The 72089-nt window shown below is 41.2% G+C and overlaps 3 protein-coding genes across 8 annotated transcripts; 1 reads left to right on the forward strand and 2 right to left on the reverse strand.

The window, feature by feature from the left end:
• Nucleotides 1-4143: 4143 nt before the first annotated feature.
• Nucleotides 4144-5601, reverse strand: LOC122723282. The gene has a single exon (XM_043955066.1). It carries the CDS (start codon nt 5599-5601, stop codon nt 4144-4146), a length of 1458 nt encoding a protein of 485 aa, XP_043811001.1.
• Nucleotides 5602-9126: 3525 nt separating this feature from the next.
• Nucleotides 9127-17825, forward strand: LOC110610334 (glutamate receptor 3.2). The gene is made up of 8 exons (XM_021750209.2): nt 9127-9519; nt 9647-9716; nt 10065-10342; nt 10515-11854; nt 11945-12222; nt 15499-15530; nt 15629-16023; nt 17128-17825. Exons 3-8 carry the CDS (start codon nt 10093-10095, stop codon nt 17605-17607), a joined length of 2775 nt encoding a protein of 924 aa, XP_021605901.1. The 5' UTR covers nt 9127-9519; nt 9647-9716; nt 10065-10092; the 3' UTR covers nt 17608-17825.
• Nucleotides 17826-18839: 1014 nt separating this feature from the next.
• On the reverse strand, nt 18840-24959 carry LOC110612330 (monosaccharide-sensing protein 2). Of its 6 annotated transcripts, none has more exons than XM_021753085.2 (7): nt 24941-24959; nt 24411-24510; nt 24007-24142; nt 23247-23813; nt 20744-21687; nt 20151-20338; nt 18840-19404 (listed from the first exon to the last, which is right to left on the reverse strand). In XM_021753085.2, the coding sequence occupies exons 3-7, from the start codon at nt 24083-24085 to the stop codon at nt 18960-18962; spliced, it is 2223 nt and encodes a 740-aa protein (XP_021608777.1). In that variant the 5' UTR covers nt 24086-24142; nt 24411-24510; nt 24941-24959; the 3' UTR covers nt 18840-18959. The 6 variants fall into 6 exon arrangements, with proteins under 6 accessions (XP_021608777.1, XP_043810582.1, XP_021608775.1 ...); XM_043954647.1 differs by lacking the exon at nt 24941-24959 and adding an exon at nt 24674-24884 and having other exon boundaries at nt 24007-24120; XM_021753083.2 differs by lacking the exon at nt 24941-24959 and adding an exon at nt 24674-24883.
• Nucleotides 24960-72089: the final 47130 nt, after the last annotated feature.

Raw genomic sequence — 72089 nt, forward strand, 5'->3', positions numbered from 1 at the left:
TTGCTTTTTCAGGCTTATATTTGCGTGTCTCAGGTCGGTACTTTTGGCTTTACATTGCTTTTGTCTTCTCAGCTCGATTTTTTGGTGCCCGGAGATCTTGGGGATCCCGGTCACCTACTTCCCTGAGGTCTTGTCATCTCAGCCTGTTTTGTGGTGCCAGGAGATCTTAGGGATCCCGGTCACCTATCTGACTGAGGTCTTATGCAAGGTTTAGGCACTGTGGCCTTACTGTCGCTTCGTCATCTCAGTTCGGCTTTGTGGCGCCGGGAGATCTTGGGGATCCCGGTCACCTACCTCCCTGAGGTCTTGCGCAAGATTCAGGCACTGTGGCCTTACTGTCGCTTCGTCATCTCAGTTCGGCTTTGTGGCGCCGGGAGATCTTGGGGATCCCGGTCACCTACCTCCCTGAGGTCTTGCGCAAGATTCAGGCACTGTGGCCTTACTGTCGCTTCGTCATCTCAGTTTGGCTTTATGGCGCCGGGAGATCTTAGGGATCCCGGTCACCTACCTCCCTGAGGTCTTGCGCAAGATTCAGGCACTGTGGCCCTACTGTCGCTTCGTCATCTCAGTTCGGCTTTGTGGCGCCGGGAGATCTTGGGGATCCCAGTCACCTATCTCCCTGAGGTTTTGCGCCCTTATGCCTGTTTTATTTTTCTTTTCTATTTCTTTCAATGGAAGCAATGTAAGTTATGGTAAATGAAGAATTTGGACGATAACAACGTCTATTTTATTACCATGCTTTAAAATACAATCAGTATTTTTATATTTGATAATATCTTAGGGGAAGTACCTTTTCAAATGTTGGATATTCCAAGCATGAGGCTCAGGGTTTCCCTGCATGTCCTCGATTCGATATACCCCCAGCTTGACCACTTTTGCTATTCTGAAGGGGCCCTCCCAGGTCGGCGCCAGCTTTCCTACTGCCGCTCTTTTTTCAGTAGCTTCCAGGTTTCTCAAGACCAAATCTCCTACCTTCAGGCTTCTTTCTCTGACCCTTTGATTATAATAATGGGCCGCTCTTTATTGATAAGTGGCAGTACGGACTTGAGCTTCTTCCTTGACTTCTTCCAGAGCATCCAGGTTACTTCTTAACTTATCATCGTTGGTGCTCTCGCTATTGAATTGAACTCGATGGGTGGGGACCTGCAGCTCGATTGGAACCACAACTTCAGTGCCAAACGCGAGTGCAAAAGGCGTCTCTTTAGTGGACGTCCTGGGGGTAGTTCGGAGTGCTCAAAGGATGCTGTTGAGCTCTTCTGCCCAATTTGCCTTTGCCCCGTCCATCCGCTTTTTCAATCCCTAGAGGATAGCTCTGTTAGTGACCTCTGTTTGGCCGTTGGTCTAAGGATGGGCCACCGAAGAGAATTTGTGCCATATGCCCATATTTGCTGTGAATGCTCTGAAGGCACTGCAGTCAAATTGTCTACCGTTGTCTGAGATGAGTACCCTCGGTATTTCGAACCTGCAGATGATGTTGCCCCATACGAAGTCTATCATCTTATGGGCTGTGATTGTGGGGATTGCCTCCGCCTCTGGCCATTTTGAGAAGTACTCCATAGCCACTACTACAAACTTTTTCTGCCCCGTTGTCTTAGGAAAAGGTCTCAGGATGTCTATTCCCCATTGTGAGAACGACCACGGGCTGGATATGCTGGACTGAGGAGTGGCTGGGATGTTGATGGCATTGGCAAACCTCTGGCATACATCACATCTTCGGACAAACTCTTCTGCCTCTTTTTTAACAGTGGGCCAGTAGTACCCTTGCCTGAATATCCTATTTGCTAGTGTCCCTGCTCCTTTATGAGCTCCACATATTCCTCGATGTATCTCTTCCATCACTTTTATTGCTTCTTCAGGGCTCACACATCGAAGCCACGGGCTAGATTTCCCCCTTCTGTACAGAGTCCCTCTTACTGCTTGGTAATTAGCAGCTCGGGCAGCTATCTTCTTCGCTTCATCCTTGTCTTCGGAGAGCTTTCCCTTCTCCAAGTACTCCAGGTACGGGGTCATCCAGTTTTGGCTCTGCTCTATCTGCAATACGGCGGCCGTTTTATTAAAAGCAGGTGTGCTGACATGTTGTATGTATACTTTATCTGGGAGTTGCTCCAGCTCTTCCCTAGACAATCTACTAAGCAAGTCCGCCTCTTCATTCTCTTCCCGAGGTATTCTCTGATACCTGACTGTGATCCCGCGACCCTTGAGCTCGGCTTCTATGGCCTTTACCTTTGCTAGGTAGTTCTGCATGGTAGGGTCTCTGGCCTGGTATGCCCCTGTTATCTGATTGATCACCAGCTGGGAGTCACTATTTACCTCGAGATCGGTTGCCCCTACCTCCATTGCTACCAGCATTCCATTTATTAGGGCCTCATACTCTGCAACACTATTAGAGGCCTTGAATTCAAGGCCTCTAATAATGTATCACCAGTGTTATGCCCAGACATTATAGAAAAATTCACAATTCTCTCAACTCACGTGTTTAACTTTCAAGCACTCACTTGGTATCTCAAAAGTGTACTTCAGAATAAAGACTCAATAAGCCAAGCTTGTATGATTCAAATAATAAGGAAAGCAAGTAAAGACCTAACAAGAAAAGATAGGAAACAACACTAGATGCAAACTGACCAAAATGAACAAACAGATTGATTTAGCATACAAAAGTGAAATTTCGTGTACTAAGTGTAATTAGATGTTCAACAATGTGCAATTTGTCAAACTAAGTGTAAGGAACCAACAAACAGAAAGACACCAAATTGACAAACTAAGAATAAAAAATTAACAAGACGGATGTGCTTAACATGAAGTTATCCCTAAGCATGCAATCCTAGGTTAACTGATCTTAATATTGACTCAACAAAAACAATTCAAAGCAAGCAAACAAAAAACACACTTAAAACAACAAGTATTAAGTAAAACTATTTTTGTGAAAATACTACCCAAATTTGCCCTAAACCTACCCCAAACATGTATTTCGAATCCCAAACCCTGAAATATGTTCAAGGTATATGAAATATGATTTGTACCAGTAGGTATCAATATCAAAATGAAGTTTGAACAATTGACCCAAATTGCAGAAATTCTTTTTCTTTTTTTTTCTTCTTTTTGGTATTTTTTTTTTATATGGACTAAAGTAAAACACTGGAAATACTATTTTAATAGTGTTAGAATATGAGCATACGAATTAGGGCAGAAAGCACAAACCAAACCACTAAAGATAGTAATTCAGCCTAAACAAGAATTTAGGGTAAAATACGATTTGAACAGCAACTAAACAATGTATTCGACTCTAGTAGGTATCCCAAACGGAAAGATTATGAAAAATTGAAGAAAAGACACAAAGGATAGTTAAGAAATTATTACTAAGCCTAGCTCTGATACCAATTGACGCGGAAACTCAGCCTATTAGAGACTGAAACGACACATACCCTAGTAAAAAGAACTTAGTTCAGAAAATAATTCCCCAATCTAAAGCACTCTTAATTAACATGCAATTAAGAACACTTATAACTGATTGATTTTAAAAATAGCAAGAATAAGAAACATACAAGTTAGTATCGAACCTTATTCGTGATGCAGTGTCAAGAACCAAGATCTCTCTTAAGCTCTCAAAGAAGAATCGCATAAAGCAATTGTATTGAATAATTGATAATCTATTTACAATATAGAAAAAGAGATGCTTTATATAACCTAAATAAAGACCCATGATCTTTGCCACTTCCCACTACTATGCATGGACCCATGATCTATGCCACTATCCACTACTGGATAACTACCCACTACTGGTTAACTATCCACTACTGGATAACTACCCACTACTAGTTAACTACCCACTACTGGTTAACTACCAACTGCTAAATAACTACCTACTATTAAATAACTACCCACTATAAATACAAAGTTTGAACTGTCAATAAGAACACATTCGGCCTAATTGACTTGGAATGGCCAGATTGTTCTTCAACTTCAAAATGAACTTGCAAAGCTTAAACATATTCCTTTATGAATCCTTGAAGTGCTTCCTTCAACCTCTTGGATCTCAACCTTGTAATTGTTCCTTGAGGCAATGCTAGCTCATCAGTGTTGTTGGTTGTGCTTACATCAGCTTCACCGGCCTGGCTTCTGGGAGGACATTCAGCTTGTGTGTCATCACTCTGGGATCAATCCGGGCATGTCAGAAGGCTTCCAGACGAAGCTTGACGCGTGACCTCGGATCAGGGCTATGACTTCCGTTTTCTGCTCTTTAGTGAGGCCAGCGTTAAGACTGAAGACCTTATCTGTCTCTACTTCTGATAAGGGAAAGGTCTCCAGCTCTCTGACCGGCTCTGTTCTGGCCTCTTTTTTCTCATCTCGGACCTCTAGAACTTCTGAGTCGAGCTTCTCCCCTGCCGAGCTCGGCTCTGACACCGTGGCCAGGTACACTGCTCTTGCCTCTTCCTGGCTTCCTCTGACTACTCCCACTCCTGCCTCTATTGGAAACTTCATAGCCAGATATCTAATGCTGGTTACGGCCTCAAAGTCAAATAGCGCAGGTCTTCCCAATATTGCGTTGTAGCTCAAGGGGAGTTTGGCTACTAAGAACACCGCATAATGAGTGCGGGTCCTTGGCGCTTCTCCTAGAGCGAAAGCCAGCTTTACTTTCCCCTCCACAGGCACTGAGACTCCTCCGATCCCTTTGACTGGGGCCTTGTCCCGAACCAATTGCTCCTCAGGGATTTCCATTTGCTGGAAGACCCTGTACAGCAGTAAATTCACCTTACTCCAGTCATCCACCAAGATCTTCTTAACCCAGTAGCTGTGGATGACAGCTTCAATAACTAAGGCATGGTCATGAGGCATCTGAACACCCTGGGCATCCTCCGGAGAGAAGGTGATGGTCATTGGAGAGTGTTCAACTACCTGCATGACTTCGGTGTTGCTGCTTTCCCCATCTCGACCTCTCTTCTTTCCCCTTCGACTCATCCGACCTTCGGTTTCCCCAACGATCATATTGATGGTTCCACTGGAGCCATCATTCACCGGCCCTGCTCCAACTCTCCGAGGCCTCTCTGCTGTAGGATTCGGCTGGGGCCTTTCTCCTTCTGGTTTCTTCACAAAGTTCCGTAAGTGGCCCCTCTTGATCAGCCTTTTGATCTCACTGATCAGTTGGTAGCAGTTGTTGGTGTCATGGCCATGTGTACGATGATACTGACAGTATTTGTCAGGATCTCGTTGGTTTGCTTCTACTCTCATAGGCCTGAGCCATTGAAGGAACTCCTTATCCTGTACTGCCATGAGCACTTCGGCTCTGGAGGTGTTGAGCGGGGTTAGGTTCTCCGGAATACGCGGAGGGAATGGCTTTTGTTCTGGAACCCGAGGAGGGAAAGGTCTCTGGTCTCTCTGGTCCCAGGGCTGCCTGTAGGGCTCAGGTTTCTTGCTCTGTTTCTTCTCATGCCTTTTCGACCTCCTTTCTTTGGGGGCTTTTCCTCTGTCTTCCGCCCCCTTGGCGAATCTACTCGTCACCAAGGCATCATTCTGCCTTATATATTTCTCTGCCCTCTTCATCAGCTCTGCCAACGTAGTGGGGGGCTTTCTACTCAACGAGCCAAAAAACTCGGGGGAGGTCATCCCCTTCTGCATGGCATCCACCGCTCAGCCCTCATCCAGCTCGAGGATCTGTAGGGCCTCCATATTGAAATGGGCAACATATTCCCTCAGCGATTCGTCTCTTCTCTGCCTGACCATCTCCAAGTAGCTGGTCTTCCTATCTGCTGGCACTCCGGCTATGAACCGGCTGATGAAGGCGATGGCCAGGTCCCCGAAACTTTTGATACTCCCAGCCTCCAGGCTGTTAAACCACGCCCGTGCCGGCCCTGTTACCGTCATAGGGAATACCTTGCACATCAAGGCATTCGATAGAGTCTGCAACTCCATGAAAGTCTTGTAGTTGAGGACGTGCTCCCTTGGGTTGCCAGCTCCGTCGTATGCTGCCATAGGCGGCATCATAAACTTCTTGGGGATGGTCTCCTGCTGCACCCACTTCGAGAAGGGTGAAGAGGTGGGCAGGAGAGCTTGATTTTGATCCTTCGTCCCCAACTCGGCCAGGAGCTGCTCTCTCATCTTCTGCAGCTTTTGGTCTACACTCTCTTCCTCCTGTCTGGGCCTTTTCTCTAGGCGACATTCCTCTTCCCATGCTTCACTTCCCGTTCTTCTGGTTGTTCCGGCAGAATAACTGTCGGCCTCGTCGTTTTCTATCAACTCCCTCACCCTTCTTCCATGAACCCTAGCCTCTGGTTCTTCTTCTCCCCCGGCTCTTCTCCCCCTTTCTCCAGTTTCTCTGCAATTGGTTTGGGGATGGTTGAAGGTAGGCTGAGGTTCGTTGGTTTGTGGTTCTTCTACCACCGGCAACACATTCACCGGGGTGCTAAGGCCCCTCTGTTGCATCACCTGCCCCAGCTAGTGGGCAGTGTTTTGTAGTTGAAGGGCTATGGTTTGGAGGTCCTGGTTGGACAAGGCAGCTCCGGGCATATTCCCTGCCAAGCTTGGCGAGGGGTTGAAAGGGATTGGTGGTTGGTTGTTTGGAGTTGTGGGACTGGAAAAAGAGAACTGCTGCCCCTCTTGAGCAGAGCTCAGGTCATTGGGAGTGTTAACGATGTTGTTTTCATTATGGTTAGCCATGGTGGATCTCAGTGGGTATTGTAAGAATGGAACTCCGGCGATGAAAATATCTCCTTCGTTCCCCACAGACGGCGCCAATTGATGATCTGAGATCCAGAAAATAGGGTTTTACAAGAGTTCTGTGAACTTAGAAAAAACTTAGTTCGAGAGGTGAATGCCCCTCTCCTTTTATTCTTTTTCTTCGTCTGTCAGTGACGTGTAATGGTCTCACTGCCATTGGGCCATCTGTCTCTGCCACACAGATACGAACGTACGAAAATATCAGATATCTGCTCCATGCGTAACGACCATTTAATTCTCCCCTGGCACGCATGCGGATGAACCTGCTAGGCGAATGGGCTGGCTGCCTTTCCTCCTCCGGGCTGGGCCGGAAGATGAGAGTAGGACTGGAGCCCAAGGGAGGTCTGGTCTCTGGGCCGGAAGGGCTGGACCGACCTAATTGAGAGATCTAAATGGAGCCCGGTCTTCAGGATGAGCGGGCTGGACTTGGTTCGCTCGGGAGGTTTAGAAGCCTTCGGATCATGGGCTGTCATTATGGGTCCGGCCTCGTAACGGGATGGTGAAATCCAGCGGTCATCAAATAGTAAATTTTATTGATTAATTTCTTTTTAAGAAAGAATATGATATGTTTTAAATGAACCGAGAGTTTCGAGTTTGTTAATTAAAATCAAATTCTTTTTAATTTTTAATGCTATGATTGGATTAAATTCTATGAGCGTTAACACCGGTCGTTGTTTGAAAATTAAGACTAATTAACGAGTATCTTTTGATTAGTTTATAACTAAAAAAAGATTGAGTGTATGAAATTTTTTTTAATATTGGACTGAATCCGAAATTCTAATTTTGATTGAAATGTTCTCATATTGATTTTCTCATTTTATTTCGGTTGCTATATTTTCTCTAATTAATTAAGTTTTTTTTTATTTATTTAATTTTTATTTTATTGCAATCAAATTCCTTTTTTTTTTTTTTTCAAAAAATTAATTTTCTTTCATTCTTCATAGAATCCACTCTACTCATAATTTATTTTATTTTGACAAGTAGAATTTTATTTTTAATAGTTTGGATATTATTCACTTTCTTTAACGAGGGAAGAGTAATGTAGAAAAATTTTCATCATTTTTAATTTATAGCCTAGTAACAAAGTTAGTAGTCATATTTTTATTTCTAAAAAGAGTGAATTTCATTTTAATCTCTAAATTTTAATATAATTAATGGATCGATTTCTATATTTTTAAAATTGAATACTTAAATCCTGATATAATCATTCCGTTCAAATAAAAAAATATTCTCTTTTATAATTTTGATAGTTAGGCGGTCCAAAAGAGAACAAATATTTAAAATATTTTTATAAATATTTAAATTTTTTTCAATATAAGTGAATAATTATATTATATAAACTATAATTTGCTCTCTAAATTTTAGTATAATTGATAAATCAATTATTATATTTTTAAAATTAAATTCTTAAATCTTTCCGTAATTAATCTATCTAAAACTATAATTTTTCTATTAATTATAGAAATTAGTTCAAAATTAATAGATTGTCAAATTTTTTCTGAAAATAAAATTTTTCTTAAAATACTTTTTATAAAAATATATTATTTGCTTGCTTAAAAGGTTATTTGGTACCATTTAAAAATAGTTAAATTGTAAGAAAAATTTTAAAATTATAAATATTAAAATATTTTAAAAAATAAAAATTGAAAAATAAAAAGTGTTAAATATTAGCTAAATGGGATATTATGGGGAAGTTAATAGAAATTTAAATATTTATTTAAATAAAAAATAAAAAATAAAAATATTTAAATTATAATCGATAAAAATAAAAAAAATTAATTTTAAGCTTTAAAAAATATATGAACCGATTCATTAATTAAAATCTATATCTAAATAATTAATCAAAATTTTGGATACTACAAAATTAAAAGATTAAACTAAATAAATTTATGTCTAAATAATTATATTTTCACAAATCTGTATCAATAAATTATATTTCACAAATCTAATGCACAATATGAAGCAAATCTTAAGAAACGAGGATGAAGCATGCATCAACAATTTTAAAGTTTTCTCTCTCTATATTTAGAATTAATGAAAAATGGGTCTTTAATAGATTGAAGGATGTAATTATTTAAGGACTGAATGTATAGAGATGTTTTAATAAATTTTAAAACTAAAAAATTAATTTATTAATAATAATAATATTTAAATATTAAATTATAAATTCCTCTTAAAATTATCAAACTTATAAAATATTTTTTTAAACCACATTATTAAATAATAAACTCTATATCATGGCAGCCTTTTCTCTGTCAGTTCTTCATGAGAGGAGTCTACCCTTTCCTAAAATTTGTATTATTTGAATTTTTTTTTTTAAAGAGCTAAAGTATTTTTTGAATCTGATTAATTAAATTTGTACACGTTTTGTTCAAGGTTCTTCTTGTTTTGGAAAAAGACATGGTTTTGGTAAATGGCCTTTCCCCTCCGACATAGTTGACTTATAATCATGGTTGCGACAATCCATTCCATTCCCACCACAAAAAGAAACGCTAGCAACTTCCAAGTTGAGGCCTCTTTAGCATTGCTGTTCATGTCATTCTCTAAGCTTTTTCTGGTCAGATTCTATCATGATTTTCTCCTCCATTATCTCCAAAGAAACCATCATCGAATTGCTGAAGAAGAGCGACTGCCACAGAAAAAGTGAAATGATTTCAATCTTTCCAATCTCATTCGCTTATCTTAGCTGGAAACCCAACTCACCCAGTTGTTCCTTCTCTTTATCTTCAAATATTCCTCTTCCTGTTATTGGAAAGTACCCACTGTTGAGCTAATTGATTTCTCTTTCTGCTCACACCCAGAAAGCTTGTGAGTGAATTCTTTCTTGTTATTAACTTTTTTTGTGTATATTTAATTTTGGGCTCTTTTTCTTTTCAATTTTTTAGCAGTATTTCTTGATGTTTTGCTAATCAAGTTTTTTTCTTTTTTCTTGCAGGATGGGTAGCTTTCTGACTCATTTTCTGACATTATAATTTCTTTTATGATATTCTTCCTTTGAGTTTGAGGTGAGTATTTATTGCTCTTGACACCTTGAAATTCTTTGCTTCTGCTTGTTTGTTTCTGAAAGATCATTAATGTTTTTTTTTATTTGATATGATGGAAAATAATTTCATTCATAGACATTGAAATTCCACTAGTAAGATTCTTCCTTTTGCCAGTTAATGAATTCTGGAATGATGCTTATAGTATCGTTTGCTTTATCCTCTCAAGGATACTATTTTTAATGTTAATTGCTTCTTTTTTTTTTTTCTCCTTTTTAGAAAGAGTTTAAGTTGCTTGTCACTCTTATATTGATTTTTTTGTGGAATTCATCTTGATTTGTGGTGCTTATTTTGTTTCACTTTGGAAGCTAGGTGGTAAACGTATTCTATTACAAATACCATGAATCAGGTTTGGCTTGTGTTCTTCTTCCTTGGCTGCATCGGTCCATTTTCACTGGTGGCTGTAAGCCCTGGTACAGTGAATGTTGGAGCTATTTTCACTTTTGGCAGTATTAATGGGAGAGTTGCAAGAATTGCCATGAAGGCTGCTGAGGATGATATAAATTCTGATCCCAGCATACTTGGAGGAAGGAAGTTGTCTATAACTATGCATGATTCCAACTTCAGCGGATTTCTGGGCATCATTGGTGGTATGATTTCTTCCTCTGAGTGTTTCTTATACCATATTTTGCCCCTATTTTTTTTTCGATCTTTAATGCATAACTACTTGTATGTGTCTCTGTATTTATTAACTTGAACAAGAAGAAGGCTTTCTTTGTGAAAAACTAATACATGGGAATTGTATTTATTAATTTATCTCAGCATTACAGTTCATGGAGACTGATACTGTAGCTATTATTGGTCCACAAAGCGCTGTAATGGCCCATGTTCTCTCACATCTTGCAAATGAGCTCCATGTTCCGCTCTTGTCATTTACAGCTCTAGACCCCACTTTGTCACCTCTCCAATATCCCTACTTCGTTCAAACAGCTCCGAATGATCTTTTCCAGATGACTGCCATTGCTGAAATGGTTAGTTACTATGGTTGGGCTGACATTATTGCAGTTTATAGTGATGATGATCAGAGCAGAAATGGCATAACTGCATTAGGCGATAAACTTTCAGAAAGACGTTGCAAAATTTCATATAAAGCTGCACTTCCACCAGATCCACTTGCAAACCGAAGTGATGTTCAAGATGAACTAGTTAAGATTCTGAGGATGGAATCTCGAATAATTGTTTTACACACATTCTCCAAAACAGGCCTCTTGGTTTTTGATGTGGCTCGGAGTCTTGGGATGATGGAGAATGGGTTTGTTTGGATAGCTAGCACCTGGCTTTCCACTGTTCTAGATTCAAATTCAACATTTCCTTCCAATACTGCTTCTATTCAGGGAGTTCTCACGCTTCGGCCACATACACCAGATTCAAAAAGAAAAAGGGATTTTATTTCACGGTGGAACAAGCTGAGCAATGGCTCCATTGGGTTGAACCCTTATGGTCTATATGCCTATGATACTGTTTGGATGATTGCTAATGCCATGAAAGTGTTTTTAGAGCAAGGCAACACCATTACATTTTCCAACGACTCAAAGTTAAGTGATCTAGGAGGTGGGACTCTAAATCTTGCAGCATTAAGCATTTTTGATGGAGGAAAGCAGTTCCTTAAAATCTTGTTGCAGACAAATATGACAGGTCTGACAGGACCTATGCAATTTGATCATGACAGGTCTCTTTTGTATCCTTCATATGACATCATTAATGTGATTGAAATTGGGTATAGGCAGATTGGATACTGGTCTAACTATTCTGGGCTATCTGTTGTGGCCCCAGAGGCACTTTATGGAAAACCGCCTAATCGTTCAAGTTCCAATCAACATTTGTTCAGTGTTTTATGGCCTGGAGGAGTAACCGCTAAGCCCCGTGGATGGGTATTTCCAGAAAATGGAAGGCAATTAAGAGTTGGAATTCCAAATCGTGTTAGTTATCGGGATTTTGTCTCTACAGTTAATGGAACTAACTTAGTCCAAGGATATTGCATAGATGTATTCCTTGCTGCCATAAAATTGCTTCCATATGCTGTGCCATACAGGTTCATTCCTTTTGGAGATGGTCATGAGAATCCAAGCTACTCTGACCTAGCAAATCAGATCACACGAGGTGTAAGTAAATAAGCTGCAAAAGAAAATAATATCAATATATTTATACCAATATAGAGGAAAATGTATTGATTCTTGTAAATTTTCCTGCAGGTCTTTGATGCTGTCATTGGGGACATGGCAATTGTCACAAACCGAACAAGGGTTGTGGATTTCACCCAGCCATACATAGAGTCAGGGCTTGTTGTAGTGGCTCCTGTCAAGAAATCGAATTCGAATGCTTGGGCATTCTTGCGACCATTTTCTCCATTGATGTGGGGTGTCACAGCAATTTTTTTCCTTGTTGTGGGAGCTGTTGTGTGGGTCCTTGAACATAGAATCAACGATGAATTCCGGGGGCCACCTAAGAAGCAAGTTGTCACAGTTCTCTGGTGAGTACTTTGATACATAATGGTCGACACATTTTGTTTTTCCAGTCATCTATAGGTTCATACGACATTTATGCACAAATTGGCAGTCTGGCATTTTGTTTTTTTATCTTGTGTTAGCTCTTGAAAACTAATAAATCATATGCATTAAACAGTACTAGCTTATTTAAATTAACTAGAAAATTTTTTGTATCTCGATTCCTTGTAAATCATGGTAGATGAGAAGAAAACTGTTATGGACTCTTTTCTAGTATTTGATTTATTTTATCATTAGATTGCTTTATCTTTTATTTTAGGGTTAGATTGCTTTATCTTATCTCTTTGATTTTTTCATTCCTTTGGTTTCCTATCTCAGTAGAATTATGTTAAACAGTAACATTATTTCCTCTATATATTGCTGAAAAATTAGAAATAAAATAAGTAGATTTATTAAATTTAACTTGAGATATGAACTCTCTTTTAACGAGTTCAAAAGGTTAGAGCTCCCTTCATTTGAACTCACAACAATAACAATAATTGGATGAGGATTGATTTACTGTAAACAAACCTGTGACGTGATCTGTATCCAGACAACATCCAGACAACATAACAATTTGGTATCAGAGCCGGGCACTATGGGAGATCAATCCAGTTCACAACATAAATTGAATTCCTATATCCCATTATCTGAGGAACGGTATCAACAGCAATGTCACGAGTAAAAAGAGATACATGTTTTGGTTGAGACTATTGCTAAGCAACTAACTTTGGCTCAAGGGGCTGAACAGAGGAAGAACCAAGAGCCTGAAATGGGTATAGGCAATAGTAGCCAATCAAACTTTCCAAAGAGAACTGAAGATCGTATTGATGCTAGACCTGTAACTACAGTAGTGCGGCGCTATACTAAGCCGAACTTACCCACTTATGATGGCACAGAGGACTCATTGGGATGGCTGAACTGTTGTGATCAATTTTTCCACAATCAAAGAATAACAAAGGTCGATAGAGTGGGACTCATGGCATTCCATATGATTGGAGAGGCTCAATTATGGATTTTCAAACTAGAATAAGAAGAACTAAGAATAATTTGGGATACTTTTAAAAATTATTGGCACCTGTGCTTTGGACCTTCACTAAGAAACAATCTTTTGGGCGAGTTGGCCAACTTGAAATGAACCAATAGCGTGAAAGAATACCAACAAAAGGCTTTGTTAGCAAGGGTACATTAATCACAGGAGCACAATCGGTGGAGAAATTTACAGCTGGATTAACTAAATTAATCAGAATGGATATGAAACTTCAAAATCCACCCAATCTTGCAACGGCTATGAGCTTAGCAAGGACCTTCGAAAATAGATAGACTTTGATGGAAAATGGAATTGTAGGAAATTTTTCACCAACTTGGGTGGGAAATAATTAGTATGCACCCTCGTCATCCACTTTACTTCAAAACCAAAGCATCAATACTTCGGCAGTGTCCACAATTAGTCACACCAATAGTAGCACTCAGGGTCTTATGTGCGAAGGGGCTGTATTACAATTATGATGAATATTATACTGCGAGTCATCAATGTAACAAGTTGATGATTGGGGATTCAAGTGAAAGCACACTGAAGAAGCAATCAGGAGGTTTTAATTCAATGGACTTTCGAGCTTGAGGACAAGCTCTTTGTCCAGCTAAGGGGAGTGGTATTATGGACTCTTTTCTAATATTTGATTTATTTTAAAATTAGATTGCTTTATTGTTTTGTCCTTTATTTTAGAATTAGATTGTTTTATCTGATCTCTTTGTTTTCTTATCCCTTAGGTATGTGCAAAATTGTATTAAACACTAATACTGTTTCCTATATATATTGCTGGAAAATAAAAAATAAAATAAGCAAATTATTTCATCTAAATTGAGATCTAAACTCTCTTTTAACGAGTTCAAAAGGTCAGAACTCCTTTCATTGAGCTCACAACAACAACAACAATAAGAATTGGGCAAGGAAAGAATTAAGGAAAATCAATAGCTTTGGCTTTGAACACTGATTTTACTGTAAACAGACCTGTGACGCGATCAGTATCTAGGGGACATAACAAAAACTAGTATAGTTTAGAATACTGAAGATGTGTTATGCAGTTGTTTTTGCATAATTCTTTCTGCTTGCTTCTCAAATCTCACGCAAAAGTCCAACTTGGCAAAGGATTAAATCAAACTCAGAAGGCTAAATAGAGCTTATACTTACTACTTCAATCCAACTTGGCAAAGGCTTAAAGCAAATTCAGAAGGCTATTTAGAGCTTTTCCATCTTATCTATGAATATGTAAGTATACAACTGCTACTTTTTTTCTTAGTAATCTTCCTTGTTTATTTGAACCTTTTTTTTTTAAAAAAAAATTGCAAATTATTGCTAGTCAGGATTCTCCTTTTGGCTGTGAATTAAAAGGTCAGATTTCTTGCAAAGATCCTGCTGACATCGCAATTTGATGTAGAATCCTAATTGCATCTTAACTTCTGTACTGTTGATTTTCATTTTTCCAAAGAAAAATGGAAGTTGCAAGCATTGTTAAAACTAATCCTATACCTCCTACAATTTGGACTCTTAAATGAGAAAAACTGGGAACATTTTTGAACAAATAATCGTGAAAGACAAGAAAGATATTGAAGTTCTAAATAAGAGATTTGGGGTCTTACTTTGGTGTGTTTCAAAAACTCTTACAATGATTTAAATATTTATAACTTGCAGAGTCAAACAAAAATGTGCTAATTTCTTTTTAGTGGCTGCATGATCCCCCCAGTTCTACAGAATGATTATTTTTTTTCCTTTTAAATAGCCACTTTAAATTTTAGACATCTATTTTAGAGCGTCTAATCAGGATGATCTATTTACAACCCTAACCCATTCATGCCCAGACCGAACTCTTTTAATTTTGATGTGTCATTTGAATGGATCTTTTCAGAAATTGCCATCCTTCTTTTGTTAGTTAGTCTTTATATATAAATATGAAATATGATCATATGCTTTTTTGTCTGTTTAAATGTTCCACATTTATTGCATAAGTTGGATTCTTCTACCATAAAACTCCTCAAGCAATTTTCTGAATGGGATTAAATGGAATGACATAGTAGTTCCCTGTTAGCATACTTACTAGATGCTAAAAGTTTAAATTCAGAACATTTTAGCTGAAGTTAGGCATATTTTGTTCCTTTTTTTTCTTTGTTACTTGTATTATCCTCTATTAACTCCTTGTGTCAATATTTCACTCGTCTATTTCTGGTTTATATGATTATTTTTTCTCTCTTTTCCTCCTTTACAGGTTTAGCTTCTCAACTATGTTTTTTGCACATAGTAAGTTCCCTCCATGTTGACATTAAATTTTGTACTTCTATGAGGAATTTGTCATTATCCATCCAATAACTCTAACTCTGGATTTCCTTGAATTTCAGGAGAAAATACAATGAGCACTCTTGGTCGTTTGGTGTTGATTATTTGGCTCTTTGTTGTTATGATAGTCAATTCTAGCTATACAGCAAGCCTGACATCAATCCTGACAGTCCAGCAGTTATCCTCACCCATTAAAGGAATTGATACTTTGATTGCAAGCAATGATCATATTGGATTTCAAGTAGGATCTTTTGCTCAAAATTATCTGAACGAGGAACTCAGCATAGCAAAAAGTAGACTCATTGCTCTTGGCTCACCTGAAGAATATGCAAGAGCCCTTGCAAATGGAACTGTTGCTGCTATAGTTGATGAAGGACCATATATTGATCTCTTCCTGTCAGAGCATTGTGAGTTCTCAATCAGAGGCCAAGAGTTCACCAAAAGCGGATGGGGATTTGTGAGTATCCCAAGATGCAATTTATTAATTCAAATATTTGTTGGTACATTTGCTCAAAATCAAGTTACTTTTCTAGCTAGGAAGACTAGCAAAGTCATCATACTTGAAATTTTAGCTGCACTCCAAATGCCATAATAGTGGTAACACACAAGTTTATATTCAAGATTTATTTTAAAAATTGAAAGGGATGCCTACAATGGATATAATTTTGTGTTGACTTCACGGCAATTATTACAAACTCATAAGGTGCTACTATGTTGAATCCCACATTAGCTTGGGCTATGGATAATATGCCCCTTGTAAAGCCTTGGACTGCTCCCCTTAAAGTTAGTTTTTTTATTAAATTAGACCTGACCCAAATTTAATATGGTATCAAATCTTCCTCATGTTGAAATTCTATAAGTATTTCATGCTCTAATTTAGTCTTGGACATGAGGGGGTGTGATGGCGTGTTAAATCCTATATTGGCTTGGGATATGGGTAATATGCCCTTATAAAATTTTGAGCGCTCTTTTCCTTTGAACTAATTTTTGGGTAAGTTAGTATTGACTAATGAGGAGATCTTAGGACATAATTGCAAAGATTGAGGGCTGATCTCATGCCATATTTTTAGGCTAAATTATAGGGCATAATTGTAGAGATTTTATTTTTTGTAATTTTCTTATTAGCGTTGATTTTTTATTTATAAATTAGAGTACACACAGCTTGTAAAGATAACTTTCTACAGTAATAGAACTATCAAATTCTTCGGTTATATCTGATCCAAATTTAACACGAGTTTTTGCAGAGAACCTTATATTGGTCCAGGACTAAGAAACAGCCAAAATGGACTGAATTGACAAAGAAAACATGTCCATCAAACCCAATTTACGTTAGGCTGCTTTGAGTTACACGAGTGGACTCTTAAGGGATATTTGAATCAACCTGAAAGACTTGCTTGAAATTTTAAACTCTGTATAGATAAGCTAATGGGCAAGTAACTGGTGGCAGTTCTTGCCTTAGTCTCCACCTTCCTCGAGCTGCTGAACGGCATATATTTTCCACTTTTTCAACTAAGATGTTTCGCTAGGCCATTTGAATCATATTCTTGTGTTTTTTCTTCAGGCATTTCCAAGAGATTCTCCTTTAGCAATTGATATGTCGACTGCTATTCTCTCTCTATCTGAAAATGGTGATCTTCAAAAGATACACAACAAGTGGCTGAAAAGAAAAGTTTGCAGTTCCCAAAGCTCTGACTCTGGCTCAGAACAGCTGCAGTTACAAAGTTTTTGGGGGCTTTTCCTCATCTGTGGGATTGCCTGTTTTCTTGCTCTCCTTATCTACTTCTGCATGACGTTACGCCAATTCAACCGGTACTTACCTGAAGATACAGATCCTTCTATTGGGGGCAGCTCTCGTTCTAGACGCATTCAGACATTCTTATCATTTGCTGATGATAAGGTAGATGAATGGAAGAGCAAGTCAAAGAGAAAACGGGAGTTAACAGATGGTTATGCTAGAGAAGATGAATCAGTTGATGGATCTGGGAGAATACAGAGGGACATTTCTCAAGAGCGACATAAAAGTGACGGTTGGCTTCATTAATCCATATGGTAAGTTGTGATCATCAGAAGAGTTCTGTAAGTAAACTACTTAATCACCCTTTTCAGAGATGTGATATACAACATAATGTGTAAATGCTATCTTTCTTAGCTGATGTAGCTGTAGCTGTTGCTTGCATAATTGTCTTTCTTCTATAAGAAGGCATTGATAAATGTGCAACTGTGAAAAATAATACATTCTCCTGATTTCCTTCTCTTTTACTCATCTCATTTTGATATTCAAATAGATTCTTATTATTAATTTTCTCAAATAACATATTTTGAAATTTCTATGATAAAACATATTGAAGTTTAATGTTGTCCAATATTTAAGATATTGTTTTTCAACATCAGCCAAATAAACTTATAATGCAAGTAATCTACCTTGGTCTGGTGTTGTAATTAGTAGATTGCCCAAAATCTGCAGGTTAACAGCTACAATTTGTTGTCAAGTAAAAAGGAGTTGCCCTCTGCTTCCTGATGTTCTTTCTCCTCTTCTTTTTTTTTTTTTTTTTTTCTAAAAAAAAAAATCCTAATGTTATTTCATTTATATTAATTAGAATAATTTACTAAAATCCTTTGAGATTTTGTAATCTGTATTGAAGGTTTTCGTTGGAAAATAACTTTTAAGGTAGCATTTAGTGATTTGACCTAATTAAAACATTATATTTAGATATTATAGTAATAAATTATAAAACTTTATTCCTTTTAATTTTTAGTTAATAATCGTCACAAAAAAGTTAACCGCTGCTAAAACAGTTAAAAGCTAATATGATTGAATAGGGCAAAGTTTTGAGTCATAGCTAGGATAAAAGTGCAAGGAGAGATTGTGGATTTTATTTTTCCAGATGGGTTTGGGGTTGAATCGTTTTTAATATTCCTGGTCAGTTTAGATTGTCTACTGACTGTAGAAAGATTTGGTCAAACATGTTAATGTGGGATCAAATTTAGCACATGTGAAAGCGTAATTTGTCATGTTTTCAAGGTGAAAAAGCATGTTGAAAGGGAGAGGAATAGAGCCGTGATTGGCGAGAAAACCAAAAAAAAAGAATTATAGGAAGAAAAAGCTTGGTGTATCAAATTAATAATATTATAATAAAAAATCACCAACTCAAAACAAATGCAAATCTCATGGCAAAATCCTTTAGCTTTAAATGCCAATTGTTCCCAGCTACAAATTCTTAAATGAAATTGGGAAAAAACATCATTTCATCACTCAACTCCCAGTATTGTTATTCATGTTGAACTTTCATTTGAATTAGAAATAGAACTCAATTGTCAACAAAAACCAAAACCAACAATGCAAAATTATACACATTTTCTTTCTACAAAAATATAGATTTTGGTTTCCCACTCTCAGTTGTTCTTGGAAGCTGCAGCCTGCTTCGCTCCGACAGAGAAGAACTCCGTTATGACTTCGAGGGGCATGCCTTTGGTTTCTGGAACTTTCAAATACACAAATACCAACGATATGAAGCACACCACTGCGTACAACCCGAAAACACCAGAAAGACCAATAGATTTCAGCATAACTGGAAGTGTATAGGTAACTATTATGTCACCAATCCAAAATGTGAGGGCACATATCGCAATGCAAAGGCCACGAACACGAGTCGGGAAGATCTCTGCGCAGAGTATGTTCGGAATTGGTCCAAATCCCATTACAAAGCAACAGAAGTAGACTATAACACTAGCGGTTGAGATAGATGCGTTCACGACGCTGCCTAGATTTACTGCGCTTCCAATGATTAGGACGACGAGCGAGACTATCAAGACAGGAATTGTGCAAAGTAACAAACTCCTGCAAGCGTGAGAAACAATTAAGGATCAGAAATGAAGAGAACATATGCAACCGAAGTAAAGTTCACGTGCCAAGTGATTTTCATGGAAAGTTCAAGAGTCAAAAAACGCATGCAGCCTAATCATTACCTCTCTTACTAAACAACAACAAGCTTAAGTTCCTATTATTTCAAAAGAAGATATTAGGTTGCAGGGGCAGGGGGTTTTCTAATGAATCCAATCAAATGCAAGCTTGCTTAGGGATGGAATTTTAAATTTAAAACTAAATCCACTAAGAGTAACAGGGCTGAAAATCCAAAATAATATAATTTCTAACTTAAAAAAAAATGCAAAAGACAATCAAAATTGAAAAAATGGAAATTCCAAAAATAACCCATATATAATTTTGGAGATGACCAAACAACCTGAATAGCTGTAAATTCCCCAAATCTTATTCATATTCTTACTCATAGCCAACCCATGACTGGCCTAAACCTAAAAGCTACCTCTAAGCTCGCCACATATATAACAGAAAATTATTCAACATGGTAAGAACGAGAGCTAGTGCTACTACTCGATTAACATGCCTGACTTGCTATTAAAACAGATGGAGACATGAAAGATAATCCTGAAAGGGCATTTTGTGCATATTGCAACTATGATAAGACAAGAACACACAAATAATATGCAATTATCTTCAGAATATCTTCAGGAATTGAAAAGGGTTGCCTAGAGAATATTTTAAACGCAAAAACAAACGTTAAATACCTTCTTCCAGAGATATCCATGAGCCTCATGGCAACAGCTATACAAGGGAGCATTAACAGTGTTGTAATTGCACTAATAAGCAGAGATGCAGAAGCTGAACTAATTCCCATGTTTGAAAGAAGCACGCCTACGCCTGCCTGCTCAAGAATTTGAGGAGTGTAGTAGAGAACCCCATTTATGCCAGAGAACTGCATGTATATGTGTAAACTCCTTAGAATCAAGTTACAGAATAGTAAAACAGAATCTTGAAACACTATACTGTCTTGGAGACAGCAAATGATGGTTTAGGAGGGGCATACCAGTTTAGTTTATATTACAGTGCTACTAGAGCATAGAAATTATGAAAAAATTCATCGACATCGTATCAAATTTCTCAAGTTAATGGTTTCATCTTCTTGTACGCAATCCATGTCTTATTCAAAACTACTAAACACAAAAAAGAATATCATAACAGAAGACTACAAAGGGGCTACTTCAAAACAAAACATGCATCGAGTACAACAGCAAGTGAAAAATATCGTTCAAAGTTCAGCTAACCACCATTGTTTTAATTGTATTGGAGAAACCAGTAGATTGAAAATTTTATTTGTTACCTGCTGAAGTATTTGAATTCCCACCCCAACAGCCAATGCATGCTTGACTCCAGGCTCAAAGAGATCCCTCCAACTAGGCCCTTTAGCAAAAGTTTCTGATGGGTGAACCATAGCTGGTCCAATTGGATGCTGATTCACAAGCTCCTTGGAATAAAGAGCTGACTGGCTAACCAATGCAGCAGCCTGGATGAATTCACCCTCTGCAGGGGCATCACCACCATGCAGAGAAACCAGAGATCCACGCTGAGAACCAGGCATACCCTCTTGATGCAAATAAATTCTTTTAAAGCCTCCTTCCTTTTTGCCATCTTGGCCTTCTCTCTCGGACCATTTCCATGCTAACTGCCAACCACCACCAATCCCAGTGCTACCAACTGGCTCTCCATCATTTCCTTGCATCAAACTGCCATGCCTCATGCTTGGAAGGCTTCCATGGGCAGGCGGCACCATATCTTTATCCATACTTGTTGTCTGACGTGAGATCAATGGACTCTGCAAATTATCGTCAGAGTCGCCACCGCCAACATCAGATGGATAATCCTCATCCTCTCTGGTTTGGCTTTCCTCATCCCACTCTTCATTTCTAGTTTGATTCCCTCCCACACTGAACATGCTGCCAAAGTGTGGAAACAGCATACTTCTCATGCTTCCTGTGTTGGGGAGCTTTTCATGTATGCTACCGAAGAGGGCGACAACAGGATCCATGAGAGGCACACTCTGATTTGCCATGCTTCCACGCCGAGACACAATACCAATGGAGCTCTGCCCAGTAACAGGTTTGGCAACCCAGCTGAGACCTTGTTCAGGCCCATATATCTTGATAAGATCTCTGTCTGCAGATATATCTTGGTCATCAGTGACATCATTGGCTGGACCAATTATGTACTCCTCTATCGATGTTTCACCCCCAACACCAAGTCCTTCAACCAACAAAGCCATCTCACCTGTTCATCCAAACAAGATCAGTATCACCACATAACGTTTCTTTATTATCAAATTTTCAACAGTATCAAGCTAAATACAAGCAGCAAGCCCGCTTCCACATTTCCCAATGCAGAATAATGAGTGTTACTGTAGGTATAAATGAAAAATTGGAGTTACCTGTTACACCCCCACACAGGCACACACACAAACACACCCACAAAAAGTACATGCATTCCCAGATCATCTAGATAGTTGAGAAGATGTTGAACATGTAATCAGTTTTTAAAAGAAATATACATTTAAAGAAAAGTTGACACAATGTTATTAACCTAATCTCATACATATCCACACAGGCTACTTATTGAGGGCGGCCAAGTATCATACAGATATAGGTACAAGCTCACAATCAAAGATAGATCGGCAAGGCCCTCATCCAACCTACCCCCTCCCCTTCCTTTCCTTTCACAAGGTGTGGCTCCCTTTTTGGCTGCAGTTTCTTGTATCATTTTAGTACCAAAGATTCCCCTTTATGATCACTTCTATACTGTTTTACATTTGTATTCTAATCGTGTGCTATGAATATGATAACACAAAATATACTTGTATATTACAAAAGAGAAAGAAACACTTGAATTTTTTTTCAATTGTGTTTTGCTTAATGACACAAAATAATAATAATAATAATAATAATAATAATAATAATAATAATAATAGTAATAATAAACTTCTGTGCATTTTACAAGTGCATCTTATACCTATGGTTTTATCAATTTTGATAAAAATTTTGGTTGGTGTTTCAATTATATCCTTAATTAGAAGTATAATTGTCAGTTTTGAACATGAAAGCTAGTGAAAACTAAGAACCACATTGTGCTGAAAAAGAGCCAAATGTGACATGAATGTCATTTCTCTACTATCAAGAATACCAAGTGTAAGTTCTCAACGCATGGAATTAGTTATCTATGAAAGAAATATAAGAACAACATATATATATATATATATATAAAGAGCTTCTTGAAGCTCATCCAAACATAGTTGTTCCATGAATCTAAAGCCTTGCTTCCAAGTCAGTTGGATCAATTACGTGGTCCATTCTGTACTATTGCAATTTACATATGGTTTGTATTTCATTTTCATGAATCCATCATCAAGCAAATGGAAACAAAAATGATATACATTTACGATGTGAATAAATATTGTAAGAGCTACTGATCTACTGATTGTAAGAGCTTTTAAATTTTATAACTAAATCACCCTACACTAAGCTTTTGATTACATATTATAATTGATAGCGAGTCTATGCAAATGCCTTTCTCTGCCAAAAAAAAAGACTAGAGTCTATCTTTTTCTCATAATAAAATCTTTCTGGAATGAAATGAATAGCTATTTCTAATACTGTTTTCTATTTTGCAGAAATCTATTGACAACAATGAATTCCTAGCATGAAGTTCCAGTTTGTGCACCTATCATTAAGTAGGTCACACAAATAAATTGCAAAAATCAAAACCCCAAGTAGATTAAAATTTGTACCCCTGCAAAATAAGCACATACTTCAAAGATTAAAAGAAGAAGAACTAACCAGATACATCTTCCCTGCCACGAAGCCTCTGCAAAACCTTCTTGGCCTCGAGCATCCGTCCTTTGCTCACAAGCCACCTTGGAGACTCAGGCAAGTAAAATATAGTCAAAGCAAGATAAATGAGAGAGGGAATAGAAAGAACTCCAAGCATTAATCTCCAACTTGGTGCTTCCATTAAAGACATGCCAAACACCATACAATATGACATAAACATGCCACCAGATCCAGTGAACTGAGGAAGAGTATTCAATAATCCCCTGATTTCTGGCGGTGCAGTCTCAGATATGTAAACTGGAACAAGAGTTACTGCCAAACCAATACCAAATCCGTCCAAAAGCCTTGCCAAGAGTAGAACATAAACATTGGGAGACCAAAACATCACAACACCACTCAGACAGTAAAGTACAGAAGAGATTATCAACAAAGGACGGCGCCCTATCCAATCTGATATTGCTCCTGAACATGTAGTTATCAGGGTAGCTCCAATAAGTGACATAGCCACAATTAGCCCTTCTATAGTTGGTTCACTTTCCAACTTAAATTCCCTTTTTATGTACAAAACAGCTCCTGCACCGAAAGAGACTTTTTATATATACGAATACAGATTTTCTATCTAAGAAAGCACTAAATTTGACTCAATTTGACAATCTCAATTTATCAACTAAGTTTTGATGCAACTTTAAATGGTTATAAGTACATAGAAAAACTTCAGATTATAACAGAGAAACAAAGAACTACATGCTCCAATGAGGGAAATCACCTGCGATGGTTGCATTATCCCATCCTTGCAATAAGTTACCAACCGCGGCTGCAACAGCCACAAGCACAGCTCCACTCATCTTTCCCAGAAACTAAGATTTCAACCTTCTCGGCACTATCAACCACCAATTAAAAACCTTGAAAAAAGAATGAAAGAACCGTAGATCACAAACTAAATAATCAAAATCTTAGTTACCAACCCAGTTCAACCAAAGAAAACATTGCAGTAGTTTTGATGATTTGATCCCTTCCACAATTGGGCAGAGAAAATCAGATCAGTTGATCAATGACATCAAACAAACCCATGTGTGAAAAGGACATAGATACGATAAAAAAAAAACAGAACAACGAAAACCCAGGTGTCCAAATCCAACAAGCAAAACAAAGCAAGTGGTCCTTAATTACCTAGCTGAGGAAGCAAAAGAAGCAAACTCGTGAAACAAAGTTGATGGGTCCTTGCAAAGATGAAGAAAGGGCAATCGTTTTCTCAACAAAATTCAATCACCTGGCGTCAAAAAGATATTAGTGGGGTATAGTAAGCAGGAAAACGAAATGCAAAATCTTTAATAAGCAGAGAAAAAGAAAGGATCTTTTGGCGGAGAGGAAATTAAAGAGAAGAAAAAGCCAAAGACAAACAGAAGCAAAGCCTCAGCAACAAAGGCACATACACCTGGTGGTTCACTACGCCCTCTGGGATCACTGTTATATGCCACTCACTATCAACTATTAAAAATTCCAAAGACAAATTAAAGAAAGAAATTTTATTTAATTTCAGATCAAGAAAGCGAACCCATCAACTTTTTTTAATATATTTTTAATGGATACATCTCAAACCCATGAAGAAGACTCTAATTCACAACAAAAAGATTTAAAAAAGCAAGGAACAACAGAGAGAGAGAGAGAGAGTGGTGAAAAGCAATAATGGAGAAGAGTACAGGGAGGATGCCAGAGATCAGTCCAAGATCCAATATGTATTAAGTAAATCTGCTGCCTGCACCTCTGGAATTTGGAATATTCTGACAAATAGCAAAAACAAACATACCCAATATTATTAATTTCAAATATTTTTGTTTTTTGCTTTTAATATGAGATTACAGCATTTAAATCGTAATAAGAGTCGATAACAGTTCTAATGTCTTGGGAGTTTGAAGGGGTTTTGAGCATCTCACGGTGTTAGAAAGTCAATAATATTTCAACACTTGATTCTTTTTGTTTCAAACGTTGCTCATTTAAAACTAAAAGGACGAGATTAAGAAAAAAACGTGCATTGTAATAGACTTATTCGGTTTAAATCTATTCAAACGATAAAATTAAATTAATTTAAAATTTTAATTTAATTTTTTATTCAATCTGTTGATTTAGTTTAATTTTTAATTTAAAAAATTTTAATTATTTCATTTAAATTTAATTTGATAAAAAAAATTAAATTAAATTAATTAATAATAATATATTATTTTTAATTTTAATTATTTCATTTGAATTTAATTTAATAAAAAATAAATTAAATTAATTAACAAGAATAATATATTATTTTTAATAATATATGAAAGTTAAAATATTTAAAATATTAAAAATAAAAATTTTAATAAAAATTTAAATTAATTAAATTAAATTAAATTAAATCAAATCAATTTAATTTAATTTAAATTTTAATTAAAATTAAATTCAGTATAATTTTTTATTAAATTTTAAATACAATATTTTAACATTATTATTAATTTTTCGGTCATTTAATTATACTAGAAAAATGCAATTATTTTTCAAAGAAAATTGTTTCATTTAAAATACTGTTTTAAAAATCACAATAAAAGTCTATCGTATTTTGGCTGTTTTCTCTCTGGCGTTAGTACGTGTTCTTGTGTTGACTATGGAGTCTTCATTCACAGCTCTCATTTTGGATGACGAGGACGGCGATGATCTGGATTTGAAGACGGCGGCAATGGAGGTCCAACCAGGCACTAATCATCTCGCGGTGGTCGGTAGTGTGCTCATTAATAAAATAGTGAATTTCGGAGTCATGCGGAATTCTTTGTTGAATCTGTGGCATCCGGATAAGGGTCTGTATATGCAAGATTTTGGGCAAAATCGTTTCTTGATTCAATTTTTCCATGTCGTTGATTTGAGGAGAGTTCTTGATGGCTCACCGTGGACCTTTAACAACCATTTGGTTTTATTTCATCAGTTGCAACCCGGCAATGATCCGTTTACGGTACAATTTCATCATGCCCTGTTCTGGATTCAGATTCACAATGTTTCGATGGGACATGTTGCGGCAGAAGCTGGTCGATTGTTAGGCGATTTTGTTGGTAAATTTGTGTCCTATGATGCAGCAATCAATTATGGGTTGTGGAGGAATTATATGTGAGTTAGAGTCTCCATTGATGTTCGACGACCGTTAAAGAGAAGTAAGTGGGTGTCCGTTCACGGGGATACATCGGTTGGGGTTTCTTTCTTATATGAGAAGCTGCCTATTTTTTGTTTCATCTGTGGAAGATTCGGTCATAATGAGATATTTTGTGTCCAGCTGTTCAATCATACAGGCAGTGAGGTCAGGCATGGATGGGGCTCGTGGTTAAGCGTCTGTCCAAGATAAATTTCAACTTCTGATAATATATGGTTGCGTGATCAATACGAGGCACATTTGCAGGGACCGAGTGGGACTGGATTTCTTGGCTGAATGGAGGAGGGAGCGGGTGTTGATGGGGTGAATGGACAGCCAAGGTTTAGGGGACTAGTGGCCAAGGATGCGTGATGAAGCCTACTAGGCAGGGCAATGGTGTGGTTCGTCATGAAATTCTTGGTAATCATCACCATCTGCATGACATGATGATGACGGAAAATCTTGATGAGGATAGGGCTATGCAACTAGAGGAATGTAAGAAAAGATAAAGATCGCACAAAATCAAGATCAACAGTTGGGACGGTCTTTCTCGAGGGGACCTCATCTGTTGTTTTGATATATACACCAGATGAATCGGTACCAGAACCTACCGATAGCCATGAGTTTTATAAGTTGGAACTGCAGAATCCCCGTGCAGTTTGTTCTCTGAAAAAGCTGGTTATGATCAATAAGTCTTATGTAATTTTTCTTTGTGAGACTTTGCTTAATTCGACCAAGATTAATGAAATAAAAATTTCTATCATTGTGATTGTTGTTTTGCTGTTGATTGTATTGGGCACAGTAGGGTATTGTTATGCTGTTGATTTGTTGAAAGTGTTAGTTGGGTCGTCTACTAATAAAAAGGGTGGCACTCTAGGCTCATAATATTTGTCAAGGGGTTTTGTGATATGGTGGATTCATATAATTTTATTGATTTACCTTTAATAGGATACTTTTTACATGGCAGAGAGGAAAAGGAATTGACAGATGGGTGAGTGAGCGGTTGGATCGTGCTTCGATGAATGCTCAGTGGCTTGATTTGTTTAATAAAGCAAATTTCTATCTCTGATCATTCACAAATCTTACTTGATACTTATCTTAATAGGGAGGTAAGTGAGGTTCGACGATTCAGATTTGAGAACTTTTGATTGCATCATGCGGATGAGGATTATATTATTTGGGCTTCTTAGGTTGAATAAGATGGTATGTCCATTTTGCGACAGTCAAAGATATAGTATTGAGGTAAAAGAGTTCGTGGGGATTTCAGGAAGGATGTTCAAATGATTCAAAAGGATCTAGTTGCAATTCAAAATAAAGAGGATGAGGTTTTCAGGAAGGATGTTCAGATGATTCAAAAGGATCTAGTTGCAATTCAAAATAAAGAGGATGAGTTTTCTGCTTATATAGAATCGGGTTTAAAGCAGGATTTAAATCGAGCTCTAGCTAGGAGGAGATGTTTTGGAAACAGCATGCGAAGACTTTTTGGTTGAAAAAAGGATATCGAAATATCCATTTTTTCCATTCTCAGTTATCTAACAGGTGGTGAAATAATTTTGTGAAAGAACTCTAGCATTCAGATGGAGGATGGCATCGGGACCTACGTGGGATGGATAAGGTTGTTATTGACTATTTTACGACTATTCTCAAGTCTGGTTGGCTCATATGAACCAATTTTAGATTGTGTGGATGTTAGAGCGTCTCCAGAGACTAATGAAAGATTGACTGCACCTTTTACGGCTGAGGAGTTTAAGAGAGCTATTTTTCAGATGCACCTTGATGAGGCTTCAGGCCCTGATGGTATGAACCCAGCTTTTTATCAAAACTTTTAGAGAGTGGCAGGGGATGCAGTGGTGCATAATTGTATAGAATGGCTCAATGCTGATTCTTTTCCAGAAGGTCTTAATGATTCAGTGCTGGTGCTCATTCTAAAAGTTGATAGTTTGATTTCTCTAAAGGATCATCGACCAATTTTTATGTGTAATATCTTGTACAAGATTATTGCTAAAGCCTTGGCTAATAGGTTAAAAAGTGTGTTGCTCGATTGATATAATTCACCATATGAAGCGCAAGATCAAAGGCTCTAGAGGAGAGATAGCGTTAAAAAAGTTGATGCTAGCAAGCAATATGATCGTATCGATTGGACTTATCTTAGACTTATAATGATAAAGGTGGATTTTAATGCTATGTGGGTCCAGTGGATTATGATGTGTATAACTACGGTCTTTTATTCTGTGGCTCCCAATGAGGCTGAATTTGGACCAATACAACCTTATATAAGGTTTCGCCAATGGATAATTTTTTTCCGTATCTCATTCTTATTTGTGCTTAAGGTCTTCCAGCCATGTTTCGATGGGCTGAGATTCGAGAGGCTATTTATGGCAGTAAGATTAGTCGGCAGGCTCTAGCTATTTCACATCTCCTTTTTGCTGATAACAATTTCTTTTTTTTTTTTTAATTAGGAAAAGGAGAAAGAGTGTACTGTTGTAAGGAATATTTTGTCTATTTATGAGGCAGCTTCAAGATAGGCCATCAATCTCCAGAAATTAAGTATTTTTTTCAGCAATAATTGTTCAGGTCTCATGCGAGTTGATGCTTGTCGAGTTCTTGATGTATCTCAGCCCCTTGATCATGGGCAATATCTGGGTCTTCCGTCCTTGGTCGGGAAAAATAAGAAATAAATTTTTGCATACATAAAAGAGCGGCTTTGGAAACAGATTGGTAGCTGAAAATGTCGTCTTTTATTGAGAGCAAATAAGGAAATTTTAATTAAATCTGTGATACAAGCTATCCCTTGCTACTATATGAGTGTTTTCGCTATTCTTATTTCAATATTAGAAAAGATTCAATGGATGATTAATTCTCTCTGATGGGGTCGGTGGAGGTAGGTTGTAGAAAAATTCGCTAGTTAGCATGAGAAAACATGTGTACTAAAAAGGATGTGGGTATTAGGGGTGAGCAGTATTCAATTTAAACCAAAATAATCGACCGAACCGATTAATTTCAAAAATTTAGTTCGGTTTTATTTTTAATTCGGTTCAGTTCGGGTTTAATTTTCTAAAAAATCGGTGATTTTGATTCGGTTTGGTTTTAGATTCAAAAATTTTGATTAGACTGAACCGAACCAAAATCACCTATACTACGTCGTTTTGAAATGTACCCTTATTTGCTGTAACGACCCGGAAACCGAACCGCTACCGGCGCTAGGATTCAAATTGACTTAAGGTCACCGGAACCCGTAGCAAGCCTACTATACGTCCTGTTATACCTGATAAAATCTCATACATGATCATACATTTTCATAAAAACTTAAACTTTTCATATACCAAGCTTGATCTGTGCATGCATCATAACTGTAAACATAAAAACCCCATACTAGAGCCCTCATCAAATGCTCAAGTAGGGTCCACATCTCATACATCAAGCTTGGTTCAACACATCTCATCATTAAAACATTTACATAAAGATCATATACAACAGGGATTTACAATCTAACAATAGGGCCAAGCACAATACTATCTACAATACATTACATGTCCACTACTAATCTATTACATAGCATAACCATTACCCTTGCTGACCTCCTGTGTAATACTCGGCTAGACTCCGGTATCGGAATTCCTACCGTCCAGTGGAATCTCGGATGTCGGAAACCTCTAGAAGGGTAAAAACATGTTTTTATAAAATGTTTTCGTGTATTTTATGGTTTTAAGTAAGAAAGAAATTGAGTTTTGAATGAAAAAGACCATTGAGGGAAATCCAGGTTTGGCCGCCGAACATGCATGAGTTTTGGATTCGCCTTCAGCTTTCGAAGGTGGCCTGGCCAGCCACCTATAAAAGGATCCATGGCCGAAAATGGGCGAGTTTTCTCCCCTATTTTCGGCCAACGGTGAGTCCATGCCCTCCCATGGTTGATTTTGATGATTTTCCTCAAATCTTTCAAGTTTTAACAAGTTTTAACTTGGTTTTGAAGATTTTTGAAGCTAAGAGCAAGTTTTGAAACTTGGAGGTCCAAGGAGCTAGATCTCTCCCATCTCCAAGTTAGGATCGTCTCTCCTCTCGATCTTCAAGAGGTAAGCTTAGATCCTACCTTTCTTGTATGTTTTAAACAAGTTTTGAGGGGATATGGGGTAGAAATGCATGTTTAGGTTAATGTTGAGTTTATGGATAATGTATGTTGTTTGAGTTGCTATATGTGTTTGTGTTGGGGTTTAGGATAGTTTGAGACCCCTATATGCTTATTTGCTTGTGTATGCATGTTGTAGAATAGCTAAATGCATGTTTGAATGGTTTGGGAGGCAAAATGTGCATGAGGAGGCTGAGTTCTGCCCTTTGAAAGAACTCAGGTTAGGCAGCCGAAGGACTTTCGGCAGCCAAACCTGCCTGTGGAGGCAAGCTTTCGGCTGCCGAACCCTGCCCCCGAAAGTTGGACTTTCGGCTCTGGAAGGGAGTTTCGGCCGCCGAAGGTGCCGCCGAACATGTACGAGTTTCGGCTCTGGAACCACTTTCGGCCGCTGAACCTGCCGCCGAAAGTGGCTGAGTTTCGGCTCTGGAGGGACTTTCGGCCGCCGAACCTGCCGCCGAAAGTGTCCTGTTTAGCCTTTCTTTGCATGATTTCTATGATTGTTTTAAGGTGTTTTAGGGGGTTTTTGGGGAGTAGTTTAGAGTCATGTTCATGTATGTTTGGTCTCTCATTTGAGTCCACCTGTGTAGGTTCGGACTCGAGGAACCGAGGATCCCAGCAGTGAGATAGCTGCTTCAGTGTCTTTTCAGAGCTAGCCTGAGGTGAGTAGAAGGACTCTTTATGTTTCAAAGCAAATAATAAAAGTTTTAGCATGATCCACGCATCATGAATGCCATGAGATATGTTAGGTTGTTTGCATTAGAATTCACGAATATGTTGCATTGCATATTATGTTGTTGATGTGGATGAATGTTGAATGATCCTTTAGCCCTCACTATAATATGATATGATATGATGATGACATGGTACGGAAGTCCAGGAAGACCCATTCTACATCCCTGGCACTATGTAAGTGAAAGTCCAAGTGAAAGTCCAGGAAGATCCATTCTACGTCCCTGGCACATTGGAATGTTATGATATATTATGTAAGAGAAAGACCAGGACCCATTTTACGTTCTGGCACTATTGGGTATGTAGAGGGCTATTGGTGACAAGTTCATCCTTAAGGTGAATTGTCTGTGATGTGATGCATTTCATGAAAGCATGAATTTTAAATATAATGTTTTATTATTCTTCTCACTGGGCTCTAGTAGCTCACCCCATTCCCTTAATCTCCCAGGTTTGCAGGTACGGGATAGATCAGGAAGTCAGCAAGAGTAAAGAAGTTATGTTTTATGTAATAGCTAGATGTGGACATGAAAATAGTGTAATGTAAAGTATAGTACATTATTGTAAAGTAATGATGTTTATTGAGGTTTAGAGTTGTGCTTGACCCTAGTATGTTGGTTAATCCCTTTTGCACATGATCTGTAAAATGGTTTATTGATGTTTATGTAAACCAAGCTTAATATACGATATGTTGCCCCATTGGAGCATTTGATGAGGGCTCCAGTGTGGGGTTTTATGTTTAGGAGTTTGTGCATGCACAGGTTAAGCTTGGTAAATGAAAGAAAAATTTTAATGTTACTATGTATATGTTTGATCAGATATGGGATTTAACAGGTATACAGGATGTATGTTAGGCTTGCTACGGGTCCCGGCGGCCTTATGCCGATCTGGATCCTAACGCCGGTAGCGGTCCGGTTTCCGGGTCGTTACATCCTGAGCTATCTCTGACCCTGCAAACCTGGGGGTTAGAGGAAAGGGGTGAGCTACTAAATCCCAGTGAGCAGAACAGTAAAAACATTTTAAATAAACAAATGCTCTCATGGAATGCATCACAACACAAACAATTCACATCAAGGATGAACTTGTCACCAATAACCCTCTACATAATCCAATGTGCCCGGCCCACAACGGGAGCTCCTCAGGACTTTCGTTTAAATATAACATAACATATCCAACTGTGCCAGGGGCATAGTGCAGGCCACACCTGGTCTTTCTCTTACTCTGTGCCAAGGGCGTAGTGCAGGCCACACTTGGACTTCCATATCATATCATATCATATCATATCGTATCGAGGGCTAATGGATCATCCAATATCCATCCACATCAACAATAAATTATGCAATGCATCATATTCGTGAATTCTAATACAAGCATCCTATAATCATGGCAATCGTGATGCATGAACATGCTTAAAATTTGATTGCTTTAAAAATAAAAGGAGTTCTGTTCTACTCACCTCTGGCTGGCACTCAACTGACTCTGAAGCAGCTATCTCACTGCTGGTCTCCTCAGGTCCGATCCTACACAGGTGGACTCAAATGAAGGACCAAACATACTCTATCAAGACTCTAAACAACTCCCCAAAAACCCCCCTAAAACATCACAAAACATGCATAGAAAATAGGTAAAGGAAGGCTAGGCAGGGGACTTTCGGCGGCAGGTTTGGCGGCTGAAGGTCCCTACAGATCCGAAAGTCTGGCACTTTCGGGGGCAAGGTTCGGCGGCCGAAAGTCCTCCACAGATCCGAAAGTCCAAACCTTCGGGGGCAGGTTCGGCGGCCGAAACTCCCCTCCAGAGCCGAAAGACCAAACTTTCGGGGGCGAGCTTAGGTGACCAAAACTGCCTCCTCTGGCAGGTTCGGTGTAACGACCCGGAAATCCGACCCGTTACCGGCGCTAGGATCCAGATCGGCTTAAGGCCGCCGGGACCCGTAGCAAGCCTACATACCTCCTGTAAACCTGTGGAATCCCATACATAACAACATATACATGATCTGTAAAAATTTTCTTTTCTCTTATCCAAGCGAAACCTGTGCATGCACAAAATCATACATAAACCCCACACTAGAGTCCTCATCAAACACTCCAATGGGGTATCATCATCATACATATCAGCTTGGATAATCATGGTCATTAACATCATTACTCATTAAACACTCTGTATATAATGGGGATTCACACACCTCTAGGTCAAGCACTACTATAATCCTCAATACATCATCAAATCATTCATTACATTACATGGTCATAATTACTCATTACATCATATTCATGTCCACTACTATCTATTACAACATACATGACTTATCTTCACTCTAGCCGACTTCCCGATCTATCCTGTACCTGCAACTCTGGGGATAAAGGGAGTGGGGTGAGCTACTAGAGCCCAGTGAGCAGAATAATAAAACATCAATATAAATCATGCTTTCATGTATGCGCCATAACACAAACATTTCACAACAAGGATGAACTCGTCACCAATTAGCCCCTATCTTTCTTACTTATACATGCCGGGGGCGTAGAGCCGTAGCAGGCACACCCGGACTACCATAATCAATCATAGTGCCAGGGGCGTAGAGCCGTAGCAGGCACACCTGGACTCACATAGGTTATCATGACATAAAAGGGCTAATGGATCATTCAACATTCATCCACATCAACAACAAAGTATGCAATGCAACATATTCGTGAATTCTAATGCAATCAACCTAATATATCTCATGGCATTCATGATGCGTGAATCATGCTAAAACATTTCATTAATTTGCTTTAAAACTTAAAGTTTATTCCACTCACCTCTGGCTAGCTCTGAAGAGACTCTGAAGCAGCTGGCTCACTGCTGGGGGTCTCGGTTCCTCGGGTCCGAACCTACACAGGTGGACTCAAATGAGGGACCAAACATACATGAATACGACTCTAAAATACTCCCCAAAAACCCCCTAAAACATCCTGAAAACATCACATGAAAACATGCAAGAAATGGCTGGACAGGGCACTTTCGGCGGCAGGTTCGGCGGCCGAAAGTCCCTCTGCAGCCGAAAGTCATGCAGGTTCGGCGGCACTTTCGGCGGCCGAACCTCCCAGACAGAGACGAAACTTGAGTTTCGGGGGCAGGCTTCGGCAGCCGAAACTGCCTCCACAAGGGGGTTCGGCGGCCGAAAGTCACTTCGGCGGCCGAACCTGAGTTTCTGCCGAAGGGCAGAAACTTGGCTTCCTTGTGTCCACAGCCTCCAAAACACCTCAAAACATGCATAAACTTGTTTCTACACATGCATACCCATCATACATCACACCTAGGGGTCTCAACTACAATATACCCCAACTACAACACTTCAAACAACACATTTCCAACATACATTGTTCAAATCACAACATAAACCTAACAACAAGCCTAAACATGCATTCTACCCCATCAACTTGCATAAAACTTTCATAAAACATAAAAGAAGCATAGATCGAAGCTTACCTCTTGAAGATCGAGAGGAAGAACGACCCTAGCTCGGAAAATGGAGGGATTTAGCTCCAAGACTTCCAAGCTCCAAACTTGCTTAAAAACACTCAAAAACCTTTGTGGAACCTTAAAACTCAAAGAAAATGGTGGGGATTGAAGGAAAAACACGAGATTTGGGAGAGGGAGGTCGGAAGCTTGCTGCGGCTGAAAATGGGAGAAAACTCTCTCATTTCGGCTAAGTGCCCCTTTTATAGGTGGCTGGCCAGGCCACGTTCGGGGGCCGAAAGTGCCTCCGCATGCATGCAAGGTTCGGCGGCCGAACATGAGGTTCGGCGGCCGAACATGAGGTTCGGCGGCCGAACCTGGACTTCCCTTACTCATGCTTTCGGGCGCCTAAAGTCCCTCCGAAAGCATGCATGTTCGGCGGCCGAACTTCGAAGTTCGGCGACCGAACCTGGGTTTTCCTCCAAAGATTTTTCATGCAAAAACTCATTTAATTTCTTACTTAAAAACATGAAATTCATGAAAACATTTCATAAAATCATAGTTTTACCCTTCTAGAGGTTTCCGACATCCGAGGTCCCACCGGACGGTAGGGATTCCGATACCGGAGTCTAGCCGGGTATTACATTCTCCCCCCCTTAAGAACATTCGTCCCCGAATGTTCCTCAACTATCATACAAAGCATGGCATCAATCATAACATACAACATAGCATACAATATATCATACATGCAACACATAGAACAACTAACACTCACCTCAAAACAGATGGGGGTATTGCTGGAGCATGGACTCCCGTGTCTCCCAGGTGCATTCTTCAATATTGTGGTGGTTCCAAAGGACTTTCACCATCGGGATTTCCTTGTTCCTCAGCTTTCTGATCTGAGTGTCTAGGATCCGCACTGGCTGCTCTACATAGGTGAGATCCTCTTGGATCTCTACATCAGGCTCACTAAGAACCTTGCTCGGATCTGACACGTACTTTCGTAACAGAGAAACATGGAAAACCGGATGGATTCTCTCCATCAAAGCAGGCAAGTCTAGCTTGTACGACACATTACCGACCCTCTGAAGCACCTCAAAAGGACCGATGTACCATGGAGCTAACTTACCCTTCTTCCCGAATCGAACCACTCCTTTCATAGGAGACACCTTGAGCAAAACCAAATCCCCCTCCTGAAACTCTAGCTGTCTTCTGCGGATATCTGCATAACTCTTCTGCCGACTAGCAGCAGTCTTGATCCTTTCTCTGATTATGGGTACCACCCTGCTGGTAAGCTCTACTAACTCCGGACCCGCAAGAGTCCTCTCTCCTACTTCCTCTCAGCAGATAGGTGATCTGCACTTCCTCCCATACAAAGCTTCATATGGAGCCATCCCTATGCTAGCATGATAGCTGTTATTGTAGGCAAACTCCACCAAAGGTAGATGCTGCCTCCAAGAACCGCCAAAATCTAGCACACACATTCTGAGCATATCCTCTATTGTCTGGATGGTCCTCTCTGACTGTCCGTCTGTCTGTGGGTGGAAGGCAGTACTGAAGTCTAATCTGGTACCCATAGCGTTCTGCAGACTCCGCCAAAACCTGGAGGTGAACTGGGGCCCTCTATCTGACACTATAGATACCGGGACCCCATGCAATCTGACAATCTCATCTACATACACCTGCGCCAACTTATCCACAGAGTAGCCACTCCTGACAGGGATGAAGTGAGCAGATTTGGTGAGTCTGTCCACAATCACCCATATGGAGTCTAATCTGTTGGACGTCGCCGGTAACCCCACTACGAAGTCCATAGCTATGTTCTCCCATTTCCATTCTGGAATCGGTAGTGGATTCAACATTCCAGCCGGCTTCTGATGCTCTAGTTTCACCCTCTGACACACATCGCAGGCTGACACGAACAGTGCCACGTCCTTCTTCATAGCTGGCCACCAATACACTCTCTTCAGATCCTGATACATCTTGGTGGCTCCAGGGTGAACACTATACCTGGTATTATGGGCTTCCCCCATAATATCTCCCTTCAGACCAATGTCATCTGGCACACATAATCTGTTCCCGTAGCGGAGGATCCCCTTATCATCAAACTTGAACTCATTACTCTGGCCTGACTGAACCGTTCTGGCTATCCTGACCAATTCTGGGTCCTCATGCTGTTTCTGAGCTACCTGCTCCAGAAACACGGGTGTCACTCTCATCTGAGCCACTAAGGCACCTGTGCCAGACAACTCCAACTGTAATCCCTCACTCATAAGTCTGTGGAACTCCTTCACCACCGGCCTCCTCTCCGCTGAAATGTGGGATAGACTGCCGAGTGATTTCCGGCTTAAGGCGTCTGCCACAACATTCGCCTTACCCGGATGGTACTGAATCTTGCAATCATAGTCACTCAACAGCTCTACCCATCTCCTCTGCCTCATGTTCAGTTCTCTCTGACTCAGGATGTACTGCAGGCTCTTATGATCTGTGAAGATCTCACACTTTACCCCATAAAGGTAATGCCTCCACATCTTGAGTGCAAAGATCACTGCTGCCATCTCTAGGTCATGTGTGGGGTAATTCAGCTCATGCTTCTTCAGCTGTCTAGAAGCATAAGCGATCACCCTCTCATTTTGCATTAGCACACAACCCAGTCCCACACGGGACGCATCACAATATACTGAGAAGTCATCATCACTTTTTGGCAGAGCTAACACCGGTGCTGAAGTCAACCTCCTCTTAAGCTCCTCAAAGCTTTCCTCACACTGATCGGTCCATAAGAACTTCTGATTCTTCTTTGTCAATTTGGTCATAGGAGCCGCAATCTTTGAGAAGTCCTGAACGAACCTCCTGTAGTAACCTGCTAAACCCAGAAAACTCTTGATCTCGGTCACTGTGGTGGGTCTAGGCCAGTTAGCTACAGCCTCTACCTTCTTGGGGTCTACTTCAATACCCTGTTCTGACACAATGTGCCCCAAGAATGATATGCTCCTAAGCCAAAACTCACACTTGGAGAACTTGGCATACAAGCCATGCTCTCTCAAGGTCTGCAAAACTGTCCTCAGGTGATGGGCATGCTCCTCTGCATTTCTGGAATACACTAAGATATCATCTATGAAGACAATAACGAAGTGATCCAGATACTGACTGAATACTCTGTTCATGAGGTCCATGAATGCTGCGGGGGCGTTGGTCAACCCAAACGGCATTACAAGGAACTCATAGTGCCCATACCTGGTCCTGAAAGCTGTCTTCGGTACATCTTCATTCCTTATCCTCAACTGATGGTACCCTGATCTCAGATCTATTTTGGAGAAACAACCTGCTCCTGCTAGCTGGTCGAATAGATCGTCGATCCTCGGCAAAGGGTACTTGTTCTTGGTAGTGACCTTGTTCAACTGTCTGTAGTCGATACAAAGTCTGAGGGATCCATCCTTCTTCCTCACAAACAAAACCGGAGCACCCCAAGGTGAAGTACTCGGTCGGATGAAACCCTTATCTACCAGCTCTTGCAACTGTTCCTTCAGTTCTTTCAATTCAGCTGGTGCCATCCTGTAGGGAGGGATAGAGATCGGTCTGGTACCAGGCATTAACTCAATCTCGAACTCTATCTCCCTAGCAGGTGGTAACCCTGGCAGCTCGTCTGGGAAAACATCTAAGAACTCACTCACCACAGGCACTGAGGCGGGCTCTCTGACATGACTATCTAACTCCCTCACATGAGCTAGAAACCCCTGACATCCCCTCCTAAGCAACCTACGAGCCTGAAGAGCTGAGATCAGACCTCTAGGTGTACCCCTCTTGTCTCCTCTGAAGACGACCTCTGACCCATCCTGATCTCTGAATCTGACTACCTTGTCTCTACAGTCCAAGGTAGCACCATGGGTCGATAACCAATCCATCCCTAGAATGACGTCAAAATCTGTCAAGTCTAGAACCACGAGGTCGGCGGAAAGGCATCTTCCCTCTATGAAAACTGGACTACATTGGCAGACTGCCTCTGCCACTGACGGGTCACACTTGGGTCCACTGACCCATAGGGGACACTCTAACCCAGAGACCATCAATCCTACCCTCTCCACGACTCTCGGAGCAATAAAAGAATGAGATGCACCCGGGTCCATTAAGGCATACACATCAGAACAACCAATGATGAGATTACCTGCCACCACGGTGTTGGATGTATTGGCCTCCTGCTGAGTCATAGTGAAGATCCGTGCCGGAGCTGATGGACCTTCACTTCTGTATCCTGCTGATGAAGAGGCTGACCCTCTCCCTCTGCCTCTGCCACTGGCCTGTGTTGCGGCTGGAGCTACTGGCTGCACCACACTGCCGGAGGCTGTCTGCTGAGACGGTGCTGCAAAGGCTGCTCTAGGACAATCCCGAGCCAAATGACCCGCCTGTCCGCACCTGAAACATGTGTTTGTCCCTGCCAAACATACTCCCTTGTGTGGTCTCCCACATCTCATACATGCTGTAACCTCTGCGCCAGAGCTTGAGCCACTGCCTAAACCCATACCTGACTTGATCTTGTTCCAGAACTTATTCTTCTTAGATTTTCTGTGGCCTCTGTCCCACTTCTTACTGCCTGCAACTGCTGCACTCAGAGAAGAAGAGTCTAACCTTTCCCCACCTGGGGTCTTGGAACCAGAAGACTGTGCCACTGACTGTTTTACCTTCCCCTCAACGATGGCACAAGCTTCCATTCTCCTAGCCATATCCACTATGGCATGGAAACTCTCCCTCTCTGTTGACTGTATCAAAGAGGAATACCTGGAGTGCAGCCTCATAATATATCTACTTGACTTCTTTTGATCTGTGTCCAAATTCTGCCCAGCATATGGCAACAACTCCAGGAACCTGTCTGTGTACTCCTCCACACTCATCTGTTCAGTCTGCCTCAACTGTTCGAATTCTATTATCTTCTGCTCTCTAGAGCTCTCAGGGAAAGCCCATCCTGCAAACTCATTTGCGAACTCCTCCCAGGACATACTGTCCGCTCTCGGGTTCACATAGTTCTTAAACCAACCACGTGCCTTCTTGCACTCTAGTGTGAACCCAGCCATCTGAATGGCTCTACTGTCATCAGCCCCTATCTCATCTGTAATAGTCTTGACCCTGCTCAGATACTCAAATGGGTCATCACCTGTTCTGTACTGAGGAGCACCCAGCTTCATGTAATCGGTCATCTTGACCTTGCTCCCTCCAGATGAGGTAGGTTTGGGTACTTGTGTTTCCGGGACAGTAGGTACTGGTGGTGGAGGTGCAACATCCCCTGGGGTAGGGTTTGCTGTACTGGTATAGGGAGGTGGAGGTGGGTACATGGGGTACTGAGAGTATGGTGGGTAGTAAGGTGGGTATGGCATATGTGGAGGATAAGGGCTAAAACTGGGATTATCCGATGTACCTCCCATCGAATACCCTGGATGGTGTGAATAGGGTGGGTAGTGGTGTGGCTGGACATAACTTGAGGCCTGAGTGCCTCCTTCTGATTCTCCCATGCCCTCTTCCGGCATGTTCACACCGAGACTGCCATCCCTCCTCTGATCTACTTCCATATCCTCAGACATTCCTCCCTGCACTGTTCCCCTTACTGATCTGCTTCTACCCAGATCCAAAGACCTTCTAGGGTCTCTAGCTACTCTGTCTCTGTTGGACCTACTGGACATTGCCCTAGGCAATGCTGGAGGACGGGCATCAGTGCCCTCGTCCTGAGGTGGCACTCCAGTCAATCGTGCAGATCGACGAGTTCCTCTCATCCTATCTTCTGAAAAACAGCACATAGCATAAGCAATCATTAGCATCATATGGTTCATGTGGAAACACATGAACCCTCATCACATACATAGCATCACATCATAGCATTTATGCACATACATATCATCATGGCATATCATATCATCATATAGACAGGACTCTACATCCTATCCTAGTGGACATGATTTTCCTAATGTGCTTGACCTTCTATAACCTCTATGAGCCCGACACTCTAGGTCCGACCATATGAACCTAGGGCTCTGATACCACTCTGTAACGACCCGGAAATTCGACCCGTTACCGGCGCTAGGATCCAGATCGGCTTAAGGCCGCCGGGACCCGTAGCAAGCCTACATACCTCCTGTAAACCTGTGGAATCCCATACATAACAACATATACATGATCTGTAAAAATTTTCTTTTCTCTTATCCAAGCGAAACCTGTGCATGCACAAAATCATACATAAACCCCACACTGGAGTCCTCATCAAACACTCCAATGGGGTATCATCATCATACATATCAGCTTGGATAATCATGGTCATTAACATCATTACTCATTAAACACTCTGTATATAATGGGGATTCACACACCTCTAGGTCAAGCACTACTATAATCCTCAATACATCATCAAATCATTCATTACATTACATGGTCATAATTACTCATTACATCATATTCATGTCCACTACTATCTATTACAACATACATGACTTATCTTCACTCTAGCCGACTTCCCGATCTATCCTGTACCTGCAACTCTGGGGATAAAGGGAGTGGGGTGAGCTACTAGAGCCCAGTGAGCAGAATAATAAAACATCAATATAAATCATGCTTTCATGTATGCGCCATAACACAAACATTTCACAACAAGGATGAACTCGTCACCAATTAGCCCCTATCTTTCTTACTTATACATGCCGGGGGCGTAAAGCCGTAGCAGGCACACCCGGACTACCATAATCAATCATAGTGCCAGGGGCGTAGAGCCGTAGCAGGCACACCTGGACTCACATAGGTTATCATGACATAAAAGGGCTAATGGATCATTCAACATTCATCCACATCAACAACAAAGTATGCAATGCAACATATTCGTGAATTCTAATGCAATCAACCTAATATATCTCATGGCATTCATGATGCGTGAATCATGCTAAAACATTTCATTAATTTGCTTTAAAACTTAAAGTTTATTCCACTCACCTCTGGCTAGCTCTGAAGAGACTCTGAAGCAGCTGGCTCACTGCTGGGGGTCTCGGTTCCTCGGGTCCGAACCTACACAGGTGGACTCAAATGAGGGACCAAACATACATGAATACGACTCTAAAATACTCCCCAAAAACCCCCTAAAACATCCTGAAAACATCACATGAAAACATGCAAGAAATGGCTGGACAGGGCACTTTCGGCGGCAGGTTCGGCGGCCGAAAGTCCCTCTGCAGCCGAAAGTCATGCAGGTTCGGCGGCACTTTCGGCGGCCGAACCTCCCAGACAGAGACGAAACTTGAGTTTCGGGGGCAGGCTTCGGCAGCCGAAACTGCCTCCACAAGGGGGTTCGGCGGCCGAAAGTCACTTCGGCGGCCGAACCTGAGTTTCTGCCGAAGGGCAGAAACTTGGCTTCCTTGTGTCCACAGCCTCCAAAACACCTCAAAACATGCATAAACTTGTTTCTACACATGCATACCCATCATACATCACACCTAGGGGTCTCAACTACAATATACCCCAACTACAACACTTCAAACAACACATTTCCAACATACATTGTTCAAATCACAACATAAACCTAACAACAAGCCTAAACATGCATTCTACCCCATCAACTTGCATAAAATTTTCATAAAACATAAAAGAAGCATAGATCGAAGCTTACCTCTTGAAGATCGAGAGGAAGAACGACCCTAGCTCGGAAAATGGAGGGATTTAGCTCCAAGACTTCCAAGCTCCAAACTTGCTTAAAAACACTCAAAAACCTTTGTGGAACCTTAAAACTCAAAGAAAATGGTGGGGATTGAAGGAAAAACACGAGATTTGGGAGAGGGAGGTCGGAAGCTTGCTGCGGCTGAAAATGGGAGAAAACTCTCTCATTTCGGCTAAGTGCCCCTTTTATAGGTGGCTGGCCAGGCCACGTTCGGGGGCCGAAAGTGCCTCCGCATGCATGCAAGGTTCGGCGGCCGAACATGAGGTTCGGCGGCCGAACCTGGACTTCCCTTACTCATGCTTTCGGGCGCCTAAAGTCCCTCCGAAAGCATGCATGTTCGGCGGCCGAACTTCGAAGTTCGGCGGCCGAACCTGGGTTTTCCTCCAAAGATTTTTCATGCAAAAACTCATTTAATTTCTTACTTAAAAACATGAAATTCATGAAAACATTTCATAAAATCATAGTTTTACCCTTCTAGAGGTTTCCGACATCCGAGGTCCCACCGGACGGTAGGGATTCCGATACCGGAGTCTAGCCGGGTATTACATTCGGTGGCCGAACCTTGCTTCAGCGGCCGAACCTGGATCCTCCTGGGTGGCAGAACCCGATTCTGTCATCCCACATTCAGCCATCCAAACTTCCCAACGCACATCCATCTATTCTAAAACATGCATAAACACATTTTCAAACATATAGGGGCATAAAACTAGCCTATACCCCAACAAGCATCAACATAGCATCACTTTAAGTATAAAGGGTACATAAACCCTAACATTATAAATCTACTCTAAACATGCATCAAAACCCTTAACCCCTTCTTAAAACTTACTTAAAACATCATAAAAGGCATGGATCTACACTTACCTCTTGAAGATTGAGAGGAGATGTGATCCAAACTTGGAGATTAGGAGGATAGGTCTCCGGAGGTCTCCAAACTTCTAAAACCTTGATCTTAACTCAAAAATCTTCAAAACAAAGTAAAATCTCATCAAAACTTGAAGGGATTGAAGAAAAACACAAAATCAACCATGGGAGGGCGAAATCTCACCGATGCCCGAAAATAGAGAGAGAAAACTCGTCCATTTTCGGACAAGGGGCGTTTTATAAGTGGCTGGCCAAACCACCTTCGGGGGCCAGAGGTTCTTCCGCAAGAGCCCAATGTTCGGCGGCCGAACATGAGGTTCAGCGGCCGAACCTGGCTTTTTCCCTCCTTGGTCTTTTCTTTCAAAACTCAATTTCTTTCTTCATTAAAACCATAAAAACATATAAAAATATTTTAGAAAACCTTTATTTTACCCTTCTAGAGGGTTTCGACATCCGAGATTCCGCTGGAAAGTAGGAATTCCGATGCTGGGGTCTAACCGGGTATTACATTTGCCCTAAATCTAAAAGTCGTGCCACTGAGTAGAGTTCACGCTATGACGCTAATCTCCATTCCACGCCGCCTCACATCACACACAATGCCTGTGCCTCTTCTCTGAGCACTGAGCTCCACCGCTCCCAGCGGGTCCACTGTCCACCGTCCAACCTCGACTCTCCTCCCGACATCGACCGATTAACCATCGCGCTAACTTAGGTCATCGATCTTCACTACGTTGCGGATGCGCGACTTAGCAACGCCGACTCCTCCTCACCTCACTGTCGCTTTCTAGTCTCTCTCTCCACACAATCGTCGATGTCTGTCGTCGCTCTCCACGGAATCGTCAGCCGTTGCTCTTCAGTCCATCGGCTCTCCGCACCATCAGCAACTTGGTTGTCCTCAGTCCTTTGTCTTCCTCAGTCCTCAGTCCTCAGTCTTCCTCAGTTCTTGTCAGCAACTGTAAAAGGTAAGTAAATTTTTTCTATAAAGAGTATTGAGTCACTATTGAGAAAAGTGTTGGTTGTGTAACTTTCTTGTTTGGGGTATCTTGTTAAATGTCCTAACACTACAAACAATATAGACAGCATGCTAAGACAAAATCTAACACAGCTAAGAAAATAGACTTTATACTTGTTACTAAAAATCTCCTTAATTCCTTTCAAATTCTTCTGATGCGGTCATGCTTTCTGGAGAAACTGCCCATGGAAAGTAAGTGAACTGTGAACTTGGCTGATTTACTGATCAATGATCAATAGCTTTCTTATTTATTTTTTACAGTACTTGGGTGGACTTATAGCATAAACTGTAACTAAGAGCTAATTTGGAACTTACTTTTTATGCTATGCTAACTGTGTTATATTCTAAAGTGGATTATCTTTCGTGTAAAAGGAAATACTAATGGAGGCAAGAGCGGAATTGAAGCATTATGTTTTAGCTCCTTCTCTAACCTGGTGGTGCTACACTGTTTGTTAAAGAGTTTAGGCTTCTGAATTTAGGAAGAAATTTATAGTAATTTATTTGGTTATTTTGGGTATTTAAAGTATTTAGTTTATTTTTTGTATTTGACTTTGTTGTTACAGTAGGTGCTGTTTGTCATTAGATATTTTGGATTATTGAGAGTGAAATCAGATTAAGAGCATTGTTCTATTATTTGTTGTGGTTCTTCATCAATCTAGTACCAAAGCAAACAGTCATATACCATGAAGGTTCTCTTATTGGCTTCCTCTTAACAAAAATCATAAACCAAGAGTAAATTGTTGTGCTCAAAACAGAACTAAATGAAGGTTCTCTTATTAGTTTGACTCTAATGCTGGCCTTGCAGAAAAATTCGCATGCAAAACATGTGCACTAGACTAGTCAGAACATATATATATATAAGTCATCAAGATCCAGTACTCACTGATAAGTAATATAATCCTCAACTCATCTTAATCCTCAAATTTACTAGCATTGATATTCTTTTCTTCAATACACATCTTGTATGTGCATTAAATTTCATTTAGTATTATAATTGATTGAGATTTATAATTTATTTATTTACAGATGGATCAACAAGAACCATCAAATCCTACGTCATAACCTCCAGTTGCTTCGAGCAATATTGAAGCTGCCGAGGCAACTTCCAAAATGAAGAGGAAGAGTATGAAGCCAAGATCAGTTGTGTGGGACCACTTCTCTAAATTTATTGATGATACGGAAATTCAAAAAGGCAAGTGTAATTATTATGAAAAGGAGTTTTATTGTGATCCAAAAAAAATGGCACATCTACACTTAGACATCACATGTCTGCATGCATAAAAAACCCCCATAGTGTGACTACTAGACAATCACAATTGTCTTTACAACTACTTTCTTCTAATACACAAGAGGGAGGAGGAAATTATCAATTAGGCACGTTAAGTAGTTGGCATTTTGATCAAGATGTGGCTAGACGTAAGTTAGCTAAAATGACAATTATTGATGAGCTGCCATTTATGTTTGTAGAAAGGGAAGGGTTTAAGGAATGGGTTGAATGCATACAGCCTAAGTTTCGAATTCTATCCCGTTGGACTATTTCAAGGGATTGTTATGACTTATATTTAGAGGAGAGGAAGAAATTGAAGAGTTACTTTCAAAAGTATAGTTAGAGAATTTGCATTACCACAAACACATGGACTTCATTGCAAAGAATTAATTATATGTGTATCACTGCACACTATATTGATGATAATTGGACACTTCATAAAAAAATTCTTAATTTTTTTCCAATTGAAAGTCATAAGGGTGATGATATTGGCATGGCTGTCGAGAGTTGTTTACTTAATTGGGGAATTAAGAGAGTATTTACAGTGACTGTGTATAATGTTAGTTCCAATGATGTGACTGCTACATATTTAAAAAAGAAAATTAATGGTTGGGGATTTGGGATTTTAAATTGCAAATATCTTCATATGAAATGTATTGCCCACATAATTAATTTAGTTGTGGTTGATGGACTGAAAGAAAATATTGAAGCAGTAAAAAGGGTTAGAGAAGCAGTGAGATATGTGAGACAATCTCCTGCTAGATTGCAAAAGTTTAAATCATGTTGTGAGATGGAGGGGATTCAAAGAAAATGTCATTTATCTTTGGATGTTTTCACTAGGTGGAATTCCACCTATTTGATGTTGAGAACTGCATAAAAATTTGAAAATGCATTTGATAGATTTGCAACTATTAATGCATACTTTCTCATTAATTGCATGCTCTCCACAGTACTAAACGATAATACTCCTTATAATGTCCTCTTTCCTAAGAAGCTATTATTTTCTCTAGAACCACGAATTTTTGGTAGAACTTGCTACGTTCGGGATGTCAAATCTCATGTGACTAAACTTGATCCTAAAGCTTTGAAGTGTGTTTTTTTTTTGGATATTCTCACCTTCAGAAGGGATATCGTTGTTACTCTCCATACCTCAATAAATATCTGATCTCAACAAATGTCGCCTTTTCCGAGCAAATTTCTTTTTATCCTATTGCACAAACCTCTACTGGTTAAGAGGAGAACGATGAGTGGCTCATCTATAGAATCATATATGATGGTAGGAACTTTTAGAGTATGCCTTCTGTTGTACAATCTGATGGTAACATTCCTCCTAGTACTCAGCCTCTTGTTAAACCGTCAGTTGTTTAACTTTACTCTCGGAGACCAGTACCTGATGATACATGTCCTGCTCCAGAATCTTCTTCGCCATCGGATCCACCATCGACTGATCTTGACCTCCCCATTAGTCTTCGTAAAGGTAAACGACAGTGTAAGTCTACTTATTTTGCTGCTAACTTTTTATCTTATGATCACCTGTCTCCTTCTTTTACCTCCTTAATTGTCTCTCTAGATTCCATTTCTTTGCCTAAGACGGTTAAAGAGGCATTGGTCCATTCTGAATAGTGTGATGCAATGTTTAATGACAGAACAGTTGTCGAAGCCGGTCAAAAATAATCAATTTAGTTATCAACAATATAAATACTGTAGATAGTGATGAAAGAATCGTATCCACAGGGAATTGATACTTATTTACCTTCCTTGAGAAGACCAACAGATTGAGCAGAAAACAAAGTGAAAGTAAAGTGCAAGTAAAGTAAAAAAGGGGGGTTTTGTAGTTGATTTGATTATACTAATAAAAAGAGCAATTAAAAGAAAGCGAATGGCAATTTAGGGATAAAACAATAATAGTAAAAGCTCTAGTTGAAGATTCGGATTCACTTTGGTTGATGGGATTGATCATTTACACATATGTTCTTTTGTTTGATTCAATAAATTAGTCATGGCGATTGAAGACGCTTCTCACAACTATACTTCTCCTTTATTATTAACCAATTAGGGAGAGTCTTCTAATCAATTACTAATCAACAAATTGCAAGGAACATCCTTGAGCCTTAGGCTTACTAACAATTGTCAATTGCATTAAGATATGGAGAAAACCAATTCTAGTCACCCACAAGCATGGTGACAACACTAGATCATGCAATATTCTTGGCTTTTATACTAAGTGTCCCTATGTTTGAATAATCTAAGCAATTACGGACTTAAAATTATCCAAACTAACAAATATCAATTACCTTGTAATCAAGAATCAATGTAGATCCAAACAACAAAGTAATAATATCTTAAAGCACGAAATTACATGAATATTGAAAAGCAAAAGATTAACAATGTAGTCCAAGTCTCTCAATCAAAATTACAACCAAAGCTTCAGGTATTCTTCAACTAGAAAGAAAAGGTTTCAGCCACTCATGGCTGAAACAAAACCAAAAATAAAAGAAAGGTAGAAGAAGAGAAGAGAAGCCGAAGCTTGGAGAAGAAGGAGATGGCATTCTTGCTTGATCCGGATGGGAGAAGGAGAAGAGAAAAAGACAGAAAAAATGTGGCAGCCCCTTAGAGTACCTTTTTATAGAGCTTTCATGCTGCCTTAGGTCTCCCTTGCTTCCTAATTAGTGTAGAGGCTGCCCAAGGTGATGCCCATGCTTAACTTGCTGCCCAAGTTGTTGCAGAAGAGGAAAGAATCGGACTGCAAGCTCTTCAGAAGGCAGGCGCGCGCGGATGGCTTTCCGAATAGGAAAGGAGCGTACCTTGAGCTTGAAAAGGAAGGATGAGTGATCCAAGGCTGCCAATAGAAGAAAGAGGTGCGCCCAAGTCTTCAGAAGGAAGGTGGAACCCGCAGCACTCTTGAAGAGGAAGGAAGGCGCGCGGATGGTGCTCTGCAGAAGAGGTAGGCGCGCGGATGCTTCTGAATAGGAAGTATGAGTTGTCCAGATTTCTTATTTAGGTGGAGCCTCTTTTGAATTATGAATTTGGACTGAATAAAGGCCAAGTGCATCTTGAGATATTGCTTCCTGAATAGGAGAATCTGCTGAGGTGTCTGCATATCTTTAAACAAGGAAAGAAGGATTCGTGATTCAAATTTTGAACGATCTGCTGACTGCACTTTCCTCATCTGTTACTTTCCTTATTTTGACCTCACCTATAAGGAAAGAAGGATCTACAAAATGTTCTGTTAATTGCGCTTCCCTTTTCTGACACTTTCCTTATTTGACACTTTCCATATTTGGCTTCCCATTCTGAAAAAGGCAAGGAAGATCTGCAGTTTGAATTTCAAATATCTGCCAACTGTGCTTTCCTCATCTGACTCTTTCCTTATTTAGAACTTTCCATATATGAAAACTTTCCTTTTTTGGAACTTTCTATATTTGGCATTTTTTGGCAGTTTTAAAAGCATTTTCACCAGAATGTCTTTTCACACCTAGTTTTTGCAAAACATGAGCAAAACCACAAAATTAGGCAAAAAAGGTGCAAATAAACATCATTAACCTCATGATAATATGGCTTAAAATATGCTCTGTCATTTGAGGAGATCAAGACTCTAGATGAACATCATACTTGAAAACTAGTTGATTTACCCTCTGGCAAGAAGTTTATGGGCTGTAAATGGGTTTTTGCCATCAAAGTCAATCCAGATGCTTCCGTAGCAAGGCGCAAGGCTCGTCTTATCGCCAAAGGTTATGCCCAAACCTATAGTGTTGACTATTCTGACACTTTTTCTCCTGTAGTAAAAATTATCTTGGTTCGCTTGTTCATGTCCCTAGCTGCTTTTCAGCATTGGCTTTTACACCAGTTAGATATCAAGAATGCATTTTTATATGGTAACCTCCAAGAGGAGGTGTATATGGAGAACCACCAGGGTTTGTTGCTCAGGGGAGTATGGAAAAGTCTGTCATTTGAAGAAATTTTTGTATAGTTTGAAGCAAAGTCTCCGTGCATGATTTGGCAAGTTCAATGAAGTTGTTCAAAATTTTGGGTTAAAAAAAAGCAATTGTGACCATTCAGTCTTCTATAAAAATTCAGATACTGGTATTATTCTCCTTGTTGTGTATGTTGATGACATTGTCATTATAGGGAATTAAAGTACAGGGATCTCCTCTCAAAAACTACTTGCATGTGAGTTTTTATACCAAAGACTTGGGTCAGTTTAAGTATTTATTGGGAATCGAAATCTTGAAGAGTAAAAAGGGAATTTTCCTATCTCAAATGAAGTATATCATTGACTTACTTGTAGAAACTGAAAAGATGGGAGCTACACCATATAACACACCAATGATTCCTAATATATATCTCACAAAGGATGACAGAGACCCTTATAATGATCCAGAGAGGTACATGAGATTGGTTGGAAAGCTGAACTATCTTATGGTGATGACTCGGCTAGATGTTGCTTTTACAGTAAGCGCTGTAAGCCGGTTCATGTCTACACCTACGGTGAAACATTGGACCGCTCTAGAATAAATTCTATGTTATCTAAAAGGGATCTCTAGACTCGGTATACTCTACAGTGATCATGGACATACTGCACTTGAGTGTTTTTCTGATGCTGATTGGGCGAGATCCAAAAGTGATAGAAGGTCGACTACAAGCTACTGTGTATTTGTTGGAGGAAACCTAGTGTCTTGAAAAAGTAATAAGCAAAATATGATATATATATCTAGTGTCGAGTCAGAATATAGGGTCATGGCTCAATCCACTTGTGAAATTCTGTGGATAAATCATCTGCTAAAAGAAATTGGTACGGATACTGCGTCACCCGCAAAATTTTAGTGTGATAATCAGGATGCTCTTCATATTCCTTCCAATCCAGTATACCACGAACGGACTAAGCATATTGAAGTTGATTGTTATTTTATCCGTGAGAATATTCAAGAAAATTTAATTTTCACCAGTTATGTGAAGACAGGAGAGCAACTGAGTGATCTACTCACCAAAACTTTAAATGAGTCTCGAATAGAATATATTTCTAACAAGTTGGGCATGATAAACATCTATACTCCAACTTGAGGGGAAGTGTTAGAGTGTGAATATAATTTGTACATAATTAAAGGAGATTACATAATCATAGGCTAATTGATTGATAGAGAATTCTTAGAAGTTGCCTTAACAAAGTCTTGTAATCTGTATATATACACACTTTAATAGAGAAAACACACTGAAATTGCCCAATTATTCCTTCTCTTATTACAAGTATAAAAGGGCATCTTATGAGAGTTTGTACTCTCTCAAGGAGATAAAATTTTTGAGAGCCTCCAGAATTTATAGGAAAAACAGAGAGTTAGCACTCAAAACATCTCCCTTTATCAAACTCCTTAGAATAGTTCTAAGGATTTTCAATTGCCATTATGTGGGAACATTGTTAGAGACCAGACACTTGGATGGTTGTGGTTTGCGACAATCCAACCAAGACGAATGATCTCGTATTTTTACTGCAAAAAAATAAAAAGTATTTGTTTTCTTCACTTTTATTATTTTATTCATTTGAATGTGATCCATATTGGTAAAAAATTTTATTTTTTTATTTTTTTACCGTATTTAATCTAATTAAAACCGAACAATTCGGTGGTACCTATTTTTTTTACTTTTACCCCATGTTTCGTAAAGACAAAATACAGAGAGGCAAAATAATGTAAAGAGAAACATAAAAAAACATGGGATAAATGCTTATTTTATAAGTTTGCCCCATGTTTTTGAATTTTGCCCCATGTTTTCATAAATAAATGTATGAATCTAAGTTTGCCTCAGGGCAATGTGTAAGGAGTCTTAAAAGGGTATAAATATTTTATTTTTGAGAGTTTGGAGCATCTTTTGACTACTTTTTCATACCTCTACACTCTAGAGATCACGAGCAAGCCAAATATGAAGATTTTGGAGATCTAGAAGATGGAATCACTACTTTTAGAGTTTTTTTTCTTATTCTTTTGATTTATTTTCCATAATTATTTTAGAATAATTTAGAATAATTTTTTAATGAAATTTATTCTTGATTCCTTGATCATGAGTAATTAAATTTCTTTGCTAGGGAACTTGAAGGGGCTCGGATAATAGATTCTATTTAATTTATTTGAATTAATATTTTATTTAACCTATTATTCTATTATTAATATTAATACTTTTAAGTACCTTTGTGCATGCTTGAATGATCTTATCCTAAAATTAATACTGAAAATGAATGTTTAGGACTGAATAGGAAATTAAATATCACGTGAATATTAAGAATTCAATTATTCACTTTAATCAGTTTGATTTTTATAATTTTAATAAATCCAATGTTTATTTTTTTTGTTTCAGTTCGGTTTTAAACCAAACTGACCAAGTACTCACTCTTAGTTCTAGCAGTTTTATTAGTAGCAGGTTTTTAGATATCACGTTACTTTTCAACCATTTCTATGATAAAAACTAACAAGAGAGAATGGCGATCAAGATAAAGGATGTAACGATCATATTTCCCAAATAAGGATCTAGTGCTTGTATACCTTTGTGGATCTTGACAATGGGACCAAATGATATTGTCTGAATCGTCTTTTGAGTTATTGATCAAGAGATTATTCTTTAAATGAAGTGTTTGAGTCTATTGACAACCACTTCGACGCTTAAGTTAGTAAATGATTAAACATGCAAGTTTTAAGTAAATTAAAAGTTGTTTTAGTGCTTAGAAGCTACATACCTTTAATGTTGATCTCTAACTATTTTTATACCTTAAGAAAATAAGGATGATTATCTATAATCCATGTAATTTGGAACTACTAGCTAGTGCATAATAAATTGCACGTTTATAGGGATTTTATTGATTTTGTATTGACCGGTGATAATAGCTAAGCCTTCTTTATATGCTTAGATTTTGGGTATACTCCATGAATGGTCAACTGTCTTAGTTAAGTAATAGCAATATCGTCACTTTGATTTGATCAATGGATAAGAGGTAAATCTTAGTTATGTTGTCAACGATAAACTAATGAGATTTAGTTAAAAAAGTCTTTATACGGTGAGTAAGCAAGATATGAGTTATATTAGGTATTTTATCTCAAATGCGAAGGGGTGCTAAATGTATATTGGGGATATGTTGCTTTAAAATATCATAAACTTCTTTTCACGATGGATCATACGACTTTAATTTAAGACTTTCAATAAATAATAAATAAATAAACTATGCCCATAAAAATATATTAAAAATAAGAAAAAATTTACTTTTTAGGTTTTGAGATATAGCGTAATTAATATATTCGTTCTTCTATTTTTAGAACCCAACACTTTCATCCCTAATGTTTAATGTAATATCCGGCTAGACTCCGGCATCGGAATTCCTACCGTCCGGTGGAATCTCGAGTGTCGGAAATCTCTAGAAAGGTAAAATAATGTTTTCATAAAATGTTTTAATGTATTTTATGGTTTTAAGTAAGAAAGAAATTGAGTTTTAAATGAAAAAGACCATGGAGGCATTTCTAGGTTCGGCCGCTAAACCTCAAGTTCGGCCGCCGAATGTGGGATAGTTTAGGGGGGCACGTTAGGCTTCCGAATGTGGCTCATGTTCGGCCGCCGAACCTCATGTTCGGCCGCCGAACATGCATGCGTTTTGGAGTCGCCTTCGGCTTTCGAAGGTGGCCTGGCTTGCCACCTATAAAAGGACCCATGGCCGAAAATGGGCAAGTTTTCTCCCCTATTTTCTGCCAACGGTGAGTCCATGCCCTCCCATAGTTGGTTTTGATGTTCTTCCTCAAATCTTTCGAGTTTTAACAAGTTTTAACTTGGTTTTGAAGATTTTTAAAGCTTAGAGCAAGTTTTGGAGCTTGGAGGTCCAAGGAGCTAGATTTCTCCCATCTCCAAGTTATGATCGTCTTTCCTCTCGATCTTCAAGAGGTAAGCCTAGATCCTACCTTTCTTGTATGTTTTAAACAAGTTTTATGAAGTTTATGGGGTAGAAACACATGTGTAAGTTAGTTGATTGCATGTTAGGGTTAATGTTGAGTTTATGAGTAATGTATGTTGTTTGAGTTGCTTTTTGTGTTTGTGTTGGGGTTTAGGATAGTTTGAGATCCCTAAATGGTGATTTGCTTGTGTATGCATGTTGTAGAATAGGTAAATGCATGTTGGAATGGTTTGGAAGGCAAAATGTGCATGTGGAGGCTGAGTTCTGCCCTTTGGAAGAACTCAGGTTTGGTAGCCGAAGGACTTTCGGCCACCGAACCTGCCTGTGGAGGCCAGCCTTTGGCTGCCGAACCCTGCCCCCGAAAGTGGATTTTCGGCTCTGGAGGGGAGATTTGGCCGCCGAAAGTGCCGCCGAACATGCATGAGTTTCGTCTCTGGAAGGGACTTTCGGCCACCGAAGGTGCCGCCGAAAGTGGCTGAGTTTTGGCTCTGGAGGAACTTTCGGCCGCCGAACCTGCCGCCGAAAGTGCCCTGTTCAGCCTTCCTTTGCATGATTTCTATGATTGTTTTAAGGTGTTTTAGGGGGGTTTTTGGGGAGTATTTTAGAGTCATGTTCATGTATGTTTTGTAACGACCCGGAAATCGGTACCCCTCTGTAACGGCCCGAACCATCACCGGCACTAGGATCCAGATCGGCTTAAGGCCGCCGGGACCCGTAGCAAGCCAACTATACTCTCTGTGTACCTGATAAATCCCATACATGAAACAAAACGACTCAACAATCCTGTCAAACTCTGTAGGCTTAACTACTGTTACTCAGATATGTCAATCTGAAACGGCCCTCAGGGCCTATACCAGGGACTACTATCTGCTGAGGTTCAAGGGATTAAAACCCTTTTTAATCTGTAACACATCCCACTGGTATCTCATCGAAGCCATACATTAAGCCTAACTCACACATTTCTCACTCTACCCTTTACCAAGCTCTATAAATCAAGAAAAGGGGTTCAAAACCTTCCCTTACCTTCTGAAACCAGAAGAGGAACAACCTGAAAGTTGATTTATGGACCAATCTTCTCTTCAAAAGCTTCAAACCACCAAACCTCTCTTTTTGACCCAAAACCTTCAAAAGCTCTTGAACAACACCAAACCTGTGCATGGTGTGATAAAACTTTGCAGATGAGTCATAAGAGACGTGGCCTAATCCTCTGTCTATGATCTGGAGGCAACACCTGGCCATTTCACCGACGGAGGAGTGCACAATAGCTGGCTGACCAGCTCAGCTTCGGTTGCCGAATCGCATGCAAAACCATGCAACTTTCGGGGGCTGAACTTGAACTTCGGGGGCAGAACATTGGGCACTTTCGGCGGCCGAACTTTACCTTCGGCGGCCGAACATGGCCTCCTTGGCCATTTCTCTTCAAAACTCAATCCTTTTTCCCTCTAAACCTTTAACACACTTGAAAACATTTTAGAAAAACTTTCTCTTACCCTTCCAGAGACCTTTGACATCCCTGAATTCCACCGGACGGTAGGAATTCCGATGTCTGAATCTAGCCGGGTATTACATGTTTAGTCCCTCATTTGAGTCCACCTGTGTAGGTTCGGACCCGAGGAACCGAGGACCCCAGCAGTGAGATAGCTGCTTCAGTGTCTTGTCAGAGCTAGCCTGAGGTGAGTAGAATGACTCTTTACGTTTCAAAGTAAATAATGAAAGTTTTAGCATGATCCACGCATCATGAATGCTATGAGATATATTAGGGTGCTTGCATTAGAATTCATGAATATGTTACATTGCATATTATGTTGTTGATGTGGATGAATGTTGGATGATCCTTTAGCCCGCACTATGATATGATATGATATGAGATAGTGATGATACGGTATGAAAGACCAGTGAGGCCCATTCTACGCCCCTAGCACTATGTAAGAGAAAGACCAGTGAGGCCCATTCTACGCCCCTGGCATATTGGAATGTTATGTTATATTAATGTAAGAGAAAGACCAGTGAGGCCCAGTCTACGCCCCTAGCACTGATGGAATGTGTAGTGGGCTATTGGTGATAAGTTCATCCTTGATGTGATTTGTCTGTGATGTGATGCATTCCATGATAGCATATGTTTTAAATGTTTTACTATTCTGCTCACTAGACTCTAGTAGCTCACCCCATTCCCTTAATCCCTCAGGTTTGCAGGTACGGGCTAGATCAGAATGTCAGCAAGAGTAAAGTCAAGTTTTATGTAATAGCTAGATGTGGACATGAAAATGATGTAATGTAAAGTATAGTACAGTAATGTAAGGTGATGATGTTTAATGAGGTTTAGAGTTGTGCTTGACCCTAGTATGTAAAGTTAATCCCTTTTTCACATGATCTTTTTAATGAAAAGTTTTAATGATGTTTATGTAAACCAAGCTTAATGAATGAGATGTTGCCCCATTGGAGCATTTGATGAGGGCTCCAGTGTGGGGTTTTATGTTTATGAGTTGTGCATGCACAGGTTGAGCTTAGTAAATGAAAGATTAAGTTTAAAGTTTTATGTTTATGTTTGATCATGTATGGGATTTAACAGGTATACAGGATGTATGTTAGGCTTGCTACGAGTCCCGACGGCCTTATGCCGATCTGGATCTTAGCGCCGGTAGCGGTCTGGTTTTCGGGTCTTTACAGATTGGTATCAGAGCCCTAGGTTCATATGGTCGGACCTAGAGAGTGTCGGGCTCATAGAGGTTATAGAAGGTCAAGCACAATAGGAAAATCATGTCCACTAGGATAGGATGTAGAGTCCTGTCTTGAATGATGATATGAAATACCATGATTTTATGCATGCACATTAATGATATGTTATGTATGTGATGTATGTGATGCGGGTTCATGTGTTTCCATATGAACCATTTGATGCTAATGTTTTATGTGATGTGTGTTGTTTTTCAGTAAACAGGATGAGAGAAACTCGTCGATCTGCAGGATTGACTGGAGTACCACCTCAGGATGAGGGCACGGATGCCCGTCCTCCTGCATTGCCTAGGGCAATGTTCTGCAGGTCTAGCAGGGAGAGAACATCAAGGGACCCTAGAAGGTCTTTTGATATGAGCAGAAGGGGAACAGTTCAAGGTGGAATGTCAAAAGATATGGGGGATGATATGGATGTGGATCAGAGGAGGGATGGCAGTCTTGGTGTGAGCATGTCTGAAGAGGGCATGGGAGAGTCTCAAGGAGGCACTCAGGCCTCGGGATTTGTTCAGCCACCCCAGTACCCACCCTTTTCACAGAATCCCGGGTATTCGATGGGAGGTACATCGGATTACCCCAGTTTTAACCCTTACCCTTCTCACATGCTATACCCACCTTTCTACCCACCATACCCACAGTACCCCATGTACCCACCCCTATCCTTTCATCCAGGTACAACTAACCCTAACCCAGGGGATGTTGCACCTCCTCCACCTCCAGCAGAACCTACTATCCCAGAAACTCAAGTACCTAAGCCTAGCTCATCTGTAGGGAGCAAGGTCAAGATGACCGATTACATGAAGCTGGGTGCTCCCCAGCATGAAACAGGTGATGAACCGTTTGAGTATCTTGGGAGGGTCAAGATGATTACAGATGAGATAGGAGCTGATGATAGTAGAGCCATTCAGACGGCTGGGTTCACACTGAAATGTAAGAAGGCCTGAGAGTGGTTCAAAAACTATGTGAACCCGAGGTTGGATAGCCTATCATGGGAAGAGTTTGCAAATGAGTTTGCAGGATGGGCTTTCCCTGATAGCTCAAGGGAGTTGAAGATGATTGAATTCGAGCAGTTAAGGCAGACGGAGGAAATGAGTGTAGATGAGTACACAGATAGATTCTTGGAGCTGTTGCCGTTTGCTGGGCAAAATCTTGACACAGACCAGAAGAAGGCAAGGAGGTATATCATGAGGCTTCATTCCAGGTATTTCTCCTTGATCCAGTCAGCAGAGAGGAAGAATTTCCATGCCATAGTGGATATGGCCCGAAGAAAGGAGGCTAGTGCAATCATTGAAGGGAAAGTTAAACAATTAGTGGCACAGCCTTCTGGTTCTAAGACCCCAGGTGGGGGAAGGTTAGACCCTTCTTCTTTGAGTTCAGGCAGTAAGAGGTGGAGCAATACCACCAAAAAGTCAAAGAAGAACAAGTTTTGGAATAAGATCAAGTCAGGTCTGGGATTAGGAAGTGGCTCGAGCTCAGGTGCAGACAATGCAGTATGTATGAAGTGTGAGAAGCCGCACTAGGGAATATGTCGGTTTGGGACGACAGCCTGCTTCAGATGTGGGCAGGAGGGACACATGGCACGGGAGTGTCCTAGAGCAGCTTTTATGGCACAGTCTCAGCAGACAACTTCTGGTAGTGTGGCTCAACTAGTAGCTCCAGCCGCAACGCAGGACAGTGGCAGAGGCAGAGGGAAAGGGACAGCCTCTTCTTCAGTGGGTTTCAGGGGTGAAGGTCCATCAGCTCCAGCACGGATCTTCACCATGACACAGTAGGAGGCAAATGCATCAAACACCGTGGTGTCAGGTAATCTCATCATTGGTTGTTCAGATGTTTATGCCTTAATGGACCCTGGTGCATCTCATTCTTTCATTGCTCCGAGGGCCGTCGAGGGGTTGGGTTTGATGGTCTCTGGGTTAGAGTGTCCCCTATGGGTCAGTGGACCCAAGTGTGACCTGTCAGTGGCAGAGTCAGTCTGCCAGTGTAGTCCAGTTTTTGTGGAGGGGAGATGCCTTTCAGCCGACCTTGTGGTTCTAGATTTGATAGATTTTGACGTCATTCTAGGGATGGATTGGCTATCTACCCATGGTGCTACCTTAGATTGCAGAGACAAGGTAGTCAGGTTCAGAGGTCAGGATGGGTTAGAGGTTGTCTTCAGAGGAGACCAGAGGGGTACACCTAGAGGTTTGATATCAGCCCTACAGGCTCGTAGGTTGCTCAGGAGGGGTTGTCAGGGTTTTCTAGCTCATGTGAGAGAGCTGGATAGTCATGTCAGAGAGCCTGCCTCAGTGCCCGTGGTCAGTGAGTTTTTAGATGTCTTCCCAGACGAGCTGCCAGGTTTACCACCTGCTAGGGAGATAGAGTTCGAAATTCAGTTGATGCCTGGAACTAGACCGATCTCTATCCCTCCCTACAGGATGGCACTAACAGAGTTGAAGGAGCTTAAAGAGCAATTGTAAGAGCTGGTAGATAAGGGCTTCATCCGACCGAGTACCTCACCTTGGGGTGCTCCAGTGCTGTTTGTGAAAAAGAAAGATGGATCCCTTAGACTTTGTATCGACTACAGGCAGTTGAACAAAGTCACTGCCAAGAATAAGTACTCGTTGCCGAGGATCGATGATCTATTTGACCAATTAGCAGGAGCAGGGTGTTTCTCCAAGATAGATCTGAGATCCGGGTACCATCAGCTGAGGATAAGAGAAGAGGATGTGCCGAAGACGGCGTTCAGGACCAGATATGGGCACTATGAGTTCCTTGTGATGCCGTTCGGGTTAACCAATGCCCCTGCAGCATTCATGGACCTCATGAACCGAGTTTTCAGTAAGTATCTGGATCACTTTGTTATTGTCTTCATAGATGATATCTTAGTGTACTCCAGGAATGCAGAGGAGCATGCCCATCATCTGAGATTAGTCTTGCAGACCTTGAGGGAACATGGCTTGTATGCCAAGTTCTCCAAGTGTGAGTTCTGGTTAAGGAGCATCTCATTCTTGGGGCATGTTGTGTCAGAAAATGGAATCGAGGTGGACCCCAAGAAAGTGGAAGCTGTAGCTAACTGGCCTAGACCCACTAAAGTGACAGAGATCAAGAGCTTCTTGGGTTTGGCAGGTTACTACAGGAGGTTCGTTCAGGACTTCTCAAAGATTGCAGCTCCTATGACCAGACTGACTAAGAAGAACCAGAGATTTGTGTGGACTGACCAGTGTGAAGAGAGCTTTGAGGAGCTAAAGAAGAGGTTGACTTCAGCACCGGTGTTAGCTCTGCCTACCAGTAATGAAGACTTCACAGTGTTTTGTGATGCGTCCTGTGTGGGACTAGGTTGTGTGTTGATGCAAAATGAAAGGGTGATTGCTTATGCTTCTAGACAGTTGAAGAAGCACGAGTTGAATTACCCTACACATGACCTAGAGATGGCAGTAATAATCTTTGCACTCAAGATGTGGAGGCATTACCTCTATGGGGTAAAATGTGAGATCTTCACAGATCATAAAAGCCTGCAGTACATCCTGAGTCAGAGAGAGTTGAACTTAAGACAGAGAAGATGGGTAGAACTGTTTAGTGACTATGATTGCAAGATTCAGTACCATCCGGGTAAGGTGAATGTTGTGGCAGACGCCCTAAGCCGGAAATCACTTGGCAGTCTATCCCATATCACAGCAGAGAGGAGACCGGTGGTGAAAGAGTTTCACAAGCTCATTAATGAAGGTTTGCAGTTGGAGTTGTCTGGTACAGATGCTTTGATTGCCCAGATGAGAGTGGCACCCGTGTTTCTGGAGCAGGTGGCTCAGAAACAGCACGAGGACCCAGAGTTAGTGAAGATTGCCAGGACTATTCAGTCAGGCAAGAATGAGGAGTTCAAATTTGACAGCAAGGGAATCCTCCGCTATGGGAATAGATTGTGTGTACCAGATGACGTAGGTTTAAAGGGAGACATTATGAGGGAAGCTCATAATGCCAGATACAGTGTTCACCCGGGAGCTACCAAGATGTATCAAGATCTGAAAAGGGTTTATTGGTGGCCAGCTATGAAAAGAGAAGTGGCACAATTCGTGTCAGCCTGCGAAGTATGTCAGAGGGTGAAGCTGGAACATCAAAAGCCGGCTGGAATGCTTAACCCACTACCTATTCCAGAGTGGAAATGGGAGAATATAGCTATGGACTTCGTGGTGGGGTTACCGGCGACGTCCAACAGATTGGGCTCCATATGGGTGATTGTGGACAGACTGACCAAATCTACTCACTTCATCCCTGTCAAGACTGGCTATTCTGTGGACAAGTTGGCGCAGGTGTTTGTTGATGAAGTGGTCAGGTTGCATGGGGCTCCTGTCTCAATAGTGTCTGATAGAGGACCCCAGTTCACCTCCAAGTTTTGGCGGAGTCTGCAGAGTGCAATGGGTACCAGGTTGGATTTTAGCACTGCTTTCCATCCTCAGACGGACGGACAGTCAGAGAGAACCATCCAGACCATAGAAGATATGCTCAGAATGTGTGTGCTAGATTTTGGCGATTCTTGGAGGCAGCATCTACCTTTGGTGGAGTTTGCCTACAATAACAGCTATCATGCTAGCATTGGGATGGCTCCCTATAAAGCTTTGTATGGAAGGAAGTGCAGGTCACCTATCTGTTGGGAGGAAGTTGGAGAAAGGGCCTTGGCAGGGCCTGAGCTAGTAGAGATCACCAGCAGAGTAGTGCCCATAATCAGAGAAAGGATTAAGACTGCTGTAAGCAGGCAAAAGAGTTATGCAGATATCCGCAGAAGGCAAGTAGAGTTTCAGGAGGGGGATTTGGTATTGCTCAAAGTGTCTCCGATGAAAGGGGTGATTCGGTTCGGGAAGAAAGGTAAGCTAGCTCCAAGGTACATCGGACCCTTTGAAATCTTGCAAAAGATTGGGAATGTATCGTACAAGTTGGACTTGCCTGCTTCTATGGAAAGAATCCATCCGGTTTTCCATGTTTCCATGTTGAGGAAATTTGTGTCAGATCCGGACAAGGTTCTTAGTGAGCCTGATGTGGAGATCCTTGGAGATCTCACCTATGTTGAGCAGCCGGTGCGGATCTTAGACACTCAAAGCAGAAAGCTAAGGAACAAGAAAATCCCGATGGTGAAAGTCCTTTGGAATCACCACAACATCGAAGAATGTACCTGGGAGACACGGGAGTCTATGCTCCAGCAATATCCTCATCCTTTCTAAGGCTAGTGTTTTGTGTTTTATGTGTATGTCTATGTTTTATGCTATGCATGTGTTATTTGGTGAACATTCGGGGACGAATATTCTTAAGGGGGGGAGAATGTAATACCCGGCTAGACTCCGGCATCGGAATTCCTACCGTCCGGTGGAATCTCGAGTGTCGAAAACCTCTAGAAGGATAAAATCATGTTTTCATAAAATGTTTTAATGTATTTTATGGTTTTAAGTAAGAAAGAAATTGAGTTTTAAATGAAAAAGACCATGGAGGCATTTCCAGGTTCGGCCGCCGAACCTCAAGTTTGGCCGCCGAACGTGGGATAGTTTAGGGGGGCACGTTAGGCTTCCGAATGTGGCTCATGTTCGGCCGCCGAACCTCATGTTCGGCCGCCGAACATGCATGCGTTTTGGAGTCGCCTTCGGCTTCCGAAGGTGGCCTGGCTTGCCACCTATAAAAGGACCCATGACCGAAAATGGGCGAGCTTTCTCCCCTATTTTCGGCCAACGGTGAGTCCATGCCCTCCCATGGTTGGTTTTGATGTTCTTCCTCAAATCTTTCGAGTTTTAGCAAGTTTTAACTTGGTTTTGAAGATTTTTGAAGCTTAGAGCAAGTTTTGGAGCTTGGAGGTCTAAGGAGCTAGATTTCTCCCATCTCCAAGTTAGGATCCTCTTTCCTCTCGATCTTCAAGAGGTAAGCCTAGATCCTACCTTTCTTGTATATTTTAAACAAGTTTTATGAAGTTTATGGGGTAGAAACGCATGTGTAAGTTAGTTGATTGCATGTTAGGGTTAATGTTGAGTTTATGAGTAATGTATGTTGTTTGAGTTGCTTTTTGTGTTTGTGTTGGGGTTTAGGATAGTTTGAGACCCCTAAATGCTGATTTGCTTGTGTATGTATGTTGTAGAATAGGTAAATGTATGTTTGAAAGGTTTGGAAGGCAAAATGTGCATGTGGAGGCTGAGTTCTGCCCTTTGGAAGAACTCAGGTTCGGTAGCCGAAGGACTTTCGGCCGCCGAACCTGCCTGTGGAGGCCAGCCTTTGGCTGCCGAACCCTGCCCCCGAAAGTGGACTTTCGGCTCTGGAGGGGAGATTCGGCCGCCGAAGGTGCCGCTGAACATGCATGAGTTTCGTCTCTGGAAGGGACTTTCGGCCGCCGAAGGTGCCGCCGAAAGTGGCTGAGTTTCGGCTCTGGAGAGACTTTCGGCCGCCGAACCTGCCGCCGAAAGTGCCTTGTTCAGCCTTCCTTTGCATGATTTCTATGATTGTTTTAAGGTGTTTTAGGGGGTTTTTGGGGAGTATTTTAGAGTCATGTTCATGTATGTAACGACCCGAAAATCGGACCGCTACCGGCGCTAGGATCCAGATCGGCTTAAGGCCGCCGGGACCCGTAGCAAGCCTGACATAACCTGTAAACCTGTTTAATCCCCTACATGATCAACAACATACATAAAAATTAAAACTTTTCTTTCATACATTTTCTCCTGTACCAATCTCAACCTGTGCATGCACTAAACATAAACATAACTATAACACGGACCCCTCTGTGGGATCTCATCAAAGCCCCAATGGGCGACATAACATGCGTTGAGTTGATTAACATATACATCATAAGACATCTGAGATCATGTAATAAAAGGGAATAACAATACCCATAGAGTCAAGAGAAACTTCTAATCCTCAATATCATTATACATAACGTGACTATTCAACTTTACATTATCTTACAATTTATCATGTCCACTTTCTATCTATTACAAACACATGACTTTACTCTTCTTGACTTCTCTGTCTAGCCCGTACCTGCAATCCTGGGGGATTAGGAAAAAGGGGTGAGCTACTAGAGCCCAGTTAGCAGAATAATAAAACATTTTAAAACATATGCTATAATGGAATGCATCACATCACAGACAAATCACATCAAGGATGGACTTGTCACCAGTAGTCCTCTACATAGTCCAACTGTGCCAGGGGCGTAGAATGGGCCTCACTGGTCTTTCTCTTACATAATATAGCATAACATAACATTCCAACTGTGCCAGGGGCGTAGAATAGGCCTCACTGGTCTTTCTCTTACATTGTGCCAGGGGCGTAGAATGGGCCTCACTGGTCTTCCATACCGTATCATCATCATACCATAACATACGAGGACTAAAGGATCATTCAACATCCATCCACATCATCATCAAGTTATGCAATGCAACATATTCGTGAATTCTAATGCAAACAACCTAGTATATCTCATGGCATACGTGATGCATGTATCATGCTCAAAATTTATTTGTTTGCTTTGAAACATAAAGAATTATTCCACTCACCTCTGGCTGAAACTCTAATGACTCTGAAGCAGCTATCTCACTGCTGAGGTCCTCGGTTCCTCGGGTCCGAACCTACACAGGTGGACTCAAATGAGGGACCAAACATCCATAAACATGACTCTAAAATACTCCCCAAAAACCCCCTAAAACACTATAAAACAATCACATAAATCCTGCAAAAGAAGGCTGAACAGGGCACTTTCGGCGGCAGGTTCGGCGGCCGAAAGTCCTTCCAGAGCCGAAAGTCATGAATGTTCGGCGGCACCTTCGCCGGCCGAAACTCCCTTCTAGAGCCGAAAGTCCACTTTCGGGGGCAGGGTTCGGCAGCCAAAAGTTGGCCTCCACAGGCAGGTTCGGCGGCCGAAAGTTCCTTCGGCTGCCGAACCTGAGTTCTTCCAAAGGGCAGAACTCAGCCTCTTCCATGCACAAATGCCTCCCAATCCATTCCATCATGCATTTACCTAGTCTACAACATGCAAACTCAAGCCAACAAGCACATAGGGGTCTCAAACTAACTTAAACCCCAACCAAAACACATCAAACAACCCACATTGCTCATAAGCATAACATAACCCGTAACTCAACAATAACCTAAACATGCATTTCTACCCCATAGATCTTCATAAAACTTGTTTAAAACATACAAGGAAGGTTGGATCTAAGCTTACCTCTTGAAGATCGAGAGGAAAACGACCCTAGCTCGGAGATGGAAGAGATTTGAGTTCTTGGACCTCAAAGCTCCAAAACTTGCTTTAAACTCGAAAATCTTCAAAACAAGATGAAAACTTGTGAAAATCTTGAAAGATCTGAAGGAAAGGACTCAAGATTGGTGAGGGGTGGCGGAGAGCTCACCTTGGCCGACAATGGGGAGAAAAGCTCGCCCATTTCGGCTAAGGAACCCTTTTATAGTGGCTGGCCAGGCCACGTTCGGGAGCCGAACGTGCCTCCGCATGCATGCCATGTTCGGCGGCCGAACTTGAGGTTCGGCGGCCGAACCTGGTCTTCCCTCACTTATGCCTTCGGGGGCCTAAGGCACACCCGAAATGCCTGCATGTTCGGCGGCCGAACCTGGGTTTTCTTCCAAGGTTGTTCTCATGCAAAAACTCATTCCCTTTTCACTTAAAACCATGAAAAACATTAAAACATTTTATGAAAACATGGTTTTACCCTTCTAGAGGTCTCCAACATCCGAGATTCCACCGGACGGTAGGAATTCTGATACCGGAGTCTAGCCGGGTATTACATTCTCCCCCCCTTAAGAACATTCGTCCCCGAATGTTCACCAAACAACACCTAGCATGGCATACACATAACATACATACAAAGCACATAAACACAAAGAGATCTAACCTTAAAAGAGATGAGGGTACTGCTGGAGCATAGACTCCCGTGTCTCCCAAGTGCACTCTTCCATATTGTGGTGGTTCCACAGGACTTTCACCATCGGGATTTCCTTGTTCCTTAGCTTTCTGATCTGGGTGTCTATGATCCGTACTGGCTGCTCAACATAGGTGAGATCCTCTTGGACCTCCACATCAGGCTCACTAAGAACCTTGCCCGGATCTGACACAAACTTCCTCAACATTGAAACATGGAAAAACGGATGGATTCTTTCCATTGAAGCAGGTAAATCCAGCTTGTACGACACATTCCCAATCTTTTGCAAGATTTCAAAGGGTCCGATGTATCGTGGGGCTAGTTTACCTTTCTTCCCAAAGCGAACCACTCCTTTCATAGCAGACACCTTGAGCAATACCAGATCCCCCTCCTGAAACTCTACTTGCCGTCTGCGGATGTCTGCATAACTCTTCTGTCTGCTTGCAGCAGTCTTGATCCTTTCTCTGATTATGGGTACTACCCTGCTGGTAATCTCTACTAGCTCAGGCCCTGCCAAGGCCTTCTCTCCAACTTCCTCCTAGCAAACAGGTGACCTGCACTTCCTTCCATATAAAGCTTCATATGGAGCCATCCCGATGCTAGCATGATGGCTGTTATTGTAGGCAAACTCCACCAAAGGTAGATGCTGCCTCCAAGAACCGCCAAAGTCCAGCACACACATTCTGAGCATATCCTCTATGGTCTGGATGGTCCTTTCTGATTGTCCGTCCGTCTGTGGATGGAAAGCAGTGCTAAAATCCAACCTGGTACCCATGGCATTCTGCAGACTCCACCAAAACCTGGAGGTGAACTGGGGCCCTCTATCAGACACTATCGAAACAGGAACCCCATGCAGCCTGACGATCTCATCTACATACACCTGCGCCAACTTGTCCACAGAATAGCCACTCTTGACAGGGATGAAGTGAGCAGATTTGGTGAGTCTGTCCACAATCACCCATATGGAGTCCAATCTGTTGGACGTCGCCGGTAACCCCACTACAAAGTCCATAGCTATATTTTCCCATTTCCACTCTGGAATAGGTAGTGGGTTAAGCATTCCAGCCGGCTTCTGATGTTTTAGCTTCACCCTCTGACATATTTAGCAGGCTGACACAAACTGTGCCACTTCTCTCTTCATAGCTGGCCACCAATACACTCTCTTCAGATCTTGATACATTTTGGTGGCTCCAGGGTAAACACTGTATCTGGCATTATGAGCCTCTCTCATAATGTCTCCCTTCAGATCCACGTCATCTGGTACACACAATCTATTCCCATAGCGGAGGATCCCCTTACTGTCAAATCTGAACTCTTCGTTCTTGCTTGACTGAACAGTCCTGGCAATCTTTACTAACTCTGGGTCCTCATGCTGTTTCTGAGCCACCTGCTCCAGAAACACGGGTGCCACTCTCATCTGGGCTATCAAAGCATCTGTACCAGACAACTCTAACTGTAGACCTTCATTAATGAGCTTATGAAACTCCTTCACCACTGGTCTTCTTTCTGCTGAAATATGGGACAAACTGCCAAGTGATTTCCGGCTTAGGGCATCTGCCACGACATTCGCCTTACCCGGATGATACTGAATCTTGCAATCATAATCACTCAGCAGCTCTACCCATCTTCTCTATCTCAAGTTCAAATCTCTTTGACTCAGGATGTACTGCAGGCTTTTATGATCTGTGAAGATCTCACATTTAACCCCATAGAGGTAGTGCCTCCACATCTTGAGTGCAAAGATTACTGCTGCCATCTCTAGGTCATGCGTGGGGTAATTTAACTCGTGCTTCTTCAGCTGTCTAGAAGCATAAGCAATCACCCTCCCATTCTGCATTAGTACACAACCCAGTCCCACACGGGATGCATCACAAAAGACTGTAAAGTCCTCATCACTAGATGGCAGAGCTAACACTGGTGCTGAAGTCAACCTCTTCTTAAGCTCTTCAAAACTCTCTTCGCACTGGTCGGTCCACACAAAATTCTGATTCTTCCTGGTTAGTCTGGTCAGAGGAGCTGCAATCTTTGAGAAGTCCTGAATAAACCTCCTGTAGTAACCTGCCAAACCCAAGAAACTCCTGATCTCTGTCACTGAAGTGGGTCTAGGCCAGTTAGCCACAGCTTCCACTTTCTTGGGGTCTACCTCGATTCCATTTTCTGACACAACGTGTCCCAAGAATGAAATGCTCCTCAACCAGAACTCACACTTGGAGAACTTGGCATACAAGCCGTGTTCCCTCAAGGTTTGCAGAACTAACCTCAGATGATGGGCATGCTCCTCTGCATTTCTGGAATACACTAAGATATCATCTATGAAGACAATAACGAAGTGATCCAGGTACTGGCTAAACACTCTGTTCATGAGATCCATGAATGCTGCAGGGGCGTTGGTTAACCCGAACGGCATTACAAGGAACTCAAAATGCCCATATCTGGTCCTGAAAGCTGTCTTTGGCACATCTTCCTCCCTGATCCTCAGCTGATGATACCCGGACCTCAGATCTATTTTGGAGAAACAACCTGCTCCTGCTAGCTGGTCGAATAGATCGTCGATCCTTGGCAATGGGTACTTGTTCTTAGTAGTGACCTTGTTCAACTGCCTGTAGTCGATACAAAGTCTGAGGGATCCATCCTTCTTTTTCACAAATAGCACTGGAGCACCCTAAGGTGAGGTACTCGGTCGGATGAAACCTCTATCTACCAACTCTTGCAACTGCTCTTTAAGCTCCTTCAATTCTGCTGGTGCCATCCTGTAGGGAGGGATAGAGATTGGTCTGGTTGCAGGCATCAACTCAATTTCGAACTCTATCTCCCTAGCAGGTGGTAAACCTGACAGCTCGTCTGGAAACACATCTAAGAACTCACTAACCACGGGCACTGAGGCGGGCTCTCTGACATGACTATCCAGCTCTCTCACATGAGCTAGAAAACCCTGACAACCCCTCTTGAGGAACCTACGAGCCTGTAGGGCTGATATCAAACCTCTAGGTGTACCCCTCCGGTCTTCTCTGAAGACAATCTCTGACCCATCCTGACATCTGAACCTGACTACCTTGTCTCTGCAATCCAAAGTAGCACCATGGGTAGATAGCCAATCCATCCCTAGAATGACGTCAAAATCTGTCAAATCTAGAACCACAAGGTCGACAGAAAGGCATCTTCCCTCAACAAAAACTGGACTACACTGGTAGACTGACTCTGCCACTGACGGGTCACACTTGGGTCCACTGACCCATAGGGGACAATCTAACCCAGAGACCATCAATCCCAACCTCTCGACGGCCCTTGGAGCAATGAAAGAATGAGATGCACCAGGGTCCATTAAGGCATAAACATCCGAGCAACCAATGATGAGATTACCTGCCACCACAGTGTTCGATGCATTTGCCTCTTGCTGTGTCATGGTGAAGATCAGTACTGGGGCTGATGGACCTTCACCCTTAAAACCCGCTGAAGAAGAAGCTGCCCCTCTCCCTCGGCCTTTGCCACTGGCCTGAGTCACGGCTGGAGCTGCTGGCTGAGCCACACTGCCAGAAGCTGTCTGCTGAGACTGTGCTCCAAAAGCTGCCCTAGGACACTCCCGAGCCATGTGTCCCTCTTGCCCGCATCTGAAGCAGGCTGCTGTCCCAGCCCGGCAAACTCCCTTATGTGGCCTACTACACTTTGCACAAACTGCATTATCCGCACCAGAGCTCGAGCCACTCCCTAGTCCCAGACTAGACTTGACTTTGTTCCAGAACTTGTTCTTCTTCGGCTTCCTAGTGGTGTTACTCCACTTTTTGCTACCTGAAGCTGCTGCACTCAGAGAAGAAGAGCCTGGAGTCTTAGAACCAGAAGGTTGTGCCACTGACTGCTTAACTGTCCCCTGAATAATGGCACTGGCCTCCATTTTCCGGGCCATATCCACTATAGCATGGAAGCTCTCCCTGTCTGCTGACTGGATCAAGGAGGAATATCTGGAGTGGAGCCTCATGATATACCTCCTTAACTTCTTCTGATCTATATCCAGATTCTGCCCAGCAAACGGCAACAGCTCCAAGAATCTGTCTGTATACTCATCCACACTCATCTCTTCTGAGGTTAGATCTCTTTGTGTTTATGTGCTTTGTATGTATGTTATGTGTATGCCATGCTAGGTATTGTTTGGTGAACATTCGGGGACGAATGTTCTTAAGGGGGAGAGAATGTAATACCCGGCTAGACTCCGGTATCGGAATTCCTACCGTCCGGTGGAATCTCGGATGTCGGAGACCTCTAGAAGGGTAAAACCATGTTTTCATAAAATGTTTTAATGTTTTTCATGGTTTTAAGTGAAAATGGAATGAGTTTTTGCATGAGAACAACCTTGGAAGAAAACCTAGGTTCGGCCGCCGAACCTCAAGTTCGGCCGCCGAACATGCAGGCATTTCGGGTGTGCCTTAGGCCTCCGAAGGCATAAGTGAGGGAAGACCAGGTTCGGCCGCCGAACCTTTCTATCTATTACAAACACATGACTTTACTCTTCTTGACTTCTCTGTCTAGCCCGTACCTGCAATCCTGGGGGATTAGGAAAAAGGGGTGAGCTACTAGAGCCCAGTGAGCAGAATAATAAAACAGTTTAAAACATATGCTATAATGGAATGCATCACATCACAGACAAATCACATCAAGGATGGACTTGTCACCAGTAGTCCTCTACATAGTCCAACTGTGCCAGGGGCGTAGAATGGGCCTCACTGGTCTTTCTCTTACATAACATAGCATAACATAACATTCCAACTGTGCCAGGGGCGTAGAATGGGCCTCACTGGTCTTTCTCTTACATTGTGCCAGGGGCGTAGAATGGGCCTCACTGGTCTTCCATACCGTATCATCATCATACCATAACATACGAGGACTAAAGGATCATTCAACATCCATCCACATCATCATCAAGTTATGCAATGCAACATATTCGTGAATTCTAATGCAAACAACCTAGTATATCTCATGGCATACGTGATGCATGTATCATGCTCAAAATCTATTTGTTTGCTTTGAAACGTAAAGAATTATTCCACTCACCTCTGGCTGAAGCTCTAATGACTCTGAAGCAGCTATCTCACTGCTGAGGTCCTCGGTTCCTCGGGTCCGAACCTACACAGGTGGACTCAAATGAGGGACCAAACATCCATGAACATGACTCTAAAATACTCCCCAAAAACCCCCTAAAACACTATAAAACAATCACATAAATCCTGCAAAAGAAGGCTGAACAGGGCACTTTCGGCGGCAGGTTCGGCGGCCGAAAGTCCTTCCAGAGCCGAAAGTCATGCATGTTCGGCGGCACCTTCGCCGGCCGAAACTCCCTTCCAGAGCCGAAAGTCCACTTTCGGGGGCAGGGTTCGGCAGCTAAAAGTTGGCCTCCACAGGAAGGTTCGGCGGCCGAAAGTTCCTTCGGCTGCCGAACCTGAGTTCTTCCAAAGGGCAGAACTCAGCCTCTTCCATGCACAAATGCCTCCCAATCCATTCCATCATGCATTTACCTAGTCTACAACATGCAAACTCAAGCCAACAAGCACATAGGGGTCTCAAACTAACTTAAACCCCAACCAAAACACATCAAACAAACCATATTGCTTATAAGCATAACATAACCCCTAACTCAACAATAACCTAAACATGCATTTCTACCCCATAGATCTTCATAAAACTTGTTTAAAACATACAAGGAAGGTTGGATCTAAGCTTACCTCTTGAAGATCGAGAGGAAAACGACCCTAGCTCGGAGATGGGAGAGATTTGAGTTCTTGGACCTCAAAGCTTCAAAACTCGCTTTAAACTCGAAAATCTTCAAAACAAGATGAAAACTTGTGAAAATCTTGAAAGATCTGAAGGAAAGGACTCAAGATTGGTGAGGGGTGGCGGAGAGCTCACCTTGGCCGACAATGGGGAGAAAAGCTCGCCCATTTCGGCTAAGGAACCCTTTTATAGTGGCTGGCCAGGTCACGTTCGGGGGCCGAACGTGCCTCCGCATGCATGCCATGTTCGGCGGCCGAACTTGAGGTTCGGCGGCCGAACTTGAGGTTCGGCGGCCGAACCTGGTCTTCCCTCACTTATGCCTTCGGGGGCCTAAGGCACACCCGAAATGCCTGCATGTTCGGCGGCCGAACTTGAGGTTCGGCGGTCGAACCTGGGTTTTCTTCCACGGTGGTTCTCATGCAAAAACTCATTCCCTTTTCACTTAAAACCATGAAAAACATTAAAACATTTTATGAAAACATGGTTTTACCCTTCTAGAGGTCTCCAACATCCGAGATTCCACCGGACGGTAGGATTTCCGATACCGGAGTCTAGCCGGGTATTACAATGTATGTTTGGTCCCTCATTTGAGTCCACCTGTGTAGGTTCGGACTCGAGGAACCGAGGACCCCAGCAGTGAGATAGCTGCTTCAATGTCTTGTCAGAGCTAGCCTGAGGTGAGTAGAATGACTCTTTACGTTTGAAAGTAAATAATGAAAGTTTTAGCATGATCCACACATCATGAATGCCATGAGATATATTAGGGTGCTTGCATTAGAATTCACGAATATGTTGCATTGCATATTATGTTGTTGATGTGGATGAATGTTGGATGATCCTTTAGCCCGCACTATGATATGATATGATATGAGATAGTGATGATACGGTATGAAAGACCAGTGAGGCCCATTCTACGCCCCTAGCACTATGTAAGAGAAAGACTAGTGAGGCCCATTCTACGCCCCTGGCATATTGGAATGTTATGTTATGTTAATGTAAGAGAAAGACCAGTGAGGCCCAGTCTACGCCCCTAGCACTGATGGAATGTGTAGTGGGCTATTAGTGACAAGTTCATCCTTGATGTGATTTGTCTATGATGTGATGCATTCCATGATAGCATATGTTTTAAATGTTTTACTATTCTACTCACTAGACTCTAGTAGCTCACCCCATTCCCTTAATCCCCCAGGTTTGCAGGTACGGGCTAGATCAGAATGTCAGCAAGAGTAAAGTCAAGTTTTATGTAATAGCTAGATGTGGACATGAAAATGATGTAATGTAAAGTATAGTACAGTAATGTAAGGTGATG

This window comes from Manihot esculenta, chromosome 3 (genome assembly GCF_001659605.2).
Source record: "Manihot esculenta cultivar AM560-2 chromosome 3, M.esculenta_v8, whole genome shotgun sequence".
NCBI classification, from domain to species: Eukaryota; Viridiplantae; Streptophyta; class Magnoliopsida; order Malpighiales; family Euphorbiaceae; genus Manihot; species Manihot esculenta.

Excerpts from the sequence above, each read along its gene's own strand:
- LOC122723282 (XM_043955066.1), bottom strand. The coding sequence starts at position 5,601 with ATGACCTCCCCCGAGTTTTTTGGCTCGTTGAGTAGAAAGCCCCCCACT.
- LOC110610334 (XM_021750209.2), top strand. The coding sequence starts at position 10,093 with ATGAATCAGGTTTGGCTTGTGTTCTTCTTCCTTGGCTGCATCGGTCCA. Across the intron at positions 10,343-10,514 it reads ATTTCTGGGCATCATTGGTG|CATTACAGTTCATGGAGACT; the intron begins GTATGATTTCTT and ends AATTTATCTCAG. Across the intron at positions 11,855-11,944 it reads CAAATCAGATCACACGAGGT|GTCTTTGATGCTGTCATTGG; the intron begins GTAAGTAAATAA and ends ATTTTCCTGCAG.
- LOC110612330 (XM_021753085.2), bottom strand. The coding sequence starts at position 24,085 with ATGAGTGGAGCTGTGCTTGTGGCTGTTGCAGCCGCGGTTGGTAACTTA. Across the intron at positions 23,814-24,006 it reads GGATAATGCAACCATCGCAG|GAGCTGTTTTGTACATAAAA; the intron begins GTGATTTCCCTC and ends CTTTCGGTGCAG. Across the intron at positions 20,339-20,743 it reads GAATTCAAATACTTCAGCAG|TTCTCTGGCATAAATGGGGT; the intron begins GTAACAAATAAA and ends ATATACATGCAG.